The 72,089-nt window shown below is 35.2% G+C and overlaps 1 long non-coding RNA gene across 2 annotated transcripts; it reads left to right on the top strand.

The window, feature by feature from the left end:
- The first annotated feature begins 42,920 nt into the window (after window positions 1-42,920).
- LOC116599146 lies at window positions 42,921-45,816 on the top strand. 2 transcript variants are annotated; one of them, XR_004289257.1, is made up of 4 exons: window positions 42,921-43,008; window positions 43,434-43,514; window positions 44,546-44,715; window positions 45,705-45,816. It is a non-coding gene; the product is annotated as an uncharacterized LOC116599146 (long non-coding RNA). The 2 variants fall into 2 exon arrangements; XR_004289256.1 differs by having other exon boundaries at window positions 44,546-44,723.
- The last annotated feature ends 26,273 nt before the right edge of the window (window positions 45,817-72,089 follow it).

The raw sequence follows: 72,089 nt of genomic DNA, 5'->3' as shown, positions 1-72,089 counted from the left end.
TTAAGCAGCTGCCTTCGGCTCAGGTCATGATCCCAGCGTCCCAGGATCGAGTCCCACATCAGGCTCCTTGCTCGGCGGGGAGCCTGCTTCTCCCTCTGCCTCTGCCTACCATTCTGTCTGTCTGTGCTCGCTCTCTCCCCCTCTCTCTCTCTGATAAATAAATAAAATCTTAAAAAAAAAAAAAGATACAGATTTCATTTCCTTGAAATAAATGTTCAGAGATGGGATTGGTGGATCATATCACACTTATGTTTTTAATTTTTTAAGGAATCTCCATACTGTTTTCTATAATAGTTGTACCAATTTACATTTCCATCAATATTAATTTTTGTGAGTGGTATAAGATAGGCATCCAGTTTCATTCTTTAAGCATGTGGATATCCACATTGGCCAATACCTTTAACTGAAGAGATTATGATTTTCCCATTGTGTGTTCTTAGTGCCTTTGTCAAAGATTAGTTTAACACAAATGCATGGAATTATATCTGGCCTCTCTATTCTGTTCCATTAGTTTGTGTGTCTGTTACTATGCTGGGATCATACTGTTTTGATTTCTATAGCTTTGTAATATATTTTGAAATCAAGATATGCTTTTACTTTTGTCCTTTCTCAAGATTGCTTTGGCTATTCAGGGTTTTTCTGATTCCAGCTGAATTTTAGAATTTTTTTTTTAAACATAAGATATATGGTTTTATTTCTTCCTTTCTTATTCAAATACATTTTCTTTCTTTTTCCTTTTGCTTAATTGCATTGGTTAGGACTTCTACTATGATGTTGAATAGAAGTGGCAAGAGTGGGCATCCTTGTCTTGTCCTGGTTTTAGAGGAAATGTTTTCAGCTATTCACCACTAAGTTTGATGTTAGCTGTGGAATTACAATCTTTAACCTTATTGTGTTGGTGCACATTTCTTTTATGCCCAATTTGTTAAAGTTTTTATCATGAAAGATGGACAGTTTTTTTAAATGCTATTTCTATATCCATTCAGATGATCATTTAATCTCTATTCTTCCTCCTGTTAATGCTTGTGTATTACATTTATTGATTTGTTTATATTGAGCCATTCTTGCATCCTAGCAATAAGTCCAAATTGATGATGATGTGTAATCCTCCTAATGTTCTGTTTAATTTGGTTTGCTAATGATATGTTGAGGTTTTTTTCCTGTCTATGTTTTTCAGGGATATCAGCCTGTATTCTCCTTTCCCTATTTTGTACTTCTCTGGCTTTGGTATCAGGGTAATGCTGACCTCATAAAATGAATTTGGAAGTGTTGCCTCTTCTTCAATTTTTTGCAAGACTTTGAGGAAGATTTTAATTATTTCTTCAAACTTTTGGTAGAATTTCCCAGTATAGTCATTATGATCTGAGCTTTTCTTTGTTGAGAGGTTTTTGATTACGGATCCCAATTCTTGACACATTATTGTGCATTCAGAGTTTTTGTTTCTTCATGATTGATTCACTCAGTAGGTTGTATGTTTCTAGGAATTTATCAATTTATTTAAGTCATATAATTTATTGACATTGTTCATTGTTCATTGATATCTCAGGATATTTTGTATTTCTGTAGTATCCATTGTAGGCCATGTAGGCCATGTCATTCTTTCATTTTTTATTTTATTCATTTGTGTTCTCTCAGTTTTCTTAGGCCAGCTACTGATCTGTCAACTTTGTTTACTGTTACAAAACACTCTTATTTTCATTGATATTTTCTATTATTTTTCTGTTCTCTTTTGGATTTATTTCTGTTCTTGTCATTGTTATTTCCTTCTTTCTGCTAATTTTGGGATTTCCCCCCCTCTTTTTCCAGTACTTTGAGATATAAAGTTCTCTATTTGGGATCTTTCTTTTTTACCTAATATAGTCATTTATCACTGTGAATTACCTTCTTAGAACCACTTTTGCTGTATGCCATCAGTTTTGTTATGGTGTACTTCATTTTTATTTGTTCCATGATATCTTTATTTCTTTTCAAATTTTTCTTTGATACACTGTTTTGTGCACTAACATATGATCTATTCTGTAGAATGTTTTATGTGTCGTTGAGAAGAATATACATTTTGCGGCCATTGTATTAACATTCTGTATATGTCTTTTAGGTCCATTTAGTATATAGTATGGTTTATGTCCAATTTATTTTTCTTGATTCTTTTGGTCTGAATAATGTATTTATTGTTGAAAGTGAGGAAGTAATGTTCCCTATTATTATTGATTGTTGTCTATTTCTCCCTTCATAACAGTACTTACTTAATATTTTTACATGTTCAATGTTGGGTCCATAAATTTTTGGAACTCTTTTATCTACTTGATGCATTAGTTACCCCTTTATAATTATATAATGATCTTTTGTCTCTTATCAAAGTTTTTGACTTAAATTTAATTTTATGATTTAATATAGCTGCCTTTGCTATCTTTTGATTTCTGCTTAGAAGTGATATCTCCTTCTATTCCTTCACTTTTAACCTATGTGTGTCCTGGAAACTGTGTATCTCTTATTGGCAGTATGTAGTTGAGTTTGTCTTTATGCATTTAGTCACCGTATACCTTGTGATGCCAAATATACTCCATTTACCTTAAAAGTAATTACTGATAGGTAAGGATTCTCTAATGTCATCTTATTAAATGTTTTCTGGCTGTTTAGTCACTTATTTGTTCCTTTATTCCTTTTTTGCTTTCTTCCTTTGTGAACTGATGATTTTCCATAATGGTTTCCTTTGATTTCCTTCTCTTTATATTTGGTAGATCTGCTGTAGGTTTTTGTTATGTGGTTACTCTGAGGCTTACATAAGACATCTTATTATTATAATAGGCTATTTTTTTAAAAAAGATTTTATTTATTTGACACAGAGAGAGAGAGATCACAAGTAGGCAGAGAGGCAGGCAGAGACAGAGGGGGAAACAGGCTCTCTGCTGAGCAGAGAGCCTGATGTGGGGCTTGATCCCAGGACCCTGAGATTATGACCTGAGCCGAAGGCAGAGGCTTAACCCGCTGAACCACCCAGGCGCCCCTATAATAGGCTATTTTAAACTGATAATAAACTTAACTTTGATCGCATACAAAGACAATTCTTTTACTCTTAACGTTTTATGTTTTATTTTATAATTTGTCTTTTTATATTGTGTATACATTAAAAATTTTTGTAGCTATAGTTATTTTAATGTTTTTGTTCCTTAACCTTTATACTAAAGTGATTAACATATCACCATATTGCAGTCTAGATTTTTTTTTAACTACATACTTGCCAATATGTTTTATGTGTTTATGTTCATAATTAGCAATTTCAGCATTTGTTGTACGGCAAGTCTAGTGATGATAAACTTCCTCAGCTTTTGTTTGTCTGGGAAATGCAGTATCTCTCCTTTATTACTGAAGCATAGCTTTGTCAGACAAAGTATTCTTGGTTGGCACTTTTTTTTTTCTTTCAGCGCTCTGAATATATCATCTTACTCTCTCCTATTCTGCCAGGTTTCTGGTGATAGATTTAAGAGGGTTCCTTCCCTTCCTTGTACGCGAAGAAGAGTTTTTTGTTTGTTTGTTTGTTTTTTGTTTTGCTTTTTGTTTGTTTTAAATATTGATGCCTTTAATGTTCTTTGTCTTTGATTGTAGATAGTTCTCTTATAATTCATTTTGGAGAAGATCTCTTTGGGTTGTTCTTTTAGGGGATCTATGAACTTTATGAATTTGGATATCCATATGTTTCCCCAGATTTGTAGTATTGTCGGCCATTATTTCTTTAAATAAGCTTTCTACCCCTTTCTCCTTCTCTTCTCTTTCTGAGATTCCAAAATATGTAGATTGCTTCATGTTATGGTATCCTATAATTTCTATAGGCTTTCTTCACTTTGTTGTTGTTGTTGTTCTCTGAAGTATTTCAAACAATCTTTGAAATAAGATTTTTTTTCCCATTGTATCAAGTCTGCTACTGACACTATTGCATTTTTAAATTTCATTTGTTGTATTCTTTTGCTCTAGAATTTTCTTTGGTTCCCTATTTATCATGTCTATTTCTCCATTAAACTTCGTGTTAAGATCATGTATTAGTTTTCTGATTTCATTAAATTGTCTTTGTTTTTGTATAGCTAACTGAGCTTATTTTAAAAAAACTACTCAGAATTTGTCATCAGGCAAATCAAATGTCTTCATTTCTTTGGGGTCATTACTGGTAAATTATCACATTCTTTTGGTGATGATATGTTTCCTTGATTTTTATGTTCCTTGATGTAGTTTTCTTTGCAACTGAAAAAGCAACCAACTCCTCCAGTCTTTACTGATTGGCTTTAGGAAAAAAGTACCTTCTGTCAGCCCTGCCAGGGATTTTGAGGTGTTCTCAGATCCTTCCTAAGGATATGCCTACTCCATATTTCCTATTCCTTCTTTGCAGGAAATTCTAAATATTGTATCTCTTCTCTGGATCCTGCAAAGTCTGGTTGGGTGTCAACAATCTCCAGTTTGCTTTTCCCCAGGTTGGTTCTGAAAGTTCAAGTTTGTGTGATTTCTTCCACACCTACAGACTTAATGCTAACTTTCTGGGTGAGCTAACTAAATATCTGTAAAATCTCATACTCACTACGATCAGGTGTGTGCAGGGAGCTGGTCTTGTGTGTGTGAGGGTAAGGCATGCAGAATATTGGTGGTATCTGTGGGGTTGTTGGGCATATTTGCCAGAGAGATGACCTAGAAGCTTGTGGGTGTGCTTTCTGATAAGTCTCACAAAGCAATTAGTAAGACCACATCTCTTTGATAACCTTGGAATCCTGGCTGCTGTTTTCCCAGTCCTGTACTATACTCTAGGTATGCAGCACACCTCAGTATTCTAGATGGGGTAAGAAAAAAGTAGGCATCTTGGGTAGGGTCCCACATAACTGGGGATGGCAGTCACTCACTCATAAACTCTCACTTTTCCTTATGGGGAAATTATAGGCTTAGAAGTTCTCTTTGGGCACCGAGATGTGCTGGCTTGGGGTAGGATGATATGAGTTAAGTGAAACTGTTCCCCCTAATTTCTTCAATGGGTCCAAACTCAGACTTTTTTTTTTTTTTTTTTTAAGATTTAGTTATTTATTTGAGAGAGAGAGCATGGTGGGAGGGGCAGAGGGAGAGAAGATCCAAGTAGACTCTTGCTGAGCACAGGGCCCAATGAGGTGCTGGATCCCACAAGCCATGAAATCAGGACCTGAGCTAAAACCAAGAGTCAGATGCTTAACCGACTGAGCCACTCACGTGCTCCCAAAACTCAGATTTTTTTTTTCCAGATTGTGTGTTGGGACTTCTTTGCTAGACTCCCATGATTGTCAATCCATGAATGATTGTCAGAACCAGTGTTCTTTGGGAGAAATACAGTATTAAACTCCTACTTCACCATCTTGATAATGTCCACCAGTTATGAAATTGGATTAGTTATAAATGCATTACAACTTTACCCAACTTAAAAAAAAAAAGTATCTGACATGCTAGAAAGGAGAGAGCATGAAATCACATAAAATGCTCAATTAAAATCACAAAAAGCATAAAAAGAGTGGAGAAAAAATAAGAACAAGAATTAGAAACAAAGAGAAAATGGTAACAAATATAGTAGCTATTAATCCAACTATATAAATAACCACTTGGAATGCTGATGTTCTAAAAACACTAATTAAAAGACAGAGATTATCAGAGTAGTTTAAAAAAGACACAATTATATGTTTTCTAAAAAACCAAACACACTTTAAATATAAAGACAGATACAGATTAAAAACAAATAGACGGGGGGAATATACCATGCTAACACTAATATAAAGAAAGCAGCAGCAGCTCCATAAATCTCAGTCAGGGCCAACTTCAAAGCAGGGAAATTATTTGTGATAAAATAGGGCATTATAAAATGATAAAGGAGTAAATTCTCCAAGAAGAAACAACAATTTAATGTGTATGCCCCAAAAAAGAGAGCATAAAACTACATGAAGCAAGAATTGGTAGATTTTCAAGAAGAAATAGATCACCTACTACCGTAGTTGGAGACTTCAGCATGCCTATATCAAAAATAGACAGATCCAGCAGGCTAAAAATCAGTAAGGTTGTAGTTGGATGCATCATCACTATTAGTCACCGGGTATAATTGACATCTATGGATGACATTATCCAAGAATACATATTCTTCTCATGCTCACATGGAATATTCACCAACATACATCTTATTCTGGCTAATAAAACACACCTTGACAAATTTAAAAGAATAGAAACCATATAACATCTGTTCCCAGACAACATGGAATTAACTAAAAATATTAATAACAAAAAGGTAACAGAAAAATTCTAAAATGTATGGTCTCTCTGCTCAGTGGGGAGCCTGCTTCCTCCTCTCTCTCTCTCTGCCTGCTTCTCTGCCTACCTGTGATCTTTGTCTGTCAAATAAATAAATAAAATCTTTTAAAAAAAAGAAATAATTTATCTCAGGTATGGCAATGCAATTTAAATACCTAAAAATCAGTTAAAGTAATCCATCATATCAACAAGCTAAGAAAGAAAAAAAAAATCACACAATCATTATCAACAGATACAGAAAACCATTTTACAAAATATGTCACCTATCCATGAAAAAAAAAAAAACTCTCAGAAAACTAGGACTAGAGGGAACTTCCTCAATTTCATAAAGAATATCTACAAAATTTTATAGCTAATATCACATTTAATGCTGAGAAATTAGAATATTTCCCACAAGGATCAGGAACAAGGTAAGATGTCCCCTCTTGTCACTTATTTCCAACACTGTACTGGAAGCATTAGCTAATTCAATAAGAGAAATATGAGAAATAAAATGTATACAGTTTGAGGAGAAAGAAATTAAACTGTCTTGTTCATTAATGACATGATGGTCTATATAGAAATTATGGAAAAAATGACAAAAATCTACTGGAACAAATAAGTCATTACAGAAATACTGAAAGATACAATGTCAATATATAATAGTGAATAGTTTTGTACATACCGGACGTGAATAAGTGGAATTTGAGAATAAAAGCACAATATCATTTACATTATTACCCCCCCCAAAATGAAATATATAATTATAAATCTAACTAAGTATATACAAGATCTACTGAGAAAAATTACAAAACTGATAAATAAAATCAGTGAAGTACTAAATAAATATATATTTCATGTCTTGGATAGGAAGACTGAAATTGTCAGATATTGGTTGTTCCTAACTTGATATATAGATTCAGTGTAATCCTAATCAAAATCCCAGTGAATTATTTTGTAGATATCAAGAGATTCTAAAAGTTTCCACAGAGAGGTACTAGACCCAGAATATCCAACAATACTGAAGGAAGAAAATAAAGTTGCAGGACTAAGATTATTTGACATCAAGTCTTAGTATAAAGCTATAGTAATCAAGACACTAGGTTATTGGCAAATGAGCAAATAGATCAATAGAACCGAATAGAGAATAGAACCCTGAAATGGACCCACATAAACATAGTCAACTGATCACTGACAAAGGAACAAAGGCAATAGAATGGAGCAAAGATAGTTTTTCAAAAAATGGTGTTGGAACAACAGCCACATGCAATAATAAATAGATAAAAATAACAATATGGACAACAGACTTTACAAACTTCACAAATACTACTTCAAAATGAGTTATAGATCTAAATGTAAAATGCAAAACTATAAAATTCTTAAAAGATAATATAGGAGAAAAGGCATCTTGGGAATGCCTTTTTATTTATTTATTTTAGCAAGAGACAGAGCATAAGCAGGGAGAGATGCAGAGTCAGAGGGAGAAGCAGACTCCCTGCTGAGCAGGCTGCTCAGTGTGAGGCTCAATCCCAGGACCCTGGGGTCATGACCTGAGCCAAAGGCAGATGCTTAATCAACTGAGCCACCACATGTCCCTAGGGATGCCTTTTTAGATACAATACCAAAGATATAATCTATGAAAGAAATCACTGGTAAACTGAACTTCATTAAAATTAAAAACTGCTCTGTGAAAGACAAAGTCAAGATAATGGGAAGTCAACCCACAGACTGGAAGAATATATTTGCTAAAGACATATCTGATAAAGTATTGTTATCCCAAATACACAATAAATTCTTTAAACTCAACAAAAGAAAATAATTTGGTTTCAAAATGGGCCAAGACTTTAACAAGAACCAACCACACAGGTGGCAAATAATGAAAAGCTGTTCCACATTACAGCTATGAGATACCACTACATCTGAACTGCCAAACTGTTAACATCCACAAATACTAAAAGCCCATGGAGATGTGGAGCAACAGGAACTCTCACTCAGAGAGTGAGACTGACACATTCATTGCAGCAACATGCAAAATGTTCCAGCTACTTTGGAAAACAGTTCCACAGTTTCACAGTTTAAAAAAAAAAAAAAAAAAAAAAGCATACTCTTACCAAACAAACCAGGGATCACACTTCTAGCATTTACCGCCCCCCCCAAAGTTTATAACTTACTTATATATAAGTAAAAATAATACTGCATAGAAATGTTTATACCAGCTTTATTTATAATTGTTAAAACATGGGATCAACCAAGATGTCCTTTGGTAGATGAATTGATTCAAAAAGTATAATAATCCACACAATGAAATTTTATTTAATGCTAAAAAAGTAAAAGTTATGAAACCATGAAAAGACATGAAGGAAACTTAAATGCATATGGTAAGTGAAAGGAGCCAATGTGAAAGGCTATATATTGTATGATGTCAATCTTGTAACATTCTGGTAAAGGTAAAAGATGGTATAGAAATAGTGCAAAGATAAGTGGTTATCAGGGCTTTATGGAGGTGAGGGAGAGGAATGAAAAAGAAAAGCACAGAAGATTTTTAGGCCAATAAAAACACTCTGCTACACACCATTATACATTTGTCCAAACTCACAGAATATACAACATTAAAAGTGAACTGTAATGTAATGTATGGACTTTGAAATTTAATGATGCTTCAGAGTAGGTTCATGACTCATAACAAATGTAATCCTGTGGGAATGTTGATCATGGTGGACGTTATACTTGTGTAGGGCTAGGGTTATATGGGGAATCTCTGTACTTTAATCTCAATATTTCTGTGAACCTAAAAGTACTCTAAAAAATCAAGTTATGTATAATATATAATATAAAACATATTATTTCTACAAATGTTATGCATAATAAAATTATATATATTATAAAATATATTCTTTCCATAAATATATCAAAATCATTAGAGATGACACCATGAGGAATCATATTCAAATAGTATTCTAACATTAAAATTAAAGGTTATTTTGAGGAACTAATCTGAATTTTATTCACATTTTACAAAAACCTCATATTTTGGGGGGTTGAAAGCTTGACAGTGGGTAGAACAGAAAATGACAGACACCTAAAAACATACCAAATTACACCACTTGGTGTCCATATAGGCAGAGGCATTTATGCCAATTTTCTAGATTTTTAATAGAAAGGTTATGTTAGGAAGCTATTCTCAACATGAAATGCCTATGGCGATAAACCATTCTTTCATAAGTTCTAAGGACTAAAACAGCATGTTACAACACCATTAAGAATCAAAGAACGCAAATACGTGAATGACTCTGCTGGGATCCCGTTGTATTTTGGCCTATAGTTTCCAGTGTGTTATCATTATCTCTTGGTATATCTCCATCAGTACACCCTGAGATCCTCAAAAGGTCAGGTCCATTTTTATTGCAGTTGTTTTATTGCCTGCATAAATTATCTCAGTGACTGTTTACTGCAATAATCAACACATTGAAGCCATTTCATAGTCATAGCCTACATTTCAACTCTCCCTCCAGCCATCTTCCTCCTCATCATTTCTCTCCATCAATATGTAGGGCAGAATACCTTATTACTTCTTCTAGAAAAAATTCCACAACCAATAAAGCATTCCTGAATATTATATGGATTGAATTGTGTCTGTCCAAATTCAGATGTTAAGCTCAGAATAGAGTCATTGTAGAAATCACTAGTTAAGATGCAATCATACTGGAGTAGGGTGGGACCTAACTAGACAAAATGAGTAGTGTGCTTAGAAAAGGGTAAATTTGGACGCAGATAAGCATACATGGGGACACTTGTCAAGACTGGAATTATGCTGCTATAAACTAAAGGACTACCAGAAACTAGGAGGGAGCCCTGGAAAAGATCTTTCCCTGGCACCTTGAGAGAAAGCATGGCCCTGCTGACACCTTGATCCAGGACTTCTGGTCTTCACAATAGTGAAACAGTAAATTTGTGTTGCTCACCTGTTTTTGGCATTTTGTTACAGTAGCCTTAGGAAACTAACACAGTGAGTCATGAAAACTGTTAATCACTTCACTTCCCTTGCTCAAGCAAACACCTTAAATTTCCTTAATAGATGTATTTTTCCCCTAGTCTTGTCTTGGCACTGGCAGGTATTTTATTTTGGTTTGTCCTTTCTCCAAACCAAGATCTTCTTCTACTCCCCAACTTCATATTTTTATCTCATTTTTATGCAGAGCAATTCAAAAGTACCCCCAAATTCTACTCTGAGTAATAGCATGGTGATCTGAATTACATACATTATTTTCTTTCCATTCTTATAAACTCCTACATTCTAGGTGTTACCATATTCAGTTGACAGTTGGAACTCCAAATGCTAAGTGACTTAAGAACACAGCAAGGAGGCAGGGCAGCCTGTATTCCAACCCAGATTAGTGTTTTCGTCGTCAAAAGCACATAACTTCTATTTTGCTATGCCCACACATACAGGTAGTTTCAGTGAACTGAACTTTTGGTTTAGTTTAAAAATTGGCCAGATTGAAATGAAAAATTAACTAAATTGAAGATCAACTTGACTGATGACTCCATTCAGTCTAGTGAAAGTAAGTGAAATGGCTCTGTGTTAGATAGTCTGTGACTCCCCTTACTCTAGTTGAGTAAATCACTTGAATATTTCCCTGGGGAGCCATAGTCAAGATTCCTTGCTATAGAAGACTTTGGCCTGTGCTTTAACATATGTTCAGCAGTGTGCAGATCCTTCTGGGACATTCCTGCTAGATAATCAAATGGCTGATTATTATTGTGAAAACCACAGGAGAGACATCCCCTCCCAACCCCCATTCCTTTCACAAAAAGTTTAATGTATTACTCTTCACGTATCAAACTTATCTCTTCCCTTTTTCTCCACTCCTACTCTCTGTCATGTCTCATATTTTGTAATTCACACAGACATATCTGATAAAGGCCCATCAAAACCACTGAAATTCATCCTTTGTCTTTCCAGTTCTCATCACTCATTAGTGACACATACAGATAAGTCTTTGACTATTTTGCTCTCTCTCTCTCTCTTTTTTAATTCCTCATATTTTAGTGTGCACAAAGAGCTAGAGGCAAAGGCTCATCAAAGCCATCATTAGGCTACATTTATCTGCTGTGATATGCCTTTGTCTTCTATTAGTTTTTAAAATGGTCTCAGTCCTTGTGTTGCTAGCTGGATTTTTTTATTACATTTGTTCCTTTTTCATCTGTTACTGAAATAGCAGTGCTACTTGGTGACTTTTTTGTCTTGTATTTCCAGTGATGAGAGTATCTCTGAGCAATCTTCTAGAGGTTTGAATTCAAAAGAGAAGTTTTTTTTTAATTAAAATATTAAGTGCTTCCTGCATTTATGTTTATCATCTGTGAAGTGTTCATTTTTCATACTCATTCCCTTGCGGTTTGAGAGCATTGTTATGCAATGATTATTCCCAATGCCAAGCTATCAACAGGAGTATTTTGAGATAAACAATGTGTTTACAATAGGAGCTGTAGTGGTGTCTTTTGTTTTGGAAGATGTTGGCATTTGTATTATTATTCTGCTCAGGAATGAGCCTGTCTTTCTCAGCCCATTGGAGAATTGCTGTAATTTTCTCAGTGATTGTCCACAGAATTGGACCTTTCCTCCATGTCACCACCAGCTGAGGTAAGGTTCTCTAGTTTTTTGGTGACCCTAGTTACTTTATTCACTCATATGTGCATTCAGTTACTCACAATTCATTTATCAACCATTAACAATGCAATTTGAAATAACATCTAAGAAATAGTCTTTGGTAACATCCTCTCTCATCAAACTATTAATCTATGAATTTGCAGAAAAAATAAAGTTTACAGTATTATGGAAAACTCAGACAGACAAATCTAGGGGGGATTTTCACTAATTCCAAGCTGAGTGATTTAGATTATGAAATGTAAGTGATATCCTGTAAGACTTGCCATCACATAACATAAAGTAGATAGAAGGTTCATGGTCTCTTCCATTCTATTTGCTACCTGGAGTACAGTGACCCCAGCTTTTAAAATGAAGGAGCAGGAGGCTGGCTGAGGACAAAGCAAAAGCTGGCGCCTTGCACCCCCCCTTCACCTGCTCCCCTCCATATGTGTAGCATTCCTCAGGCACCCCTAACTGCCATAAAACGATAAATAGTTAACTTGCAGAGATCACAGTCCTGCAAGGTAGGAGTCTCCCTTGGTTTGCAAATGTCCTTGAGATTTACAACAAAGAAGTTACCTTATCAATAGCCCTAATGTCACCCTCCCCTCCATGAAAAACCGAAGGAGGCGGAGGTAGAAGGAAAAGTAAATAAAGTTAAATTTCTTCTAAACCTAAATCTCATTAACAAGGATGCTTGATAGCAGGAATGTAACATTCCACCAGGAGACTCCCAATTGTCTTTACTTGATAGTAACCAGGCCTTCAATATCCTGATAGTGCTTTTTTCGCATGCGTGGGCTAACCGGCCAGTTCTGCTTCCGTAAGATTGCTTTGTCTGCTTTCGCACGCGGGTCCCCTGACCCAATCCACTGACGCCAAGTATGCCTGTTCAAACTATCAATCAATCAGCTCAGCCCCACCCGAAACTTGTTTGTATCTGTCTATAAAAATCCTGCACCGACCCAGCTCCGGACCTCTAGGCGTTATCGGCAACGAGCGGCGCAGAGGTCCACGTTCGAACCTGCAATAAACGACCCTTGCTGATTGGCTTTGACTCACGTCTCTGGTGGTCTTTTAAGGTGGGGGTAATACTCTATTGGCATTTCAAAAACAAACAAGGGGCACCCGGGTGGCTCAGTGGAGTAAGCCTCTGCCTTTGGCTCAGGTCAGGATCCCAGGGTCCTGGAATCAAGCCCTGCATCGGGCTCTCTGCTCAGTGGGGGGTCTGCTTCCCCCCCCACCCCGCCTGCCTCTCTGCCTACTTATGATCTCTCTCTCTCTCTGTTAAATAAATAAATGAAATCTTAAAAAAAAAACACAACAAAAACAAATGAACAAGCAAAGAAATAAATAAACACTGTTTGCCTTTGCAAAGATCATCTCAGAAATAATGGATAAAAGGTGAGAGGAATTATGTGAGAAGATAGCAAGGTAATTTGGAGGAAAATCATGGCACTCCATTGGCTCATAAGGGATATATTTCTCATTTGTATTTCTTCAAACAAGATCTTAGAACTAAGACTGATGATCATAGAAATGCATTCTGGCCCTATGAGTTACTTATTTGTGTCCTCCCATCCTCTCCACCAAATCTCAAGAAACACAGCAATAAGAGTGGGAGACAGCCTTGTCTCAGAGCAGCCACTGCATGAGAAAGGACCTATTCAATCCAGGAAACTGAGCTACTCCTGTCTATCAACTTGCCTCTCAGATCAGAGGAGTACGCACTCAGTTTGCAGATGTAAAGGAGCAGAACTAAGTAAAGTACTATACTATACTCTATTATCAAGTGGTAAAACAAAACAAAAAATATTAATAGCCTATAATTATCTATTTATAAATTTTGTGACTGCATCACAGATTTCTGGTAGGTGGACACTTCTAGATAAACTTTTCTGGATGCTTTATTTTGCAAGACATTATTCAAAATTAGTAATGATTATCAGCTCTAACTCTGCATTCTGTGGTCTATGTCTTTAAATACCTAAAGAAATAACTTATGGAAGTTTAAGATATCTCTGAATATTCAGGTTGATATTCTCCTTCCTTTAATATGTACTATTAGGTTTTCAATAATTTTTCCTTTTTTTTCAAATGACAAATATGGCTATGGGGTACAGTGCAAAAGGCAGGCAGTTATCTTTACTGAAGTATTACAATGGACTTGACAGAAAACCTAAGGTTCTTATTCTAAGTTGAGTGCCTGAGGACAGTTACACTGTGGTTCCTTGTGCTACCATATTTTAAATAAGTGGGGATTTTTGTTTATACACTGTTTGAAAGTTTAATATAGGATGTTAGGGTTTGTTTAAGACTTTTAAGGTCAAATAATAGTTAAATATCCATATACTAAAGCATCCTGGTATTGCTTCTGCTGCAATTCATTTTCTTTAAGGCTTCTTGTAGAACCTGCTTGGTGTAATGAAGAGTATCAACTTTGCACAGAACAATCTGGATTTGAATCTAGGCTTTATTAATTATTATTTTTGTGATCTTGAACAACTTGCTTACATCTCTGAGCCTTATCAGTAAAATGACAATAATGATTATATTTGATTATTAAATAAAATTATCCATATAAAGAACCTAGGGAATAAACATTCAATTAAGATTTTGTTTTGCTTTCTAATGTATACTGCTAGGGTACACACATAACCACACACACATCCACATGCCCGAGTATTTTAGCTCCAAGTCTTATGGAGGCAAGTTGATTACTACCTTAAAAATAATTTTGCAAGGACCCTCTCTTCTCTGTTTCTTTTTCCCTTTTCTTTCTTTTTGTTTTTCCAAGGGCTCTCTGAAGATAGCCTAATATCAAGTTTTACTTATCAAGTTTTACTTTTTAAGAACTTTCTTCTGGAGAGAGTAATTTTGTTGACATTTGCTGAGATCCATACTTTGAATATATGTATTTGCTTGTAAACTTACCTGGGCTCAATGTCAGACCACATTTCCCAGCTTCAGAAAATTCTGCAATCAGAATTTTCCATATGATGGAGTTCTAGCCAGTGAACTAGAAGGTCCTTCTCAAGCCTGGTCCACAAAAGTGTCTCATATGTGTTCCTCCCCTTTCTTCTTTCCCATTTATGCTGGCTGAAATAGAGGAGGCCTATGGGAAATCTCAGAATCATGAATTGAAGATTGGAGAGGTCTAAGGTACTAGGAGTTTGAGCATTGCTTGGAGGACAGCTGTCCAACCAAGACACCAACTTACCTGAGCAAGAAACAGACTAACTTTGTATTAAGCCTATGATGCTTAATCAGTATAAGTACTTAGCACAAGACTTAGTACACAGTAAGCATCCAACAATTGTTCCCCTTTTCCCTTGTCAACACATTTTAATTCAATACATAGTCTAAAATCTGGACAGACTTTGGAAATAATCTCTGATACTGCCCAACTATAAACTTATAGCTTTCTGACCTAACCACTTGCTTATTTATGTGCTTCCCACTACCATGCTGGTAACATTTGAGCGGCTTAAAAATTGAGAGCTTTATTCATTGTCCTATCTCTGTTGCATTGTTATAGATGCTTAATAAATGTTTCTTGAATGAAAGAAAAAAAAATATTATGTAGGCAAACCAGGGCTAGAAAAGAAAATACAGCTAAGACCAGGACATGTAAAGTAATTAGTGGTTAAAAGCTCAGATTCCTTTAGTAGGAAAGCCCGAATTTTGTTGCCAGAACCCTGAGTAAACACCTTATTAGCTAAGATTACTTAACCTCACCGAATTTTATTTCCTCATCTATAAACTGAAGATAATAATAGTCCTCATAGCATTAGCCATGGTTAGTGTGTTATTATTGTTATTATCATTAGGAAGGGAATTTGCTGTTATGTGAAGACACCAGAGAAAACATACACATTCTTCAAAAATTCCTAGAGTGATAGGCTCTCCCTCAGATTCTTACAGTGAATATTTGCTTTACAAGAACAAGACTCTCATAGACACACCAGGTATTACTACGCAATTACTCATCCATAGCCCAAAACAATGTTGTTAATGTCACAGTGACTCTTAGGTATCTCAGAAACATGTTAACTTTTGGAAATTTTGAGAAAATTGAACTCATGCCTGGAGCTCAAAAGAACAATCACCAAAATAAGGAAAGAAGGAATGATGAAAGGAAGAAAGGATGGAATGGGAAAAATAGGAAAGGGAAAAATATAGAAATCCAAGTAAATGAAATGAGAAGCAGTTTGTCACTGAATCAGAACAAGAGAAGAATAACATAGGTGTATGTGACATAATCACGGCTTACAGCTGAATTAGCATTGGCAATGCTAGCATAATTTGACATCTAAATAAAGATATTGAAAGTGGGGAAAAAAAAGGTGACATTTCAAAAGAGTGAACTGTGTGATTAGGCAGTGCAAAAGTTGTTTAAATATCAACCTTACAAATCATTTAGAAACCATTTAACACACAAAACAGTTGGATATTAGAAAAATAAAATGCTTAGATGAAGACAAACTAGGTGGTTTTTAAGGAGCATAAATTATCAGGGATATAGAAAAGATAATTCCGTAGATATTACCTTTGCTTATTACTCTTTCATTTCTTCTTCTTAAGAAGAAAAGAAAAATGTGAATTATGCAGTCCCCAAACTCTTATTTAGAATCTATACTCAGTGTTCCTTCTTTTTTCCATCTTTCCACAAATTGGAAAAGCTGTTCAGGATAAAAAATAATAGATGACTGATTAGGAGAAAGTCTATCATAGAAGGAAGTAGAAGATCATGGTGTTTTCAAGACTGCTAAATGGCAGTGCCAGATAGACCTTTAGGGCAAAAATAGTAAGTTTCATATTTTGGCTCCACTGCATACCAATCTTGGGTTATTTCATCTCACAGACCCTCAGTTTCTTCTTTCATCAAAATGGATAATAGTATATAACAGATCTGGGATATTGAAATATTCCTAAATATTCTTGCTTGTGTGCTCCAAGCATTGAAAGAACTCTCTTATCCTTGCCCAAGATCAAATTGCAAATTAGTGGCAAAGACAAGATTAAACAAATATACAGTCTAATCTCTTATAAATCCATTTATTAACAAGTAATTATAAAGCTTCTGCTATATGTCAGACACTCTTCTAATTACTGGCCACAGGCTGGTAATCAGTAGAGACATATTGTTTGACCTTGAAGAGCCCATGGCTTGTCCAGGGATAGAAGTGGGGGAGCAGAAGACAGAAAATAAACACAGAAACAATACATATATTAGATGGCAATAACTGCTAGTTAAGGAATGAGAATAGGATGCTTTGATAGAAAGGTGGCTCTGTCAGTTAGGGTTTTTAAGGAAGGCCTCACTGGGGAGATAATATTTTATCTGTGATCTGAACTACATGATGAAGCTAGCCATGCAGAAGAAACCAGTACTGAATGAGTAGAGCAGAAAAGCTTAGCAGATTCAAGAAACATTGAGAGGCAAAAAGAGTGGACAGAATACTATCAGATAAAGTCAGAGAGGTAGGCAGATACCATTCATCATAATATCTGGGTTTCTAAGCCAAGGTAAGAGTTTGGATTTCACTTTATGTGTCATCAATAAAACAAAACAAAACAAAAACAAAAACAAGAAACAATACAACAAAATGAAAACACTGGAAGGTCTTAGCTGGAGTAGATCTTAAACTGAGTTCCAGCCATGTTCCAACTCAGGGACACAAAAGATCTTCCTTGGGATTCCCCTGATTAATAAGTACAAAAATCTAACTGGTAGGAGTGGGAAAGTTGTGATTGACTAGTAACAGTAACAACTTATTTTAAAAAACAGAAGAGGGAATCATACATGGATCAATGCTATGGATCCTAACTATAGGCAGCATTTTAAGATTAACTCCAAGATTCACGTCCCCTTTGAGTGTGTGTGGAACTTATGATTGTGATGGATATAACTCTTATAATTAGGTTACATTATATGACAGAGGTAAAGGGATTTGCAGATGTAATTAAGACTCTTAATCAGTTGGCATTGAGCTAATCAAAAGGGAGATTATCCTGGATAGACCTGACCTAATCTGTTGAACCTTGTATTAGAGATTTTTGGCCATGCATGAAGAGAGAAATTTGAAGCAAGAGAGCTTTCCCCATTTACTTCAAAGAAGTGAGATGACATTGTTAGACAGTCCACAGGAACATGTGGCCATGATCTAGGGGCTGAGGGTGGCAACCAAGGATACGGTATCCTCAGTCCTACAGACTCAAACAACTAAAGTCTTCCAACAACCACACGATCTTGGAGAAGAACTCCAAGCTCCAGAGAGGAATGCAGACCAGTCAACACCTTGCTTGCAGCACACTGAGACCCTATGCAGAGGCTTCAGTCTCAGTCTCTAGAACCTAGATTCCTGACCCATGGAGACTGAAATAATAACTGTATCTTGTTTTAAGCTGCTCAGTTCATGGTAGTTTGCTATGCAGCAGGAGAAGACTAATACCAGTCTGTGGATAACATTTACAGATCTATATATAGTGTTTTCGACTGTGAATTCAATGTTAATAAATTAATGATATATACAAAATAAAGTTCTTCAAACAGAGACACATGTAAAATAAGAATATGCATTGATCATCTGACAAAAATGTTGTGAACAGATGCTCACAGGGAGCTAACCTTATATTTACCTTAGGAACCATGATTCCATATTTGCTAATTCGGTGTTCACAGCAACTTTATAGAACATAGCTACTGCAAATAATGAGAATCAGCTATACTTGGTACATTTTTTTCACTGCCACCTAGGAACTCCCAAGTGTGCCCTGTTTTCTCATATCACTGCATCATCTGTCTATTCATTCATCCACCTGAGTGTCCACTAATTATTTATTTATCCTTTTGCCAGGTACTACTTGGACTGAAGATGCAAGGACAAATAAGAGAAACGTTATCCTTGTTTTCAGGAACTCACAGTCTAGCAGTGAATAATACAAAGTGGTAAATTCTACACTGAAACAGATACAGCGTTTACGTAAGTTCATAGGAGGAAAACCAAAGTTACAGTAGGATGTCAAGTGTTTCTGAATAAATAATAATAAAAAGTAGCTGGGTGAAGGATGTTGGCCGAAGGAAAAATGGTTCCTGAAGTGTGAGAGAACTTGGCATGAGTAAAGAATTGAAAGAATTCTAGTATAACTGGAGGGTGGCAATTCAGAGAGAGTGGAATGGGATAAAGCTAGAGACAATGACAGAAAGGACTTAGCATACTTTTGTAACAAGCTGCTCCTCAGCACAGAAAATGCTCATTAAAAGCGAATATTGGGGCACCTGGGTGGCTCAGTTGTTTAAATGTCTGCATTTGGCTCAGGTCATGATCCCAGGTCCTGGGATCAAGCCCCAAATCAGTCTCCCTGCTCAGTGGGAGCCTACTTCTCCCTCTCTCCAGCTTGTGCTCTTGCTCTCTCATTTTCTCTCTCTCAAATATGTAAAATCTTAAAAAAAAAAAGTGTCAAAAAGAATAATAAAAATAACCAATACATGATGGCTGAATGAGTGAACTGAATTTTATATAAACAACACGAAAGATACATTTTTCAAATTGATTTATTCAAAATGAGTAGCAGTTACATTTTAAGATATATGTTTATATGCCATTAGTTAAATTAGATGTTCAAATGGTAAAACTCTTGAAAAGTTAGAAATCAAAACAAAACAAACAAATAAGCAACCCCAAAACCTCACAAAACATTTATACAGCATTTTGTGTAATAGAATAACTCAAGTCAATTTAAAGAGTGTCATGCCAATACTTATTAATTTTCCATCAATCAGGTAAATTAATTCACTATCGATATAGCTTTTGAAAGCACATAATCCACGAGTGGTTTATAAAACATTAATACAGGCTTATCATATCATGAAACAATCATTCTCATTTGAAATTCCAGACCTGATGAATTTTGATTCCTGCTGCTTCTACCAAAACAATAACAACAGGCTAATTACTTTCTGTGGAATTCCTATAAAATAGAGGTTTTTATCCTGTTAATTTTAATGTTAACAGTGAAGTCTTAAGTTTTTAAATTTCTTTTACATTTCAAGTTTTTCATGTACTAATGACTTTTAGTCAGGTTAAATATCTCTCAAAGTAGATGCAGTCTTGTTTCTAAACATGTGGGATATTAACTATTTTCATCTGTACTTCGTTGAGTCCTTGTGGATCAAGAGACTTCTGTTGACTCTCATATCACCCAGCCTATGACCACAGTAATTTGTGAAATTAAATTACTCTTAAAAATGTCATCATTGATATTAATCTTGCTATAAATAAATACTTATAGTTACTCCACTGGGAATACCGAAGCATGTATCCCACTTAAATGGACATATGGTTATCTATCTTGAAAGGATACTATATCTACCTGTCTGTCTATCTATCTATCTATCTATCTATATCTCCATATATCTTTATCTCCATATATCTATATCTTTATAGAGAGAAGGAAGGAAGGAAGGACAGATGGACAAAGGAAGGGAGGAAAGAAGGAAGGAAGGACTTATTCAAGGACTACTAGTCCTTGATTTTTTCCTGAGTCTCCAAGGAAACTTAATTCCTGTTTTGTGATTTAAGTAAACAGGGATACATGAAAGAAAGCACACATGATTAAATGAATTTCTGAATGTATTTCATACTGCTTTATTTGGCAGGGTATGAGGGAAGATTAGTGTTTTTTATTGTGTGTTCCATGGCACAGTAATTTTATGGGAAGCTAATGTATCTTGCTTGAAAAAAAGAAAGGGCTCTTTATAGGATCACAAGATCATTCAGAGAAATAATGAGCTGCAGAGGAAAGATTGACCTTTACAAGATGCTGATCACACCTGAAACATGAATGAAAACAATAAGGAAAAAAGAAATGGTTTTCATTTATATGACAAAAATAAAGAAGAATGATACTATTCAGAAGTACATGTAGAGTAACTATTCCTAGAAATATTTAGGGAATCAAGCAAAAATAGATGGGCCCTTATATTTACCATGGCATTTAAAAAATAATGTATTTTATAACACTGCAAATTAAGATATAACCTAAACATTAAGCATGTGGATGTCAATTCCATAGATTGTGATATCAAAATGAAAAAAAGTGAGGGTCATAATATGATTATGGAAGGACAGTCATTATAAAATACATTGTTAAATATGGAAAGTATATTATAGTATTATACATTGGAATATTCATTAATATATTCATAAGTTAAAAAGATAAGGACAAAATACTAACATTATTATTTCTGGATAGATAAATGGCTTACTAATGATTCTATTTTATATTTTTATTCTTTTTTATGTACTTACATGATTTTTAAAATTTTCTACAATGATTTAATGTTAGTGTTTTGTATACGTGAAACAAATTTTAGTTAATATCTAGCACTTTATTTTCTCATATGTTCCTTTCTCACCTCCTCAAATGATTTTAGTTTTGCTGGGAAGAAGCTAGAATAGAGCGGTGTTGTCTTATTGACGTTAAGAATGAGATTCCATAGGCTGTTTCAGCAGAAGAAGAAATTTATAAGGACTTCTACAAATTCAACCTTCAAAACCGGCTTCTAAACTACTTGTGGAAGGGTTCACTTAGGCATGCAATTACCCATCGCAGGTCTAATTGCCCATTTGCATGCGCAATTTAGAAAGGCACAGTTGAAATTTAGTCCCAGGCTCTCCAACGCTAATTTTCTCCCTTGAAATTGACATTTCAAAGAACATCAGGTGGCTAAAACCCCAGATTTGTTATTTATTTCAACAGGAAGAAAACTTTTTTTTCCTTTCCAAGTTGAAGGTTTGGTTTAAAAAAAATTAAATTAAAAGATGAAAGGGAAAAGACAAACATACAAAAGAATATACCCTCCCCCCACACTATCAAGAATAGACTCTCGTTTGCCTTGAAAAGAGTTAAAATGTGACTGGTTCTCCAATTAGCAAGGCTTGTCCCTACTTCTGTATGGGAAGGAAAAGATATTTCACCATGCTTCCATTTATAAATGTCTCTCTCCTCCTCTGTAAAAATAGGGATAATAGCACATATTTCTTCAGGTAGTTTTGAGAATTAGAGCCAGTAATCCATAGAAAAAGTTTATATTAAGGCCCTCAGTATTCGTCCTCTCTTTGTTCTTATGTTCTTATTTTCTGTACTGTAAGCCTTTACCTTCATAGGTAATAATATACAAAATTGCTTCATATCACCTTATGACTGAAAGGATTAATAAGTGGTAAAACAGAGACCTCTCTTATTTGCCAAGTCGGCTTAATTGTAGAGATTGGAAACGGATGAATTTGCTAGTTAGGCTCACTCATTGAGCTGTTTAAAATCGTGGTTATCAACAGCAGTTATCAATGGGAAAGAAAAGGTGAAGTGCCTACTAATTGGCAGGTTATCATGAAAATTTACCAATCAATCTTGCCTGTACATTAAAAATAAAACATTAAAACATTAAAAATAAAACAAAACAAACAAAATAACAACTGTGGAGGCCCTTGGGGACTGTATTATACACATAAAAGGTGCCTCACTTCCGTGTGAATCATGAAGGAGCAAGGGGCAATCTGGCCAGCTGCTTTGGCAGTAAAGCAAAGGACAGTTGTGCTGCATTGTGGTTGGCTTGGACCCTCAGAGAAAAGGATATGGATTCCTATGGAGTAGCTGTAGACACACATGAGAGAGCTAGAGTAGGATGATCTTAGACTTGTCCAAGAGGGCCAACTGGAAGGAGAAACATCCCGGTAGAGACACATCAGAAGGCAACCATGCCGCCCTTGCTCTCCCAATCCCTACAGCTTTTCTGATTCATGTCATCTCTGGCTGAGGTAGAGACCTCAACTCTAAATCAAGCAGAGTTTTAACTACTGCATGAACTTAAGCATGCTTTTTTGTGAGTACCAGCTACGTATCAGACCTGTTGATGCCTGGAGCATCATAAATAATCGATACATGGAAGGGATGGGGGGGCAGATGAGGGAGGAAGAAAGGAAGGAGGAAGGGAGGAAGTGAGGAAATGTTTATGAATACAGATGTACAGATTTGTGTGTAAGACATAGCAGGGCAAATTTCAGGAATGAGGGAATAATCTCCCTCTGCCTTCTTTTCAGATCATCCTCTGTCCTGCTCTTTCTATCTTTCTCCTACCCTTGTGCATTCCAGAGTCACTGATTTCCAGGCTTCACAATACCATTTTTCATGGACAAACTCCCTTTGTAAGGAATTATTATGATCTGATATTAGTGAAGGGAGTAACATCAGGTTTAAAAAGAGGCATCCTGCTATCCTCCCTACCAACAAGGTATAATACTGTTTCTGTTTCTATTATTTTAAATGTGTGGGTTAAGGAATATAAACCTCCACTCCACACCTTACCTGAACAAGTGTTCTTGCATTTTTTATAACAAGGAGTTTCTACTGAAGTTATTGAATAGCTCCCTGTTTAACTCCAAAAATTGGTATAGGTGGTGGTAGTGAATAATGCACTGATCAATTAGTTACTTGGTAGAAAGAGGGTGAACATAATACCTGAGCAGGTTTTTGAAGAAATTAAAAAAGCAACGGATATCACACACTATTATAGGCTTAGAAACCAGCATGTATCTTTTGAAGTACCCCCATGATATTATCTCTGGGTGCAATCAATATTATTTCTGCATGAATTCCCCCTTGCCTATGATCATTAAAAAGTGGATGAGCACTTTCGTTGCTATCTCATAAAGTTTAAAGATGTGTGAGCAGCATTGTAGGGGAAGAAGGGTGTATGTGTTTGGCTGAGCAGAGTGGAATTAGGAAAATAGGCTGCTCTCAGAATTTTGCCATACTTATAACCCCCTTCTACAGGGCTCTTTTGTTGATTATGGGCAGTAGTCCTTCTTTTTTTTTTTTTATTTATTTGACAGAGACAGATCACAAGTAGGCAGAGAGGCAGGCAGAGAGAGAGGAAGGGAAGCAGTCCCCCCACTGAGCAGAGAGCCCGATGCAGGACTTGATTCCAGGACCCCGAGATCATGACCCGAGCCAAAGGCAGCGGCTTAACCCACTGAGCCACCCAGGTGCCCCATTCCTTCTTTAACTATAGATGACCACATTCTTTGTAATCCTTCCCATTGACCTAGCCTCAGTCTCATTTGTTTGCTATTTCTCCTTTGCTTGATTTCTGAATATTGAAAGGCTTCTGAGCCTGGGCCTCAGTGTCATCCTTAGCCCAATTCCACCATCTCTATAGGTTATCTCTTCTACTGACTACTGATGCTATATGTAAAGCCACTAGAGAAATAATATAATATAATTAGTATAATATATTTAGTTCTGATTTTACAGATAAGCTCAAGCTCCACATGTTCAACTGCCTCTCTCTCTGACATTTCCACTTAGGTATCTAATAGCCATTTCAAACTTAACACACACACACATTACTTCTGTATCTCTACTCTCTGGAATATCCACCCCCAATTTTTTCTCCTCTGGTGTTTCCATTCCATTAAATGGCAGAACCATATACTCAGTTACATAAACCAAATATCTAGGAACTGTCATTAACTCCTACACTTCTTTTCTCTCTTTATCTTATACTTCCATCTACTCTAACAGCAAATCCTGCCCAGTCCAAAATATATTAAAAAGTTAACCACTATTCTTAATTTTCAATGTTCTCCATCTACCCTATCCAAAGAAATGATCATCTTTCTCCCATACTACTGTAATACCTGTCCAACAGTGTCTTGACTCCACTTCTTTGCACCTATAATCTTTGCAACCACATCTTTTAAAAATAGAACACAAATCATACAATCTCCTCAACCATGGCCTTGACATAACATCATCCAATAGAATATAATCTGTATTTGTAACAAAAGCAAATTCCTTAAAATGATTATAAGACCCCACATTGTTGAAACCTGAACTCTTCTTCTCACTTTATCATTCACCACTCTTCTCAGCTCATTCTTCTTTGGGCACACGACTTTCTTTCCGTTCCTATTTTAGAGACTATTCCTCCTGCTTAAAATGATCTCCTCCCACACACCAGTGGTCTGATAACAAGTCCTTCTGTCATTTATATCTCAGCTCTAATGTTACATCCTCAATAGATCCTATCTACCAACTCAAGCACCAATCTTCTTCCCTCTTTTCTTCATTGTGCTTACCACTCTGAAAATACTTTGGTCATTCATAAAGTCACTTGCTTGTTTTCTTTACTTCCCTACAAGTATGGAAGCTTTCTTATAGTGCTTTGCATATTGTCAATACTCATTCATATGAATTTAGGGAATAATGTTCTGGATATTGCAGCCCACCATACCGGCGGTACTTGTAAGTTATCTAGTGAACTGAGAAGGGCTGCTGCAAAAACTCTACTTGAGTACCTAACTAACATTTACTAAGAGCTAACTATGAGTTAGAGACTTATTTCTAAGTACTTAGCATGCATCAACTCGTCAACCATTCTGTAAGATAGATCTTGTTTTAGGGGCTGCCTGCGTGGCTCAGTGGGTTAAGCCTCTGCCTTCAGCTCAGGTCATGATCTCAGGGTCCTGGGATTGGGTCCCACATCAGGCTCTCTGCTAGGTGGGAGCCTGCTTCCTCCTCTCTCTCTCTCTCTCTCTCTCTACTTGTGATCTCTCTCTGTCAAATAAATAAAATCTTTTTTTTTTTTTTTAAAAAGGCCTATTTTTTTTTTTATTTCCAGCATAACAGTATTCATTATTTTTGCACCACACCCCGTGCTCCATGCAATCCGTGCCCTCTATAATACCCACCACCTGGTACCCCAACCTCCCACCCCCCGTCCCTTCAAAACCCTCAGATTGTTTTTCAGAGTCCATAGTCTCTCATGGTTCACCTCCCCTTCCAATTAAATAAATAAAATCTTTAAAAAAAAAAAGATAGATATTGTTTTATAGATGAAGAAAGTAGGCACACAAGAGCAAATAAGTGCCTCAGGTCACATTCCAGTACTCAGCTCTGGGATCTGGCTCTAGGATCTGTACCACTAACTGCTATGCTCAGTTGGTGTCAGGAAGCACCTTTATTAGCCAGACCAGTTAGAAACACTCTTTGGGACTATGAACTGAGGATGGACAGAGAACCAGTCATTATTAGAAATAGGCAGGCAGGGGCGCCTGGGTGGCTCAGTGGGTTAAAGCCTCTGCCTTCAGCTCAGGTCATGAGCCCAGAGTCCTGAGATCAAGCCCCGAATCCAGCTCTCTGCTCGCAGGGAGCCTGCTTCCTCCTCTCTCTCTGCCTGCCTACCTCTCTGCCTACTTGTGATCTGTCAAATAAATAAATAAAATCTTAAAAAAAAATAAGCAGACAATAGAGACATGAAACAGCAGAGACTATGAAAGACATTTTGTACAGAAGATACAACCAATCAATATCCCCAAAATATAACCAGAGATCAGATAGGTGGTTGGTAGCTTAGAGAAGAAGAGAAACAGAATGATGTCACCTTTGCTTTAGAGGCCACAATAAATATCATGATCACTTGCTTCCTTGGATCTAAAATGACAGTTAAAGTGTCAGTGAGGGTCAGTTTCAAGCTATGGAGCCAACTTTTGTTTGTTTTCTCATGATATTCCTATTATTGTTGTTATTTCTGTGTTTGTAATAAGTAGCCAGTATTTGAGTTGATCTGCCTGAATCTTTGTTCCTTGCAAACAAAATTTCCCAGTATAGCCAGTAGTTATTACCTTCACCATTCCCATTTAATGACCTCTTTCCATTTTCAATTGGATGTAAAATGGTGAATCACTAAGAAGGTATTACTTACTAATTGTAGGTCTGGTTTAAGATGTAGGTCTGGTTTAAGATGGCTTATAGTAGGGCTTCTCTACTGAAGTGGTCCTCAGGCAGGAGAGGTGAATGGGTGCCCCTTGGGATTTCAAAGCACAGCACCTGCAGTAATCACTACAAGAGAGAAAGAACTTTGCAGTCTTGCATATCGGTTTACAAATCCAAATGACTTTTGTATTCTTTCACGATATGACCATGCTTGTTTTACTATAAAATTGTTTATTTCATGGTTTTGAGAAACACCTCACAATGTACCATGTACATTAGTTTGAAAGGCACAACATTAAAGTATAAGCCCTTTAAAAAAATATATGCAGTTTTAAAGTAGTCCTCACAAGATGGGAAAAAAAAAAAAGAAAGAAACAAAGCCTTCAGCATCTAAAAGCATTTCGTTATAGTAGTGGAAATCCAAACAATGAAACTGCTATTTGCTGACTTGAACTCCTGACCTGGACACCTCTCTAAGAAATTTATAGATCCTATGAACTGCAGAAGCATCTGCAAGTGACACCATTAGTTATTTCTATTTCTATTTGTTTTTAGACCAATGGCTTTCAAGAATTTTGTCATTGACTCACAGTAAGAAACACATGTTACATATCAACCTAGTATACACATCCATACATCTAAAGCCCAAGTTAGTATACATTGCATTCACTGTTCTGACCTAATTTTATTTTCTAAGATATGGTAGTCAAGACCCACTAAACAGATTCTATAGCCCAGGAAAATGTCACAAAGTTTGAAAGACTGTGCATTAGACAATGTCCTTTCATGCTTCAAAAAAGGGCAATTTATGTATGGGAATGACACAGATGTGAAATAGACAATAGGGAAATCAAACTTAAGAGAGACATACTATATTCCTCAAAAGAAGGATCCTATGTGGTCACTCTTCAAAGGATCTTACTTGTACTTGCTTTTCCTCGTAAGAGTCATAATAGCCAAGTCTCTACTTGAAGACATAGTTCTCCCTTGACCAGACAGCATTCATTGCATCTCCTCTAAGTGACCCTAGGAAATACTTGGGTTTCAATCTCTTCATTAGAACATTTAAAAACCATGACTTGCTTTTTTTTTTTTTTCCATTTGAAAACTGTGGAAATTCACAAGAGAAATGTTTTATAAACCACCTGCTATCCTGTCACTTACTATTTTTTTTAAGTATATAAAGTCCAAAGTGAAGCACTTTCCCACATCCTTCCTTCTCATTACAATTTTCAGAAATAATTATTATTAACAGTTTGATGCTATAACATAAACTTGTAACTTTGATTTTCAAGCATGTATCAGCCTATGTGTGTTTTATAGAGATAATTTCATACACATACCTATATACTTTTAAATGGAATTTTGTCATATGTAGTTCCCAGTTGAGTTTTTCAAAATAAAACATAACTTGCATCTTTTTTTATCATAATTTTTTAAATTTCTTTTCAGCATAACAGTATTCATTGTTTTTGCACCACACCCAGTGTTCCATGCAATACATGTCCTCCCCTATACCCACCACTTGGTTCCTCCAACCTCCCACCCCCCGCCCCTTCAAAACCCTCAAGTTGTTTTTCAGAGTCCATAGTCTCTCATGGTTCACCTCCCCTTCCAATTTCCCTCAGCTCCCTTCTCCTCTCCATCTCCCCATGTCCTCCATGTTATTTGTTATGCTCCACAAATAAATGAAACCATATAATAATTGACTCTCTCTGCTTGACTTCTTTCACTCAGCACAATCTCCTCCAGTCCCGTCCATGTTGCTACAAAAGTTGGGTATTCATCCTTTCTTTCTTTTTACTTATTTATTTATTTATTTTTAAAATTAATTACTTTATTTTCAGCATAACAGTATTCATTATTTTTTCACCACACCCAGTGCTCCATGCAATCTGTGCCCTCTATAATACCCACCACCTTGTACCCCAACCTCCCACCCCCCCAACCACCTCAAACCCTTCAGATTGTTTTTCAGAGTCCATACTCTCTCATGATTCACCTCCCTTTCCAATTTACCTCAACTCCCTCTCCTCTCTAACACCCCTTGTGTTCCATGCTATTTGTTATGCTCCACAAATAAGTGAAACCATATGATAATTGACTGTCTCTGCTTGACTTATTTCACCCTTTCTGATAGAGGCATAATACTCCATAGTGTATATGGACCACATCTTCCTTATCCATTCGTCTGTTGAAGGGCATCTTGGTTCTTTCCACAGTTTGGCAACCATGGCCATTGCTGCTATAAACGTTGGGGTACAGATGGCCCTTCTTTTCACTACATCTGTATCTTTGGGGGTAAATACCCAGTAGTGCAATTGCAGGGTCATAGGGAAGCTCTATTTTTAATTTCTTGAGGAATCTCCACACTGTTCTCCAAAGTGGCTGCACATGCATCTTTTGAATGTAGTACATATACATGTACTCAACTGACATTTACTTATTGAATGGCATTTAATCTCTGCATTGATCTCAATATTACTACACACTACAATGATTTTCTTACCCATATATATTTATCAGCCTGAGATATTTCTATGGTAGATTCATAAAAATTAAGAGCATTATGTCAGTTTTTAATTGAGTCTTCAAATTATCCTCCAAAACATTTTTACCAATCTATGCTTTCACTAATACCCGACAGTGCCATTTCCCAGATCTTTGTCAACACTGATATTATGAACATTTAAAATTTCTGGTAAATTTTATGAACAAAATATGCATGTCTCATTATTTAACTTTGTGTTTCTCTGAGTTTTGCAGTAAGTTTAAACATATTTTCACACCCTGTGTATTTCGTTTTTTCTTCTCTGAATTACTGGTTTACTTATGCTGCCCATTTTTCTATTTGGCTCTTTACCCTTATAAAAATAATAATTTATAGAAAAAAATGCAATAAAGTCCTATTCTCTCTACTCCATTCTTCCTTTAGCAAGTCATTGTCTTTTAACACACTTTGTGTTTGGCCACAGAAGTATCTTATATTTAAATTTGCTTATTATTAGACATGCACTTAAATGTGTTGCTATTTTTTGATGACCACTGTGTCTGGGCACACTAAAAAACACTTCTCCACTTCGAAGTTAAAAAAAACCAGCTTTGTGGATTTAAACAAAAATACTTTTAAAGCAGTGTATTTTTATTTATTTTTTTAACTTGATATAGTTAACATAAGCACTTTTTAAAAAATTTTATTTTTTCAGTGTTCTAAGATTCATTGTTTATGCATCACACCCAGTGCTCCATGCAATACGTGCCCTCCTTAATACCCACCACCAGAGTATTTTTTTTTTAATTTATTTTTTATTTATTTTCAGCATAACAGTATTCATTGTTTTTGCACCACACCCAGTGCTCCATGCAATCTGTGCCCTCTCTAATACCCACCACCTGGTTCCCCCAACCTCCACCCCCCCCCCGCCACTTCAAACCCCTCAGATTGTTTTTCAGAGTCCATAGTCTCTCATGGTTCACCTCCCCTTCCAATTTCCCCTAACTCCCTTTTTTTTTTTAAAAATTTTTTATTTTTTATAAACATATATTTTTATCCCCAGGGGTACAGGTCTGTGAATCACCAGGTTTACACACTTCACAGCACTCACCAAAGCATATACCCTCCCCAATGTCCATAATACCACCAGAGTATTTTTAAATGTACTATTTTTGATATTTTTATGTAACTGGGCCAATTTCAATAACTTACGTTTTGCTAGAAAATCATCCATTTTATTTACTTCAAATTTATTTGCATATGTATAGAAATAAAATTCTCTTACAGTTTTGTTTAATCTCACTTGTATCTACAGTTAGGCTTTTTTCCCCTGACACTATATATTTTTGCTTTTTAAAATTTTCTGTGTCAGGCTTACTAGCTTTTTAAAATTTTCTGTGTCAGGCTTACTAGGTGCTTATTGATTCTTCTGTTGATTTTTTTTTATTTTACCAAAATATATTTACTTTTATCATTCTTACTTTTTACTTTAGTTTTATAATATATTAATTTTTTATCTTTATTAACACTTCTACTTTTCTATCTTGGTTCATTTTGTTTCATTTCCCGGTTTCAGAAGTTGAATTTTAGTTTATTTATCTGTAATAACTTTATTAAGACATACAAAATTATAAATTTTGTTTGAGTTCAGTTACAGTTGCATCCCATAACTTTATAAACCAAATTGTCATTTCTGTTAATTTTCCATTTAACATTTTGATTTCCCTTTTAAAATATCTATTTGAAGCAGCCGTGAACATTTTAATTCAGTTAGGAAATTAGATACATCTAGGCATATCTACTAAACTAGAAAGAGCTATATGACTACATTCTCTTTTCCCTGTACATGTGGAGAATTTCAGTAGGGTTGGAAGGGAGAAGTAGTCCTTCCAGAGTGGAAGGGAGGAGAAAAGAATGAATGTTCTCCTGAACACTTGACCTAAAGCCCAGTGAAAGGAATAGGATATTTGCCTTCAGTCTTCTTGAAGAAATATCAGCCTGCAGAAGCTTAAGGCACTGTTTTCACCAGGGGCTCTCTCCCCGACACAGTAGCAAAGGCAAGTCAGCTTATGAAACCCCACTGGACAGTAAGATGGTGAAGGGAGAACAGAGCTATCTCTGTGTTTCTGCACGGACCATAATGAGGCTCCAATACATTCCAAATTCCAGGAAAGGCTTGGTACCTCTCTTTTTTCTTTCTATAGATGTTTTTAAGCACCTATTTCATGCCAAGTGCTGTGCACAATTCTGGAAAAACAGCGAGGGACAGTCTTGACTACATTGTAGACTGAATCCTTAGCATAGACAACTGCTCTGCCATACTGGATACTGGTAGCTGAGGGCCGTGGAAGGTTAGCATGGGGATCTGAGACTACTTTTACCCCAAGGGATCTCAGAAATAGAAGGCCATAGAAAAGAAGGACAGAGAAGAACATGAGAACACATTAAACTTTTTCCCAGAAACCCCATAAATACTTAGGGGAAAACTTAGTGGGATTTGTGAGGGTTCTACATTCATAAGGTTGCAGCAAGATCTAGAATTATGTAGGCTATTAAAATGTGTGTCCCTGCATTATTTCCAAAGGCTGGCAATGCTATTACATATGCATTTGCTTATTACTGACACTAAACCATCTCCTGGGAAAAAGATGGGACATCACCTTTTTTTCTATCATACACTGACTTATCCAGTGTCTTCTCCAATACAACAATAGGATTTCAAATTTATCCAAATAACATATGTGTTAGATTTCGACTTTTCTAGGACTTGCCTACATAGCACTGTATTTTGGAGTAAAATGACTGTATGTGGTAATTACTGCTATGAGGTAAGAAATAGGCTGAAGAAGACTGAATCATTGACTGAAGTCATATCACAATTACAGGTAAAGTCGTTCCTAAGAATTACTCAGTCAGTGTCTGTTAAGTCAAGGATGGTGTGAGCCACAGCTTTACAACTTGTTCAGTTGCAACAGTTTAAATTGAGATTGAGATACCCACTGAGTGATTGCAAGGAACTTGTAAGTGCTCTCTGTTTCAGAGTAGCTTATAATAAAATATATATTTTTTAAATTTCACTTCTCACCACAGATAGTTTTATAGAGGTATGAATAGACATTATAATACATAATTATCTGGAGTAAAGCATTGTGATGGGCACAAATAAATATGGAAGAAGTACTAGTTTTATTATAATTGTTCATTAGATTTAGTCATTAATTTATTTAGATGTATGCCTTGAGCATTTCCATAATATCAGCTACTGGACTAGACAGTTTGAGAGAAAAAAAATGGACTTTTTTTCTAAAAGGAATTTATAGTTTAGGAAGGTAGATGAGATTTGGATTCCAGATAGGACGGACTGTCTATCATCTGAAACATAATAGTACACAGAAGAAAGAATAGTAGAAGTGAATTTCTGCCCCTACCACAGATCAGATGTGGATCTTCATGTTGTTGATGGGGTTCAGATTAAGCCACCCCAAAATAAGCCATTTGGGCATATTGATTATTTTTTTTTAAGATTTATTTATTTATTTGAGAGAGAGAACTAGAGTGAGGGAGGGAGAGGGAAAGAGAATCCTCAAGTAATCTCCCTGCTGAGCATGGAGCCTGACTTTGGGCTCCATCCCAGACCCTGAGATCAATATCTCAGCTGAAATCAAGAGTCAACTGAGCCACACAGTTTTTGATTATTGTGAATTAAAGTTACTTAGGAAATAGCCAGTGCAAGAACACTCTGACCCTCTTCTGTCCCTCTGAAAGCAGGAGATAAATTCCCCATGTGAAAGCTTCCCTGCCTGCCCCTGGAGGATGGAAACATCTTAATGGCAGAGGTAGGTAATTCAGGGCTGAGGAGGCTGTATAAACAGACTGTTAATTTTTTCCACTTGCTTGCTGCCCTAATCCCAAACCCCTTCATCAATTCTTCACAAATACTTGTTTTGTTATTTCAAAGGAATAAAAAGCTGCCTTCTTTGGTCACTTCAGGGAGTCTCCTATATTGGTGTGAGCTCCCATATATATGAAATTAAAATCTGCTTTTCTCCTGTTAATCTGTTTTATGTCAATTTCATTATTAGGGCAACCAAAAAAACTAGAAGAAAAGAAAGGAAAAAAAATTTCTCCACAGCATCCTTATGTTTTCTCTCTGGAGCTGTTTTCTCTTCTGTAAGATGAAAGTAGTAGCTGAGAAGATTGCAAAAATCTCCAGTATTTTTTGAGTATAAGAATTTTATAAATTATTTAGGAGAGATTAATCCTACCTGGATTTGGAAAAAACATTGAAAAGGAGGAAATGCATTTGAACCTATTATGAACGATTTAATTTGAAAACCATCATAACAAACAAAGGGGGAATAAGTCAGCTTTTAGGGAAAACATGTTTACTACTATAATAGTCTATTAAATCATGACATTGGTTTAACCACAGAACATGCTTTAGTCCTCAGCATCTATGGAGAGTGTTTGAGGAAGTAGCAGGAAGAGGTTGGAAGATCTGGGCAAAAACGATCTAGAGATTAGATTACCCCTTTTCAGTTTTCTAAAATTTGTGCCTTTACTATCATTTGGAAATTGTCGGCATGCCAACATGCATTCTTCTAAATTTAATAGCAAACTCTTATTTATACAAGTTACCCACGTTTCAACACCTTCCCTTTCATCCTATAAAATTGATATATCTTGTTCAAGAGTTTCTATTTATATTGAAATCGTACCATTCTCAATCTTTATCTCGCACACATTTTTTGCAAATACGTCTTGACTGCCTACCCAACACTTTAATATTCTCATGAAAATGAAAAACAAAACAAAAAAAACAATCAATCATCTTGGTGTCAAGCGAACCATTGGCAGACTGGACTATTCAGCATCCATCCAGATGTTAAGTTATAGTAATCAACCAAAGGCGGCATATGTCTGATTGCGCGTGCACATGCATGCGCGTGCATGTGTGTATTCTGCAGTATCTTATATATTTAAATATTTTCTTTAGATATACAGATCTTGAAATTCTCCTGGTTTTATCTGTGAATTATATTAAAATCACTACTAAGAGTGCCACCTTGTGTCTGAAATTTAAAAGTAAGGGTGTATGTTTACACATTACCAATTTTTCAAGCTTAAAAAAAAGCATATATATCAATCTACTCCAAAATTCTCTTTTCAGAGGTAAGTGGCTGGATATCTTAGGGAAGTGAATTGACTTGTTTAAGCTGCTTAATCAGTGAATGATGCAGCCAAGACCAAAACAACAAGATTCCTGATTTTAAGGTTGGTCTTTTTTTAAAATATAATCACATATTTTAGAGAAACTGACTTTTGATGACAGAAGAAAAGTAATCAATTTTAGTTTTATTAATGCCAGGTATAGATACTATATTAAGTTAGTTTTAATTTATAGTTACAGTAGGGTTCATTTTTGGTACTTCAGTGCTTTAAAATCCCCACAGTTAATGAATGTGTATAGCAATAATGTAGGTTCCTATTATTAATGGGTGTCTGGGACAATTAACTTGAAGAATATTATCATTTTAATTGTTTTTTTAAGCATATTAATTTAAGAGAAGTCACCCAAGACATCTTCTCCCATATTATCTAATTTTATACTGAATTTAAGGCATGAAACCACATTCCTTTTCAGAAGTAATTTTTTTAAAAGAAGGTTGAGCGTAAACGGCACGATAGCAGTACAGCAACAAACGATCCAAGATAAGGGGTTTGACAGATCTTTCATCCATGTATTAGAAAGCTGGTTATCATGTATTTTCATAGAATATAAATGGAGGCCTCCTTTCATTATTCTTTAAATCAGACTTTTCCATTATAAAGGAAGTGCTATGTGTCGCAATCAGCTGGCCAGAATAGAATGCAAAAAGAGTACTTAGTCCCCATCCTGAGAGTATCCAAGCATTCTTTGGTTATCTTTCAAAATTAAGTTTGATTTACTAACCCCGAATCAAAAATTAATGCAACTTTTTTTTTTGTTTGTTTTTGGTTGTGGAGAAATGGAAAGCATTTTGATGGGAAATGGAAGGTGAGAAAAGAAAGTTTTTCTTCATCACTTTGTATATGCTAGGAACATCAAAAACACTCTAATCCAATAAAACTGAGGAAGGGCTTTAGAGATTATCTACCCCAGTGGCCACTGAACCCCCATGTTGCTTCCAGCTTCCGGGCTGCTGTTCTGCTTTGTCAGCCTTTGCAGCGGTAAAAAGAACAATCTCTAAAAAATTTAGAGAACTAGAACCTCTCTCTATCTCGAGAAAGCAAAAAAGAGTGGGGTGAAAACTGACTCTCTATAATGTCAGGATCTGTCACCTAGGTAAGAATGTGGTTCAGGATCTGTCACCTAGGTAAGAATATAGAACAAAAGCTCCATTCATTCTCTCCCTTTGTAGATTTTGGAATTAAGAAAGTAATGAATTCACTTCATTTGAAGTTTGCTGATTTACTAAAGTCTAGAATGACCTTAAAAGATGAACTATGTTTTCTGGTCATTATATCTCCGCGGGAGCAAGTCAAGCCAATGTACTATTTCTCAAAACTAAGGTATCAAATGCATCCAGTTGTCTGAGTCATACCCTCAGTTGTATGTAGTCATACCCTCTCAATCAAAAATTTGTCCGTAAGAAGAATGCAAAAGCCAAAATCTTGGCTAGCCCCATTCTCCTTTAATGAATTTATATAAATTCGGTTGAGTCATTCTGGTTGCCATGATGGAAGTGATACAACCCAGATGAGAGTGTCTAGCACCATGTTTTAGAAGGGGGTAAGGGACAAACAAAGAGTATGAGAGATGTGGAAAAAAAGAAGAGAATAAACAAGAGGGGGACCCTTAAAGGCATAGCTGGGTTTATAGGATACCCCATAAAGCAACTGTTAAACTCAAAAGGAAAACAAGCAGATAACAAGTATCTTCTATGTCAAAAATCAGGTCACTTGATGCGTCATTCAAAATTGGCACATTTAGCTAAGAATAAAATTCCCAAGAGTTGCTTTGTGCTGTCAGCTCCCTAATTAGGAAGGACATCAGCGTACTAACCTTCAGTACAAAAAAAAAAAAAAATGTAGACCCAAATGGCAAAAAATGCATAGCTTAATTACCTAACTTATTTCCTAGTACTAGTCTCTATTTACCAAATGAGAATTTATGAGTTCAAAACATTTGGCTTTCTGAAGATTGTCCCATAGTGACTGTTAAGACTTCTTTCCAGAACACTGTATTTTTAAAGTAATCACGATTTGCAGTGTTCCTGGTGATTTTATAAATATGGTCTGCAAATGGTGATATCTTCTTGGGTAAAGGATAAAATAAAGGCTGTGTCAAGAACCAAAGAGATTAGTTTAATGCTATCTCAGCACTGTTAACTAACTCCTGGCATTTATGAAATATTAAGAGATGGATTTATCTCCTGACCTGAAAGGGAAATGAGAAAACTATGTACTGAGTAGAACTAAAATATTTGTCCCAGCTTAGGGACTTGATAAATTGACATGCTTAAGAATTAGTCCTCAAATCAATTTTTAAGAAATTGGAAAGATCAATGTCCAGACATATAAAGTGAATAAAGAGAAAAAAAATGCTTGAATTTCCCAGTATATCTGCGTGGGGGTTATAGTAGGAAAGAACAACACACAGGCATTCCTCTCAATCTAGCTTGGTGTAAGCAGGTCAAAGGAAACCACACAGTTACTATTGGTTTTACAAATCCCAGTGTAGGTGGATAATTAAGGCCTACCCAGATACTTTTTTTTTTTAACTTACTAGAGTATTTTAGCATTATCAGTAGACATTAGTGTTAAAGAAATATGATAAAAAATCATTTGTTAAGTATGAGGACACAGATTAGAAAGCTAACTGAATCATCATTCCATAAAAATAAAGCAAGAAAACAAGAAGAAAAAAACTGTAGAAAAATTTTTATTTTTAAGGTAGTAATTTGAGTTATGCAACATTTGTCATTCCCTCGTTTAGCTTATCTCTAATTTCAGTTTTTCCTATAAGCATATATCGCTTTGGCAAAAAATAAAATCATTATATTAAATCAAAGAAGAAGAAACAACAAATACAAAGTTTTAAGATATAATTTTTCAAAGAATGATGGGACACTGCCTGAAAGCCAGAGGTCAGAGCTGTGGGTCCTGGGTCATTCACAGTGCTGTTCATTGCAAGCAGATGTGATAGTGCTTTACATCGATATGGTGAACCTCCAGAAAGCCAGCAATTTGGAAAGTCTGAGAACAAGGCAATACCCCAAAACAAGGTAAAGAGTAGGAAATGGATGAAGAGAGGAAAGAGAAAGAGAGGAAAGTTGGAAGGGCAAAGAGAGAAACAAAGAAAAGGAGTGGGGAAAAAAAAATAGAGATGTAAAATCACACAATTCATTTATTAAATCTCATATCCTATACTTCGAATTTACCACAAACTATATAGTTTCACTGAAATATTTTTTTAAGAAGATTTATTTATTTGAGAAAGAGAGAGAGAGCGAGCAAGCATGAGCATGGGGAGGGGCAGAGGGAGAGAATCTTCAAGTAGACGCCCCACTGAATTTGGTGTTCACCCAGGGCTTGGGGCTTGATCTAATGACCCCTGAGATCATGGCCTGAGCCAAAATGTCAGGTGAACAGCCAAAATTTGGTGTTCACCCAGGGCTTGGGGCTTGATCTAATGACCCCTGAGATCATGGCCTGAGCCAAATGCAACCGAATAAGCCACCCAGGCACCTCTCACTGAAACTGTCTTGAAAAATAGGTATGATAATACTTTCCTCATATAAAGATTAAATTGAGAAACAGAGAAAAGACTACCGGTGCCTGGGATACAGTTAGTAATACATTGCACATGTTGGATATTTTAAGGAGTTTAGTGATCTGGTTTTACTCTGTGGTACACTGGAAGATAGAAGGTGAAAACAAAGCTGACAGCAGGATAAAAGTGAGAGCAGATAGTTGGGAAAGACAGAATAACTATGTGGAACAGATAAAATGTGAAATGTGCAACATTGGTGATCCCATCCTAATATACTTTGGAAGGCACTGCTATTTTGTAGCTTATTATATTATTGAAATTACAAATGATGACTCAGATAATAATGAAAATGCTATATTATATACAATATCCTTTGCTTAAGAAATCAGAAATATAATTTTTAATTAACATGTCAGTTGGGACAGGATAACACTAAAACTTCCTTATAATGCTGGTAAAGTACACTGAACCTTATTTGAGAGAAATAATGTATTGTTATTCATTATAAGCTGCAGAATTTTTTAAATCGTTTTATATAGTAAGCCCAAGAAATTCAGATATGAATAAATATATATGAATATACATATATGCTTATCACAGACTTATTTATCATAGTGTTTGACATGATAATGTTACCTAAATGCTCAGCAATACAGGAACAGTTAAATAAATTATAGTATATCTTTTTTGTGGAATATAATGAACGCATTAAAAGTGTTGCTTTGTGCCATTTCATAAAAATATCTATGATACAAAGTTAAGGAAGTCAGAATTCAGAAAGAGCATAAACTGCAACTATATAAATATGCATCAAATACCTATTGGAAAGTAAGAATCTAAAAGACAATATTGGTTGAACTGAGATGGTGATTTAGGCATATTACATTTTCTGGCATTTCTTTTTTTTTTTTTTCTAAATTATTCTGTATTATTACCTTAATTTTTAAACGGTATGTTCAGTAGAGTGTTTTGCTATGAAATATATAAATAAATTTATTTGGTATTTATTGGAGTTCATGTAAACAAAATAATTTGGAGAACCTTCCATCAGAAAAGGTTCAAAATATTTAAAGCCAGAGTGGCCTCTAAATAAACACTTTTGAGCAGTAGGATTTACTGTGCATAATCTCGGGGGGGGGGTGTTTTGTTTTCTGTTATTTACTGACTTTTAATTTGAGTAAATGATCCATTGTTTGCTGACACGTGGATTATGTGCAGAGCAAGGCAGCTATGTGAGTATGGCCGAGGCTGCTTCCGATCCATGGGGTGGGGGTGGGGCGGTGGGCAGGACACGAAATCTGTGAGCTGAGGAGTTTTGTCTCCAGCTTTGTGTGTGATATGAAAACGTTTATGTATTTTACTCAGACGCATAAGGTGAATGTATGTGTATCTTCAAAACTTTTTCTCAAAGTTCTGATTTTGTCCCAATTTAGCCTACAGTGGGTATTTCTCTGACTGTCTCTTCTCCATTGCTTGGGAAGTTGGCCTCAGTTGGAAGCAGAGCTGATACACCACCCCTCAGGCTGCAACTTTCTTTAATCTACTGGTGTCCCCCTCTCTGGTTAGATGGTGAAGACTTTATGGTGTGGTTTTGTTTATACTGATTTATAGATCATATTGGTAAATAACTGAAATAATAAGAATCAACAGCATCAGTCCCCTGGTTTCTTGATTAGATTTGTCTTAAAAAATATAAAATTAAGAAAATGCATTTGTAAAAATTACATGGAATGGCTGAGTCAATTACGGCACGGTAACAGAGTTATGGACATTTACATTAGATAATTCAGACAAGTAACCTACTTTGGATTTTGATCTGTATGGGTAATGACAACAAACAATAGAAAATGACTAACAACTTGCCAAAATGCCACTTGAATTTTGATAGTATATATCAAGTTAATTTTTAGCTTCCTTAAATTTTAGATATAAGGAAGAAATATCCACGAGCCAGGCTCTATAAATTCCTTTATTTATAAATTATTTTACATTTTTAAGTAAAAATCATTTATATCTTTCATAAGCATCTATCATGTCATTATACTCTTAAGTTCCTTCTACCACCAAGTGAATCCGGTGACATTACCCTCCCAATCCTCACCCATGTTCCTCATTCTAAACTGAGAATGAGGTAATACAAATGCTTTGTTAAAGTCACACAGTAACACTCTGTGGCCTGTTTCAAAATAGGAATACATTTTCAACATGAATTATCTTTCAGTGTTCTGAGAATTTTATAAAATGTCATCATATCTTTTTCTTCAGTATGTACTATACTTCCAAGATCCCTTAGACCCTTTTTTGAAAGAATTATCTCATGTTAAGAAAATGTTTAATCTTGGGGCGCCTGGGTGGCTCAGTGGGTTAAGCCGCTGCCTTCGGCTCAGGTCATGATCTCAGGGTCCTGGGATCGAGTCCCGCATCGGGCTCTCTGCTCAGCAGGGAGCCTGCTTCCTCCTCTCTCTCTCTCTGCCTGCCTCTCTGCCTACTTGTAATCTCTCTCTGACAAATAAATAAATAACATCTTTAAAAAAAAAAAAAAAGAAAATGTTTAATCTTTTATTATATGTAAAAATCTCAAAGAAAATGAGAATATGAAACTTAATCCAAAATTTATTTCTATTCTATTATTCTTACCCTACATCTAAGTAGTCATAGAACATTTTGATTCTATAATCCAAATGGAGACCTTGCTTTACTATCTATTAAGAATCATTTCAAGCTTAATTATATGAAAATTAATCCTAGTGGTTAAGATAAGAGGTAAGAGGCTCCAGGCAGCTTGGTCCCTAACGTGTCTGCCTTCCACTCAGGGCATGGTCTCAGGGACCTGGGATTGAATCTCTCATCAGGCTCCCTGCTCAGCAGAGAGTCTTCTTCTTCCTCTTCCTCTGCTCCTCTGCCCTGCTCATGCTCTCTATTGCTCTCAAATAAATAAATAAAATCTTTAAAAAGAGATAAAATATTACTTCACAGTTGAGAAGTTTTATAATTAAACTGAGGGTCTGTGATTCTAAGATTTAAAAAATAAAGAAGTATAGCCAACTATACAGATGGGCAGCGGCTGCTCTAGGACATCAAATAGTCCCAACCATATCTCGTTAGATTAATCTAAACATGGTCAGGCCTTTGTTCCTGTGTCACTGCCTGGTAAGTTTGCCCTCCAGATACTCCTTTGGCTCCCATTCTCACTTCTTGAGTGGTGTCAACTACTCAAACATCCCCTGATGAAAGATAATGTCCTTGATTACTTCCACTCCCATACACTATAGCCCTCTTTTCTGATTTATTTTAATCAAAGCCCTTATCACCACAAATACATCACCTATTTTACTATCTATTATTTCTTTTCTATTTATCTTAGCTATGATTTCTTATCTATAATTATCTATTATGTAATATCTACCTCCCTTCATGAGAATACAAGTTCCACAAGAGAAGGTTTTTGACATGGTTTGCTCATGAGAATCAGAGTGTCTGGCACACAGTAAACAGCCTATAAATAATTGTTGACTGAATTGAATCTGTGAAAAGGATGACACAGACCCTACCAATCTTAGGTTGTAGTACTAGGCCTGCTTCCAAGCCATTGGTAATTATTGGCAAAAATCACCTTGAAGCCCAGTGTTTGGAAGGAAATTGCAAGAGTAAGGATAGAGGGGAGAGCATGGCATCTGGATGCCCTAGAATTTCTAGCAGACGAATGAAATCTGAGTCTCAGAGAGGTGGGAGAACACTATAGACTCAAGGCACCGAGATCGTAAAACGTTAACTCAGAAGTACAGAGGGTCAATCTGCATCTATCTATCTCTCTATCTAGCATCTATCTATCTAAAAATAAAGATGCAAGGAATGGAGTTTGTCTCCTAAGTCACCTCCAGAATAAAGAGGAAGAGTGACAGTGGCAAACACCTAGCAGACAGCACAAAAAAGCTAAAATATATAGTAGTATCTGATGAGAAAACTACTAGAATCTTCCAGAAATAAATGGCAATAAGGAAGTTTGTACGACTTAGATGGCCTATGAGATATGAGTGTGCTATCATATTGAGAACTGGGGTAAACAATGGAAGTATAACTGCAGTTGAACTCACAGAGTAATAAGGGGTACACAGTCAACCATAGAGAAACAACTGAAACAAGAGTGAAAAACATTTATACTTACTTATTAACCACTTCAGGCTATTAACTCCTCAGATACGTTGAGAAGAAAACAAATTATTCATTTCAATAAATATTTAATGAACTTGCTATGTAAGCTAGGTAGTGTATTAGGCACAGGCATATGGAGATGAATAAAATAAATCTCTGCCTTCGACAAGTTAGGATCTCATCTCCTCTCTCTCTCTCTACTCCAGTGTGGCAAATTCCATAGTAGAAATAAATGGGAGTCTCTTCATCTTCATAGATCATGATGAATATATTGTAAGTATACAAATACTAGTTAATAGTTTTAGTTTATATACTAATGGGAGAAGAAAAAATAACTTTCACACTTAAATAAAGAACTGACATAGAACTAATTGATTAAAAATAATTCATGAAATACATTCTTTCCATAATAGTTTGGTCACAATCCCTAAACCAATAATGACACTCACTAATTCATTCATACATGAACTCAGTTCCCGTACACCACTAGTAGAATATGCACAGAAAATCTCTAACTACATGTCATGATTAAATTAATGGAATTTCACTCAATATTTACAAGATCAAGAGAACATTGGGGTTAGGTGGATGCACTTTTTATAATTCAATCACAATATTAAATTGGAAAGAGCAATTTGAAAATGTTTGGTGTAGCCATCTCTAACACTTGACAAGAAAGATGTCAGCTACTAGCAGAGGCCAGTACTATTATTCCTAGAATTTCAAAACAATGAAGAACTCTGCTCTACCCTAGCAACTATGATGTCTGCAAGAACTTTCTAATCTAGGGTAAAACAGAGTGTCATTTCGCAAAGCTAGACTTTGCCTTTCCACACCCACAGAGTTACAAGATAGAGTTAAGAAATCCTCAATACACACAGTTTCCTGCTGGTGATTGTGAAGGTCTCTCTCTCTCTCTCTCTCTCTTTTTTTAATAATTAAATCCTTACGATGGAATAGTACAGGTCAAAATAGTATCTACATTTCTGTGATAGAACCAGAGGAAAGGAAAGAAAATAAGTTACAGAAAAAGGATAGAGGGAGAAATGGAGAAAGATATACCACCAGATAATGAAGCCTAAAGTTTTTGACTATTAATCCAGAGAGTATACTGTGGTCAAGGCCACCTCAAGTAATCCTGAGACATCTGGGAAGAAGTAGGATAAAATGAGGGTTATTCTTTTCTCAGAATTGTATTAAGTTTTGTGCTTCCTTCTTCATAGTTGACCACTAAACTTTCTCAAGGCTCTATCTTCCTATATTGCATATATACCTTCCTTTATCATAATGATGACACAGTCTCTTACTGCTGACTCTTCCTTTTGCAGTGACTCTGTAAGCACCACCCCATTATTTCTCCACTGCCAACCAAATGAACCAGAATTTGCTGAAGAGAAGCCTAAAAATTGGTATGTTAAAAACTCCCAAGGAGATAATTTTTATTTTTAGTTAACATTCTGGACTGAATGGTTGCAACCCCCCAAATTTCATGTTAGTTGACACTCCAACCTCTAATGTTTTAGTATTTGGAGATGGGGCCTTTGGGAGATAATTAGGATGAGGTGAGGTCATGACAGTGGGGCCCTCTTGATGGGATTCTGTAAGTATACAAAGAAACATTAGAGCATTATTTTCCTCCTTTTCCCATTGAGTGTACCAAAAGGTCATGGGAACACTTAGTGAGATGGCAACTATTTTCAAGCCAGGAGAAGAAGACACACAATGAGACCTACATTGCTTCCACCTTAATCTTGGACTTCCTAGCTTCTAGAACTGCAAGAAATGAATTACTGTTGTTTAAGCGCCCCAGCCTATGATATTTTGTTATGGCAGCCAGAGCCGACTAAGACAGGCCAGTTCAATACAGCTTTACTCCCTGGGCTGGCAGGTCTTCCTGTGAGTTATCTGGAAACTCCTATTAAAATTTAGCATCTGGGTTTCACCTTGAGAGATGTCTTCCATAAAGTTTACTATTAGAATAGTCCTTATTTGGATACTCTAAGTGATACTATGTTTTATGGAGGTTTGAAGGGCAGGAAACAATAGTTGAATTTATCCACATGGCAATTTTCTACAAAGGAATCTTTTATTTTTTCATTGAAGAAAATGCCTCTATTTGCATAGTGGTTTTCAGAAGGCTATTGAATTTCTTGCTGGAGACTTTTATTGGAACCATTTAAAGCATCTTTTGGGAATGAGTATAAATTAAAAAAAAATAAAGTAGGCAAGTTTCCCTTTCACATTATTTTTTCCTTTGGGATGTTTGGTTCAGGGAAGAATTCAAGTATCAAAATGTATGGGGAGAAATGGACCTTCTGTGATTCTAGGCCTTGTCATGTTAAAATATGTATAAAAGGAAAGTATGTCAAGTGAAGAGGTTTTCATTGATTTTGTTCATTAATGTGTCCCAGTGTTTAGAACAGTTCCTCACTCTTTGTAGGTGTTCCAGAAATATTTGCTGAAAGAATGAAGTAAGGAATAAATGGGTAGATGAGGAAGACCCCTAGGGATATGCCCCTCAGCTATATAAATGGTCACAGTGGCAAGCTCTTCAATGAGTGAAGGATAAAGCAAATGTGACACAAAGCAACTGATAAATTTAAATAATGGGTATGCAGGTATTCACTTTACTTTTCTTTCAACTATTCTGAAGATTTAAAAGTGGTACAAAAATATAGAGTTGGAGAAAAACATGATAGACTAGTTGATACATATTCCCATCCCTGTCTCTGTTGGCCTGGTCCCATTTGCTTCCATAGATTTTTATTATTTTCTTGTGTATCATTTGAGAAAACTTTAATGTAGATACAAGCACATATGCATACATATTCTTATTTTCCCCTTTCTTATGTAAAAGACAACATACTAAGTAGTTTTGTTGTGTTCTTCCCTCATTTCTCCTCTCTCTTCCCCCCTTCTCATTCTCGCTCTTTTTTTCTCCTTCATTCTTGGTTTAATAAATCATGATACATATTTCATGTAAGCTCAAAGAGGGATTTCTTATTCTGTATTTAGCAAAATAATTGGTGATTATGTCACCAATCAGTGGTTAAAAAAATCATATAATTAATAATTTCATTATATACTAAATTCTTATACATACATGTGTACATAAATATGTGATATGATATTATTTAATAATGATTTTATATAATATATTTTAATATCTGGTAAGATCAATTCTCCTTTTTTTTTCTTTTCTAGACTTTTCCTCAATATTCTTGATTGGTTATTTTTTTCATATCAACATGAGAAGTAACCTAGTCTCAGGGAAGCAACTTATAGGTAGATGGATGGATAGGCTGATTGATAGATTAAGTTCTTCAGAGAGCATTTTACATTAAATTTGTAAATAAACATGGGAAGAATTGTCCTATTTCTGTTGAGTCATTATTTTTAAAAACATGTTATATCTTTCCATTTATGTATTTTTCAAATTCTTGATCAAGCATCAGTTGTTGCTTTGAGATATACAGCTAAATCCCAACATAGTTTTTTCCTCATTTCCTCATCCTCTTTATATGTTACCATTTGTTTTTATCATTTTAAGTGACATGTTGTGATTAAATTATTCCTTTTTATGACTCTCCCCCTGACAGTAATTCTCATTAGAGAAGGAGTCATGGATTTCATATGAGGAACTCAATATGTATTTGTTGGAATGAAGAAAACCATGAAATATACTTTCTCATTATTCCCATGTGATAGTTTTCTAAGGTAAGATTTAGAGACTTGTGACTTGGATAATCTTAAAATGACCTCACTATTAAGTGAAGCTTATTCTTAGATGAAGACCCTCTGATGTAAAATCCTATATTCAGGCACCTGGGTGGCTCAGTGGGTTAAAGTCTCTGCCTTCAGCTCAGGTCATGATCCCAGGGTCCTGGGATTGAGGCCCACATCGGGCTCTCTGCTCAGCAGGGAGCCTGCTTCCCTTCCTCTCTCTCTGCCTGCCTCTCTGCCTACTTGTGATCTCTGTCTGTCAAATAAATAAATAATGTTTAAAAAAATAAAATAAAATAAAATCCTATATTCTTCCATACCCTAAGCTATTAAAAGGGAAAGTTAAATGCTAAAATGTTATGGTTTTTCAATTTTATGTTTTTGTACCTCCAGAAAAATTAGCATTGTCACACAAAATTGTTGTGATAACATGAAATCTAAAGACACCTCTAAGTGATGAAATGTTATACTACAGTACCAGGAGAAGATATACGCTTAGCCATTTGATCTTCCTGCTAAAGCTAAGTTACATCATCATCATCATCGTCATAGAAACGAAACATTATGTATCAGACTTTGAATCAAAATTCTAACATGATTTCATTAAACTTGTCAACATTGGTATTATCATAATGCTTTTATGGATGAGGAAACTGAGGCTGAGAGAATTCAAGCAACTTGTCGAAGGTCCTAGGATTGGTTGGGGCAGAAGTCAAATCCAGATCTGCTTACCTTCAAACTCAAGTTCTTTCTGCTGAGATGCTTTCCACAGAGGCGGCATATACTCTATCCATGTCTAAATTTTGCAGTCAAGGATATTTCCTTGGAATCTCCAATTTCCATCAAGCTAAGATGGATCTGGAACAAGGTAGTATGTAAAAAAAAAAAAAAAAAAAAAAAAAAAAGCCCTCTCCTGTTGGTAAAAGTATTCAGTGTCACTATTTATTTTTAACCAAATGCCCCTTGGAGTTTTTAGTATTTCTTCTCTGTGAAAATATATTTGCATATCCTGTAGCTGGAAAAGTCAATTAGTAATTCATGAGTAATTTAGGAAATGCTGGCTATAAACTTGTAGATATTTACATAGTTCCCATAAATTATAGTAAAAAACTATAATTTGTTCAATTGGAATTCTGCTAAAAGCTTGCATTTACATAGGATATCCAAATGCCAAATGTTGACATGCATTTTTAAAACCAACATATTGGGGCTGTTTCCTCATATGATTTAAATTAAATTCATACCCCATACCAGAAGCAATAAGTTTTGTTTTCTTCTATCCAGGGGAAAAAAAAAGACAGAGTTAGAGGCAAGCACATGGTGGAAATAACTGCAAATAAAGATGGCAGAAGCAAGAAATGTTTAGCAAACATAAACAGTCTGAGTAGCATATATAATGCAAATATTTATTACAGAAATGGAATGTATAGAACACTTTACAGAAATAGCTATCAGAATAAAATTATAAACAAATTGATAAAACTAAAGTGAAGGTGTAGTCAGGAAAAGATGACATTTTCTGAGTGGAGAATATTGTGGGAAGAGGAGCCTTATGTTGGGAATCAAGGAATGAACTTTGGATAGGTTCAGGTGGATCCCTAGCAAATGTTCACAGAGCGATATCTGAGTAATCCATTAGATAATATGACACTGAATTGCAGGAAGAAGTTGGGCTGTAGAGGTAAATGGGAAATCATTACCATATAACAATACTCAAACTCCTTACAAAAACAGACATGGTGCTAGATGAAACTTCTTGGGGGTCATTTCCAAATATATCATTCCTGATGTAGATGGAAAAGAATGGCATATCCAGGATGAAATCCTATGGTTTTCTAACATTTTCTAACATTCAGATATGGAATCAATGAAAAGGAAGCCACAAAATACACTGTAAGGAGTTGTAAGTAAAGCAGAATATGGGACAACAGAAAATGGTGACTTAGAGCTATGTGAAGAAGGAATCTAATGAAGAAGAGTTGGTTAATTATACGAAAACTTATAAAAGCAAAGTAAGATAAGGACCAAAAACTGTCTGTTGTATTTAGCATCAAAGAGGTCATTGATAATGTTCATCAAAGGTATTTCAGTAGAATCATGGGTATGATAGCTCACTGGAATGAGTTCAAGAGAAACTGGTGGGGAGACAATAGGGAAAAGAGCTGTCAGCTCTTTTGAGGAATTTGTAAAGTGGAGCAGAGAAGTGAGGTCTTGAGGGAGGGAATTTGAGTCTGAGGAGAATTTTTTAAAGATGGAAAACAGGATGACTCATGTCTATGTGATATAAATGATGAAATAAAGACAAAAATACTACTGATACAGAAGAGAGAGGAAACTAAAGTGTGAGGTAAGATTCAGGGAAGAGGTCAAGGAGTTGGCCTGAGGGAGAAGCACAGTCTGTTGACCAAATAAAGAAGAATTTTCTAGCTTGACTTACTGACAATAACTGCTCTTGTCTGATTTCTGAGGACCTCATGGCTTCTGAAAAAAATGTGGCATTAATCTCTAAATATAATAGTGGCCTTCACTATATGTTGAGTAGATCAAACATGCAATGGCTAATGTGAGTGAGCCTAGTGGAAACACATGCGGTATTAAGCAGCAAAAATTTATCTTCAACAATAAACTATCATACCCATAGCTTTCATTCACAAATAATTTTGAGAATTGTTTTGAATTCATTTGAACTGAACTCTTTTTACCGGGCTAAATATGATAGTAAGGGTTTCTTTTTTATTCAACAAACTTCTATTGAAAGAATAAAGATGGATAATATATAGTTCTTGCTTTTAAGGGGCCAGTAAGGAGAGTATCGAAGAGAATTAGCAATTATAGTTCAGTGTAATTAGTACAATGATAGAAGTTAATGCACATGGAAATACAGGAATATAGAGGAGAAGTAAATCATTAATTAGATAGAGCAGGACAAATAAATATCTCCCCTAATACAGATGTGTAACCAAAGTTTTGAAAGAGGATTTGATAACAACATGAACTGTGAATAGTAGCAGAAGCAAGACAGTCCAGAATGAGGGAACAGAACAAAGGTGAGAAACAGCCTGAGGGCATTAGGCCAAGGGATCTGAATGCTGCTGCATGCCTCCTCTCCTGGCATGTGAGTTAGTGCAATTATAATTACTGTTACACAGCACTACCAAACCTCCCATACTTAATACCAACTGTAACTTTATTGTAAAATATATGTATGAACTGTGAATTAACATTCACAGTCCATTAATTTATCATTATATTACAATCCAGAAGATATACTATGAAGTAGAAAACCTGTGTAAAAAAATTCCTCTTTTAATTTCACAGTAATTCTTATGTATATGTTATTAGGAATACGTCAGTGTTTATCATTGGTTCTCTTTCATAAAATAATTTCTTATTTTAGTGGTTCCAGATAGGATCTATTCAGTTTGACACACATTTTAACTGTTAAATGTTATTTTTCTATTAAAATTCATAAAGTCAAGGAAAACTTCAATTCAATACAAGTTAAATGCCTTACCTCCCACCTGCCATCTGCACAAAGCATATAATTTCCCTAAAATTATGCAAAAATTAGCTAATTAAGATTTAATTTGCTAATCCTTGCTCAGTTAAACTAGTGACATATGCAAATTGCCTGCTGAGCCCTTTAAAATTTTTGAAGCAAATGATAAACAAAATTTCTTTTGAGTTTAAAAAAAATGTAAAGAATCTGGTGATTGACACAACATCGCAGTAGATAGTTGCATAAATACTCACTATAGTTTTATTAGAAGCACAAATTGGCATATTCATAAAAAGCTGATGAAATGCTTGTATAGGCATGTTAATTATAATGTCTCAAGAATCATAAAGGCATTACAACAAGAAGAAATTAACAGTGTGGACCTCCATAAAGAAAATATATTCCCGTCCTTATTTATACAATTAGGGAAATTTTCATGGTTTTTCTAAAACACTCGTTCACTGCTTTTCAACTTTGAAAAAATCCTCTTCAATGAGAAACAGAATATTTACTATATTTTGGTGGGAATTGCTTGTAATGACTTAGCATTGATTTTCCTTAAGAAAGGTTCAGTGAATGTCAAAACAATCCCTTATGTCAATATAGTGTGTGAATATTTTCTAGACTCCAAAACTCCAGTTGTCTTATTGAATCATTCAGTGTTAAGGCAGCTATGTTGGTGTTGTATAGAAATGGATCAACCAAGAGGAAAGATAAGGTGTGGGTGTATATGTGTGTTGTGTGATATATGAGTTTATATGAATAGTTGATTTTTCAAATAGTTAAAACAGAGAGGAGGACTAACAGATCCACATTAAGTACATCCTAAAAAAATCCTTTAAAAACTTTGTTGACAAATGGTATTTCTCCTTGTACTAAAACATCATGCAATATCAATTTAAATAGTTGAATATTATATATTTGAGGATCCCTAAAATGATATGAAAAGTTCTCATTTGTTTATTTTATAATACAGAACAAACACTCTGTTGGGTCTTTTACTTATACTGTTTAGGAATATCTTTGGACATGTGATCTCTGGAATTATAAGATAACACATGCGTACTGTTTTAAGCAACTACATTTATTGCAGTTTGTTATAGCAGCAATAGGAAATTAATAAAGCTACTTATTATTTTCATTACTGATACTATCTACAGAGAACACTTATTTTGCAGCTGGCCTGGGAAATGAAATGATTATCTCTAGAGATGTCTGGATGTCTGGTTTTGACTATTGGCTAAATAAAGGGCAATGAGATTGATCAGGTGCTTGTTAGAGTTTGAAACTCCCTTGGGGACCGGCAGGGTCAGTTTGTTACTGATGGCTTCACTTAGCAGAAGTGATTAGACAATCTGGCTTGGCTATGTGACCAAAGGGGAAAAAAGACCCTATCGGAAATTCTTCCTTGAATTTTCTTGAAGTCAAAATCACAGCACAGTTCCTGGTGATTCGGTCTAGAGAAAAAGGGTTTCCATGTGTAAATCAGGATCCTTGGAAGCTTAAACTTGAATGTGTCTCTACCAATAATGCTCACCTGTACTATCTTCTCTTATTGTACATATCCTTTGCCTTTAAATGAGAGCCTTATGTACATATGCTTGGTAGAGTCTTGTAGGTTCTTTCAAATATCCAAACTTGATAAGTTATTACATTATTATTCCACATGTTTTTAACATTTGTGCTTTCTAAATTAGGCTTTAGAAATGGCACCCATATCCTCAGATATCCAGGAATCCCTGTAAACTCTTGTTACAGGGATTCTTGGATATTTTCAAGAAATTTGTTATACAAGGTCTTATTAATTATACTAGGATGTCACTCTACAATTTTGTTTTTTAAATGTTTATAGCCCCTGCCAATTGTGAACGTACCAATCACTGAACATTGTGTTAAGCAACCTGCAAGGGAAATGACTGAATTCATCTTACACAGATACACACACACACACACACACACACACACACACACACACACAGATGCACACATAAACTATACATAATCTCAAAAGATATGGCTTTTAGCATCATTTGCATCATTAACTAATAGTTCATAAATGGATATTTCTTTAGAATGCTCATTAGAATGCTTGAGAGGACTCTCAAAACAATCGCCAATGTGGCAGATTAGCAAACATGCAAAGAGCCCACTTGCTATGAAGTGCATTTCATGTTATAGCAGCAGAAGGTAATCATCCAGAAATTAATCCTTTTCATGTTGTGACCCATATAACTATGAAGCAAAATGTGATCTTGACATTAGGAATTAGAGTTACTTGCAATCAGGCAGGAGTAATGCTATTCAAGTGACACCATTTTGTGAGGTTTCAATTAGTTCACACAATAGGGGGCTTTACGGTAATAGAAGCACAAGTCAAACCAGTATCAAGGGGTTATCAAAACAATGTTATTTCCATGAATCAGTCAATCATTTCCCCTTTGCTCATCATTGAGTTTAGATGTAGGTCTCAAGAGTTGGTTAATATGGAGTCTTGTGGAGGTTTGGATCTCGGATATTGAAGTCAGGTGATCTTCATTTTTTATACTTCCTCCTGTAATACCTGCTTCTTTTGTTATGTGATAATGATGAATGCATAACGAATCTCTGCAGGATTAATGATTTGAGGAAGGGAAGTGCAAGCACAAGAGGAAGTTGCTAGCTATCAGCTCTTAGTGACCTGAACATTATACCTGAGTTAAACTGGTAAAATAAAATAAAAGAGTAAAATTTTAAAAAAAGGTAAAATAAAATAAAATGGTAAATAAAATAAAATGGTAAATAAATAAAATAAATAAAATAAAATGGTAAAATAAAAGAGACAAAACAGAAACTTCCACCTTACATTCATTTTTAAAAGTCTCATACATTAAATGATCAACCAGTTTAACTATACTAGATGTTAAATACGTTATGCCAATTACAGGAATTAATTCATTTATTCATCCACATAACAAAAAAGCTAACTCTTTGCTATATGTCAGGCATTGTGTTGGATTGTACTAACACAAATGGAATAATAATGCTATTATAGAGTCTCAAGACTACTGTATAAGATAGGTTCTAGAATACTACCTAAAGTGGAATTATCTTTTCACTGAGTTTATATCTTTAATTTAAAAAAATTAAAAATAAGTGCTAGAAATCACATATTTATATGAATATATATGAAAGCATCACTTATTATAGAAATAAATGCAATTATAATAAGCGAAAAGCTAATTAATTTATGACATAACCTATAATGGACTATTACACAGCCATTAAAAACCATGTTGTTCAAGAGAACTAGTAACATAAAAAGTCCTCCAGATTATACATTCAATGTAGAATCAGCATATGAAATAAAATATGCATTATGAATCAAACTGTGATAGAAAATATGGTATAAAATTACTGGACCCAGTAATTTTATCTCATCAAGGTATTATATATATTTTTTGAAAATCAAAAAAATCTGAGTGTAATTGATGATAAGTAGAAATTTATATAGATATTCAAAACAACTAAAGAATAATTTTAAGGATATGAGAAATACTTGACACAATGGGGTAAGTGAAACCATCAGCATGTTCTCAATCATGTAAATATATACACGCCTGTTAGTAGTATACCTCCAAGCTGTAACCAAAGATTCAAACATAGCCTTGATAGCTGCAGAATCGAAATGGGTATTGTTTTAGTATCTAGGAAGACAGTGAGACCTTCTAATAGACAAGATGGCTCCAGACAGTTCTGTCATTTTTTAATTCTTTAGATAGGAGGAGGATAGTTTAGTATCTTAGCTAAAAGAATTCAAAAAGGAAAGAAGCTATTTGGCAGACTAAGTAGTTTGGAAGCTTCCTGTGTAGATCATGGTCTTGAACCATGTAAATTTTGAGGATTGTAAAACAAACCCCTCTTTATCATGAAGTCTTGATACAACCTATATACAGGATTCAGTGTATCTCGGCAAAGGATTCAGCACGAATTAAGTTAGAGCTCCAGGGAAACTCTCACCCCATCATGCAAACTCTGCCTACTGAGAAGACTGTCCATTAATTAGGATACACAATTATTTTATTAGTGAGTAAATGTTAATTTTCAAAAATAAGAAAATGAAATTTATACAGTAAGGATTTTGATCTTAAGAAAAAAAAGGATGGGTATTTTTCATTTTAAAGATTTGTAATGTTCAAGATAGCCTCACCTACTGGAGAAATACTAAGCTTTCTGAAGCCAAATCACCATGTACAATTGAGTAACTTAGTTTTGATTTTTGGTGGAAGACTTTCTAAATTTGTATAAAACCTTGGAACATGAAATGCCTCATATTTGTGAATTTAACATGCTAGATTTAAGTGCTTTGGAAGGTTTTCTTTTATTATTATTAAAATATAAAATTGAAGTAATTAAAAATGGAAATCAATCACATAAATTTGCAATTATAGTATAAAATAATTGAAGGAGCTTGAGGAACTTCATATTTGGGACCAAATATTATTAGACACCCTACAACTGAAGTTTTAAAATATTTCAGATTATATATTTGTCAAATGTTGGCAAAATGAATGTAATGCTTAATGGAGAGCTATTTTCCTGATTATAATATTAGTAGCAATCAATAATTTCAAAATTGTACCTCTGAATGAACATCTTTTCTAGGCACCCTATAACTGCTACTGAGAATATTAGATAGCCTACATTAACAATATGATACGTATACAAATAATAAATCTGAAAGAAAATATACCAAAATATTTACAGTATTACTCTCCATTTCATGCAATTATGTATTTTTGTATTTTCTCAATTTCCTTTTTTTTAAAGATTTTTTTTTTTTAAATTTGAGGGGAGAGAGAGAGCTCATGCAAGAGCAGGGGGAATGGCAGACAGAGAGAAGCAGACTCCCTGCTTAGCAAGAATCTGATGATGGGCTTAATCCCAGGACCTTGGGATCATGACCCAAGCAAAACGCAGATGCTTAACTGACTAAGCCACGCCAGTACCCCTATTTTCTCAATTTTCTACAATAAACATATATCATGTTATAACTGAAAAATATTAAAGATTAATCTTTTTGTGAGATTGAACTGTGATTTGACTCTTTCTCCTAAAAACAAACATAACATCCAACCTCTAAAATTAAAAAAAGTTTAAAAATTAGAATATAAATTCTTTGGAATTTTGACATTAACATGTCAATTATAACAATCATGTTATAGTTGTTAAAAAATAACAATAAAATATGCTGTGATTTAAATAAATTTATATAAAGATGTAAAGCTATTTTGTTACAGACTCAGATCATGGAAAAAAAAAATTCCTTGTTCACAAGAAGTAGGCTCTTGCCTGGATTCAGAAAATCTAATTGCAAGTTACCAATTCTGCAGCCACTTCACTTGACCACAATGTGATTCTGGACGAATGACTGAGCTCTCCTTGCTTCTTCCTGAGCAAAATGGGAATAACACCACCACTTCACAGGATTATTATAAATACTTAAAAAGAAGTAAAAATTAATATGCTATTTAAACTATAAAATCCTATACCAGTGGAAAGTTTTTTTTTCCTTCTTACAGTCTTTATAGAAATATCATGATAGCAAACACATTTTTTGTCTCCATGAAACTTAAAATATAGCCAGACATTAAAGAGTGTATTAAACCAGCCCCTATAGAGAGCAAATTCTTCAACAGAAAGAAAGCATTATGATGAAGAAAACAGAGAAGAGTGTGAATGAATAGGTCATATGAATAGGGAGAATATGGAAAAGAATAAACTGATGTTGTGAAAAATAAAGATTGCTTTGCTTAAAATGCCATAGGCTAAGTACTGTGATAAACACGTAAAATGTACCATTAACAGCAGCCTATAACCTAGTGTGAGAAGTGACAGCATAGAGATGAATATATACTGATTGCCAGTGGGGTTTGTAGGTATTTCAGAAGGATTATAGAGAACTTCACAGTGATGTTTGATCAGGGTTTTGAAGAATGAGCAGAAGCTTCATCAGGCAAAAAAGAGGAAAAAGGTTACCTTAGGTAAAGGGAACACCACTTTTATAGGTGGAGCAGTAGGACATTTCTCAGAGAATCTGAGAATGCTTTAAACATTTTTCCACCACTGGATACTGGGCAAAGTTCGATCATATATTTTACAACATTAGAGGGCAGATATATTTCAGGAAGCTTAGGGAAGCATTGGATTGATATTATACACCTCAATATCTCCATTTTGTGGTTATGCTTTTTTTTCTGTTGTGTATAAATGTGCTTCTCTATGCATTAAAATGTTAATTTCAATCAGTATACGTAAGTAGGGATGCTCTGAAGGTTATGTTGATTTTCAGGCAAATATGTTTTTTCCCTACAAGTGTACACCACTTGAAAGAAAAAATAATGCTTTTAATAAGTTCAATTATGACAAGTCAAAGACACAAATCTCAGACTGATGGCAAACTTTTCCATAACAAAACCTGATAACTGCATGGTCTCAGGTAACAAATTCCAAGATTACACTGCTTCATTTGCCTTTTATAGTAGTTTGATTCTTTTTCCTTTGGTGTTTTCTTTAACAGTTTATAGCATAAGCAGAACAGTCTAATAGTGCTTAGAATTCCCTAGACATCAATTAGAAGAAAGAGAATCATTGTTCCTGGTAGGTGTACAATTGCACTGACACTTAAAATCACTTACTAACTCATCTAAAAAATAAATCCCCCAAACTAACCTTTGGGAAGAAGTCAACGAAGATTTGATGTTTTTAATTCTATTGCCAATAGCAGCAATTTCATTTCTTTCTGCATAATGAAATAATTACTTGTTCACCTACAGACTCTTACATTTCCCTTGGGAGCATCAATAGAAGGAAAGAAGTGCAAATTATTTGACTAAGATTTTAAAATATTAATGTTTCAGGAGGATTAAGTAGTGTTAAATAATAATTTCACCTCAAAGAACAAGATAGTTTGGGGAAGGAGTAGAGAGAGAGACTACTGAGGTAATTAGAATCAATGTTCAGTTTTCACAGGGTGAAGGTATCAAGTGATTTAATGTATGTGTGTTTTGTTTTTGCTCCCAAGTTTATTGAGATGTAATCTAAATAAAATTCACCTATTTCACCTGCACAATTCAATGTTCTTTAGGTATATTCATATCGTTGTGCAACCATCACCAGAATCTAATTGTTAGAACACTTTTGCTCCCCCTTAAATAAGCCCATGCCCAACTGTAGTCACACTGCATTCCCCCTGTTCCTCCACAACCTTAAGCAACAACTAATGTACTTTTTGTAGATTACTATGTGAAAAAATGTCATTTTTTGAAAAGACTGTGAGGTATAAGTCCAAAGTCATTCTTTTGCATATGGCAATACAGGTGTCTTTGTATCATTTGTGGAAAAGGAAATTCATTCCCTACTGAATGAACTTGGTACCCTTATTGAAAAACTATTGATCATAAGTATATAGGTTTATTTTTGGACTCACAATTATATTCTTTCTTTGTATCTTTGCTCTAGTATCACACCACTATTACCTTAGCTTTGTCATAAACTGAAATTGGAAATGAGAGTCCTTCCAGTTCATTCTCCTTTGTAAAGAATGTTTTAGTAATTTTGAATAACTGCATTTCCATATAAATTTTAGGATTATCTTGCCAATTTCTGCAAAAATGTTAAGTGGGATTCAAATAGGGATTGTGTTCATCTGTAACTCAATTTGGGAGGTATTTTTCCTTTAACAACAGTAAACTCCTGGGGTGGTTGGGTGGCTCAGTGGGTTAAGCCTCTGCCTTCAGCTCAGGTAATGATCTCAGTTCCTGGGATCAAGCCCCGTGTTGGGCTCTCTGCACGGTGGGGAGTATGCTTCCACCTCTCTCTCTCTGCCTCCCTCTGCCTACTTGTGATCTCTCCATCAAATAAATAAATAAAATCTTAAAAAAAAAAACCCAAAAAACAAAAGTAAACTCTTGATCTGTGAACATGGAATATTTTCCTATTTATGTCAATCTTCTTTATTGTCTATGAAAAATATTTTATAGTTTTCAGTATATAAGTCTTACACTTATTTTGTTAAACTTATTTGTAATTTTTTGGATATTATTATAAATGGCGTTATTTTCTTAGCTTTGTTTTCAGAGTATTCACTGCCAACTTACAGAAATACAATTATTTGTGTACGTTGATAATATATCCTGTAACTGTTGAGATTTTAATAGCTCTAAACATTTTCTACTTGATTACTTATGATTTTTTTTTCTTTTCAAAATCACATCACCTTTAAACAGAGATAGCTTTGGGACATCTGGGTGGCTCAGTCTGTTAAGCTTTTGACTCTGGATTTCAGCTGAGGTCATGATCAGGGTTGTGAGATCAAGTCCCACGTAGGGCTCTGTGCTGGGTTTGGAGCCTACTTAAGATTCTCTCCCTCTTCCTCTCCCACCTCCCTGTCAACAAACAAACAAACAAACAAACAAATGGAGATAGCTCTAATCCTACCTTTGAAATCTGTATTCCTTTTATTTAATTTTCATAATTGAAAATTATTTAATTTTCATTATTTAATTTTCATAATTGTCCAGAACCTTCATTAAAATAGTCAACACAAATAAGCAGAGTTGACTTTTTTCCTCTCCTCTTTAATTCCTCATGTCAGCAGGAAAGCATTTAGCCTTTTAACATTAAGTAAAATGTTAATTGTGGGTTTTTTGTGGATATTTTTTAACAAGTTGATTAAATTCTCTTCTATTCCTAGTTTGTTAAGTATTTTTATTATAAAACAATATTGAGTTACGTTAGATATTTTTACTGGGTTCATTGTGATAATCACATGATTTCTATCCTAAATCTTTCTTGGCTTTGGTATATAATTCTTCTTATACATTGCTGGATTCACTTTGCTAGTTTTTGATTGATTTTTTTGCATCTATATTCATAAGGGGTATTAGTTGGTATTCCTCTTTTGTTTTGATGTCTTTGGTCTCAGGGGAACTTTGGAATTGAGGCCGCTTAACTAACTGAGCCACACAGGTGTCCCATTCCTGACTTTAGTAATTTGGGGCTTCTGTCTTTTATTTTGGGGCAGTCTGACCAAATGTTTGTCAAATTTGTTGATCATCTCAAAGAATCAAATTTTTGTTAAATTTTTATTTATTTATTTATTTTTAAGTAGGTTCCATGCCCAGCAAGGAGCCCAATATGGCTTGAACTCACAATCCTGAGATCAAGACCTGAGCTGAGATTAAGAGTCAGATGTTTAACCAACTGAGCCACCCAGATACCCCTATTTGATTATTTTTGCTACAATTTTGTTGTCTAATTTACTTCTATTCTAATCTTTATTATTTCTTTCCTTCTGCTTATTTTCATTTTGTTCTTCCTTGTTTTTCCAGTGTCCTAAGTGAAAAATTAGGTTATTGATTTGAGAGCTTTCTTTTCAGACATACACTGCTATAAATTTTCCTCTATGCTCTGCTGTAGTTACATGTCCTATGCTTTGTTACTTTTTGTCTTCATTTTTAGTCATCTTAAGATAGTCTCTAATTTCCCTTGTAATTTCTTCTTTGACTCACTGGTTATTTAAATATATGCTGTTTAATTTTCATATATTTGTAGATTTAACAAATTTCTTCTTTTATCAATTTCTAATTTTATTTTATTTTTTATTTTTTTTAAGATTTTATTTATTAATTTGACAGATGGAGCTCACAAGTAGGCAGAGAAACAGGCAGAGAGAGAGAGGAGGAAGCAAGGTCCCTGCTCAATCCCAGGACTCTGGGATCATGACCTGAGCCGAAGGCAGAGGCTTTAACCACTGAGCCACCCAGGTGCCCCCTCAATTTCTAATTTTATCTAATCATAGTCTTAGAACATACTCTGAATGATTTTAAAACTTTTAAATTTATTGAGGCTTTATTTGGAACTTGGATTTCAAAATTGTATCTATATGTTGGAGCTTATATTAGGACATTGTACGAATTTTGATACTATATCATATGAGAAATTCACATGGTTCAAATGCCAGCTTTATAGTCAAATTAATCTGTATTTAAATCTTGCTTTCATTCCTTTCTAGTTGTGGAACCTGGGTGAAATTACTTGGTTTTCTGAATTTCTTTCCTTATGGACTTCCGTTACCTGCCGTCAGATACCTTTTTATTCTCATGCACCACCACTCACTCATTGGCACCCAGGGTCCTATTATAGACCTTTTAATAATTGTATTGCTCCAGGAGCACCTGGGTGGCTCAGGGGGTTAAGCCTCTGCCTTTAGCTCAGGTCATGGTCTCAGGGTCCTGGGATCGAGTCCTGCATCAGGCTCCCTGCTTCCCCCTCTCTCTCACTGCCTCTCTGCCTACTTGTGAACTCTCGCTCTGTCAAATATATAAATAAAATCTTAAAAAAATTGTATTGTTCCATATATTTATTTACATACTTTCTTGTTTTTATTTCATAGATCGTCTCTCCTGTTTGCTTGAACTTAGATAATATTTTCCTACATCCAACTCAAGCATCATCATCTCTGCAACCCAGTAAGGATGATAATTGTTTTTATTATCTCACCATACACCTTATATAGGCTACTTGTTTAAAATATTCATTTAAGATCCCATTTCCTTTCAACAGAACTATTTCACTGAAAAAAGGAACTTTCCTCTTTGCCTAGCTCCATGTCTGCTGCATGCAAGGTATTAAACAAAGGCTTGCTGCATTGGACAGAACTGAATCAAGAGTTATAAAAACACATTCTGAAGCAAAGGTCAAATAAAGTTGTTCTCCTTCGTAATCAGTACATAATAATGCTCAACTTAAGAAACACAGATCTAGGCTGGCAAGCCAGAATGATTGTGTTTTTCATGGGTCACTGAATCAGAAAGGGAAAGAACATAAGTTTTGTGCTAGGAGTCCCTCTGCAGTCTTTACCAATGTTCTTATTGTTCCTAAGTCAAATTCTTTGCTTCTGAGCCTCAATTTAAATGTTCCCCAACCTTAAAAAGTTATAATGATCTGTCCCACCAGCCCAGCCTCATCTTTTGCTCCTATCTCTTTCATTTCACGTCGTAGGACCAGCAGGTTCTCGCTCATAAATTCTCTCTCACACTTCCTTGAATCACTGTACATGCTGTTACCTTGCCTTGGACATCCTCCACCTCAATTCTAAACTTATTCATCTGGCAAACCTGCAATTTATTCTTGAAGCTCAGTTTAACCTACATCATCTGTGAAATAGTTCCTGACTTCCACAGCACTTTTAGGGATTTTTTTTTCCTGTGTTTCCACTGGAATCTGTAGAAATGAGGTAATGATACTGTAATTAACTGCATTTATGTAAGTTATTTGAGGTCATATAATGGTTATTTCACTTTTGAGTTCTCATAACACAACATGGCTCCTGGCATACATTGGGGGCTTCATCAGTATTAGTTAAATTAATGAACTATAAATTCATTAACTAAGATTTTCTTATCCTTGCTTTGCCTGCAAAATAAATATTAACTTAATCATAAAAATTAACTCTTTTTTGCAGGTGGGAGTTAAATCAGTAATATATAAGATAAAAAACATGTCTGAACACATTTATTTTAAAGTTAAGTAATTGCATTAAGAAAGCCTTTTCTTTTTTCTTTAGTATTTATTAATTTGAGAGAGAGCATGCAATCAAGAGGAAGGACAGAGAGAGAGAGAGAAAGAGAGAGAGAGAGAAGTAGACTCCTTACTGAGCATGGGCCCCAACAAAGGGCTCAATTCCATGACCCCAAGATCATGACCTAAGCCAAAATCAAAAGTTGGACACTCAGCCGATTGAGCCACCCAGGAACCCCTAGGAAAGACATTTCTAATTTGAGGAAGACTGGGCCCTGTCATTAAAAAAACTCAAATTGTAGAATATGAAAAAGTGCTTGGGCAGGTTTTTAATTCCTTACAGTTCTTATTTTGGTGTTAAAAAAAAAAAAGGCAAATGCTGTAGTATTAACGAAGTTTATCTGAACACATGTTAATAACTATTCCATAAATATACACTGAAGACAAAGCCAACTGAGACACTATATTGAGGTAAGGCGGGAAAAGGGTGAGAGTGGGTTATTAACTGGAAATAAATGAAAAACAAATTTTCCATCTTTTTTTTAATATAACAAAAAACCTTTATGTCAAAAATATGGAGCTGGGGCACCTGGGTGGCTCAGTCATTAAGCGTTTGCCTTCAGCTTAGGTCATGATCTCAGGGTCCTGGGATCGAGCCCCACATTGGGCTCCCTGTTCCGTGGGAAGCCTGTGTCTCCCTCTCTCACTACCCCTGCTGTGTTCAGTCTCTTATTTTGTCTCTCTCTGCCAAATAAATAAGTAAAACCTTTTAAAAAAAATCCAGAGCTGATATTATTTAATATAGTAATTCATTTTGGCACTCTAATAGAGTTGATCAGACCACTATATCACATTAAATATAGATTCACTATATTTAATTGTCCTTCTGTGGTTGGGTGCTCAGGTATTTCACTTTTGAAATAAAGCTTTTTCACACTTATTTTTTGATGTTCTTGGTGCATTAAAATTCGAAGTCTTATTTGAAGATGATATGAATAAATGTTTAAAAATAATGAACATGATCAAGAAAGTAAAAAGACAACTTGCACAATGGGAGAAAATATAATAATTATATATCTGTTAAGGATCTAGTATCCAGAATATATAAATACCCCTTACAATTTAACAATAAGAAGATAAATATTCAAAATGAGTAAAGAACTTGAAGGACATTTCTCCAAATAAGATATACAAATGGTCAATAAATGTATAAAATAATTTCAACATCATCAGTAATTAGGATAGTACAAATCAAAACCAAAAGATAAGTACTTCACATTCACTAGGATGTATAAGTTTTTAAAAATCAGAAAATAACAAGTATTGGTGAAGACGTTGAGAAACTGGAACCTTCCTACATTGCTGGTGGGAATGCAAAATGGTTCAGCTACTACGGAAGACACTGGCTATTCCTCAAAGAGCTAAAGATAGAAATAGAGTATGACCCAGCAATTCCATTCTTAGTTCTATACCAAGAGGAATTGAAGACAAGTACTCAAATAAATAGGTGTATATGCATGTTTATATTAACACTAGGAGTTACAGCTAGAAGGCAAAAAATACCCAACACCTATAAACAAATAAATGGATAAGCAAATTCTGGTATATACATACCATATACTATTCAGCTATAAAAAGGAATTAAGTACTGATCAATCAGGATAAACCTTAAAAACATCATGCTAAGTGAAAGAAGCCAGACATAAAAGATTGCATATTGTTATTCCATTCATAAGCAAAATATCTACAATAAATACACTCATGGAAACAGAAAGCAGGTTGGTGGTTGATAGCCAGAAGCTAGGAGGAGAGAGAAGAACTGCTTGATAGGTACAAGGTTTCCTTCAGGGATGAGGAAACTCTTTTGGAGCTAGACAGAGATGGTAGTTGCAGTGTGAATATAATTAAAGTTACTGAATTGTTTACTTTAAAGTGGTTAATTTTATCTTATGTGAATTTCACATCAATAACAAAAAAAAAATCAAAATGTTTATCATATCATTATGTTAAAAAAACAAAAAGCAAACAGAATTTCCAGGATTATTTTGGCAACGTAAAATATAAACGTAAAACAGATTGAAGAAGATATGTCAATGTGTTAAGAGTAGTAAACTATGGATAAGATTATGGATATATCTTTTATTTATATTTGCTTAGAATAGCAACTCCTATTATTGATGACCTATTTCCTAGATGCTGTGCTGGGTTCCTTATATTATCTAATTTAATACTTCCTTAGAATTATCTAATTTAATACAACACTGTATTATTATATTTATTTTATAGAGAGAAAACTGAGAGTAAGAGGACTCTAAGCTCACCTCATCTGACTGATACAACTAGATAACACTCACATCAGCGTAAATAGCCCCCAAAGGATTTGAAGACTGGCAGAGCAACATGCACAACTTAAGGTAAAGAAGAGGCCACACCCAAGATGGTAGGAGGGCAGAGATTCAGTGGGGACCTAAACAAACCGAAGCCATTCATGGTGAAGAGGGAGCCAGGAGTGCAGAGCAGGACAAGAAACAGACTTCCACACTGGGAAGCTGAAACAGGAAGATGAATCCTCATAACATCTGGCTTTGAAAACTTTCCTGAGTTCTTATAAGCAGCAGAACTAGAATTTTAAAAATCAGTAGGCTTCGCTCTCCCTATAAAAAGGTCACTATATAATAAAGAAGGGGACAGTCCAAAAGGAAGATACAACAATTATAAATATTTATGAACTCCACGTGGGAGCACCTAAATACATAAAACAGTTAATACCAAATATAAAGGAACTAACCAGTAATAAAAGAGTAATAATAGGGAACTTCAACATCCCTACTTACATCAGTGGACAGATCATCTAAACAAAAAATGAACAGGGGAAAAAGGGCTTTGAACGACACATAGGACCAGATTGAGTTAATGGATAAATTCAAAACATTCCATCCTAAAACAGGAAAATACACATTCTTTTAGGTGCACATGGAACATTCTCTGGAATAAATAACATAAACAAACTGCAAAACAAGTTTCAACAAATTCAAGAAGATCGATGTCATACCATGCATCTTTTCTGGCCACAATGCTATTACACTAGAAGTTGACCACAAGAAGAAATCTGGACCACAAATACATGGAGGTTAAATAACATGCTACTAAACAATGAATGCATTAAACAGGAAATAAAAGAAAAAATTAAAAAGTACATGGAAACAAATGAAAATAAAAGCACAACAGTGCAAAACCTTTGGGATACAGTAAAAGTGGTTCTAAGAGGACGTTTATAGCAATACAGACCTACATCAAGTGGCAAGAAAAATCTCAAATAAACAAACTAACCATATACCTAGAGAAGCTAGAAAAAAAACCAAACAGTATCTAAAACCAGAAGGAAATAATAAAGTTTAAGTAGAAATAAATGATGTACAAACTAAGACAAAACAAAATCAGAAACTGTTTCTCTGAAAAAGAAATCAATAAACTTTATAAACCTTTAACCAGACTTATCAAGAATAAAAGAGAAAGGACTCAAATAAAATCACCAATGAGAGAGAAGAAAGAACAACCAACATCACAGAAATACAAACAATTATAAGACAATATTATGAAAAAATATGCCAGTACACCGGACAACTTAGAAGAAATGGATAAATTCCTAAGCATATACTACCAACATGAAACAAGAAGAAATTGAAAATTTGATCAGACTGATAACCAGCAAAGAAATGAATTAAAAAACTTCCCAAAAATAAAAGTCCAGGACTGGATGGCTTCACAGGCAAATTCTGCAAACATTTAATGAAGAGTTAATACCTACTCTTCTCAAACTATTCCAAAAATATAGAAAAGGAAAACTTCTAAATTCATTACAGTGATACCAAAACCAGATAAATACACCCCCCACATCCGTCTCACACATAAAAAGAGAGAACTATAGGCCTATACCCCTGATGAACACAGATGCAAAAATTCTCAACAACATATTAATAAACTGAATTACAACAATACACTAAAGAAATCATTCACCATGATCAAATGGGATTCATTTCTGGATTGCCAGGTGGTTCAATATTTGTAAATCAATCAACATGATGTATCTCATCAATAAGAGAAAAAATAAAAACTATATGATCATTTCAATAGACACAGAAAAATTATTTGACATAGTCCAATATACATTCATGATAAAAAACCTCAGCAAAATAGGTTTAAAGGGAACATACCTGAACATAATAAAGTCTTTATATGGCAAACCCACAGCTAACAACCTACTCAATGGAGAAAAACTGAGAGCTTTTCCACTAATGACAGGACAAGAATGTCCACTGTCACCACATTTATTCAACAAAGCACTGGAAGTCCTAACCACAGAAATCAGACAATAAAAATAAATACAAAGCATACAGATTAGTAAGGAAGAAGTAAAACTTTCACTGTTTGCAGATGACATGATACTATACACAGAAAATCCTAAAGACTCCACTAAAAAACTACTAGAACTGATAAGTGAATTCAATAAGGTAGTAGGATACAAAATCAATGTACAGAAATCTGTTGCATTCCTATATACTAATAACAAAGTAGCAAAAAGAGAAATTAAGAAAGCAATCCTATTTACAACTGTACCAAAGATAATAAAATACCTAGAAATAACCCAATCAAAGAGGTAAAAGACCTGTATTCTGGAAACTATAAAACACTGATGAAAGAAATTGAAGACATTGCAAAGAAATAGAAAGGCATTCTGTGCTCATGGACTGGAAGAACAAATATTATTAAAATGAATGTATTACCCAAAGCAATATACACATATAATACAATCTCTATCAAAATACCAATACAATCTTTCACAGACCTAGAATAAGTAATCCTAAAACTTTGACGGAACCAGAGAAGACCCCGAATAACCCAAGAAATGTGGAAAAAGAAAAATGAAACTGGGAGACGTCGCAATTATAGACATCAAGTTACATTACAAAGCTGTAGTAATCAAAACAGTATAGTACTGGTATATAAATAGACCCAAAGATCAATAGAACAGAATGGATAACCCAGAAATAAACCCAGGATTATATGGCCAATTATCTTTGACAGAGGAGGCAAGAATATACAGTGGGAAAAAGACAGTCTGTCTTCAACAAATGGTGTTGGGAAAACTGGTCAGCTACCTGCCAAAGAATGAAACTGCACCGGTTTCTTAGGCCCTATAAAAAAAATAAACTCAAAAATGGATTAAGGATCTAAATGTGAGACCAGAAACCATAAAAATACTATAAGAGAAAAGGCAGTAATTTCTCTGACATTGATCATAACAACATCTTACTAGATATGTCCTGAGGAAACAGGGAAACAAAAGCAAAAATAAACTATTGGGACTATATTAAAATAAAATCTTCTGAAAAGCAAAGGAAGCAACCAACAAAACTAAGAGACAACCTACTGAATTGGAGAAAGTATTTGCAAATGAAGTATCTGATAAAGGGTTATTATCCAAAATATATAATGAACTTCTACAACTCAACAACAAAAAGCCCCAAATAATCCAATTAAAAAATGAACAGAAGATATGAATAAACATTTCTCCAAAGAAGACATACAGATGGCCAAATGACACATGAAAAAATGCTCAATATCACTCATCATCAGAGAAATGAAAATCCAAATGATACATGTCAGAATGGCTAAAATCGGTAACTCGGGTGCTTGGATGGCTCAGTCAGTTCAGTGTTGGACTCCTGATTTTGGCTCAGGTCATGATCTCAGGGTTGTGAGATCGAGCCCCATATCAGGCTCTGTGCATGGCATGGAGTCTGCTTTAGATTCTCTCTCTCTCTCCCTCCACCCCTACTCCACCCTGGTTCATGCTCTGAATAAACAATAAATAAATTAAGGAAGGAAGGAAGGAATAAGTAAGTACATAAAATCAATAAGAAACAACAAGTGCTGGCAAGGAGTTGGAAAAAAAGGAACCCTTCTGCACTGTTGGTGAAAATGCAAACTGCTGTAGCAACTGTGGAAGACAGAATGGAGATTCCTTAAAAAATAAAAATTAGAACTACCTTATCACTCAGGAATTGAGCTAATTTGAGGGGATATACGTACACTTATGTTTATAGCAGCATTATTTGTAATAGCCAAATTACGGGAGTATTCCAAGTGTTCATTGTTATATGCATGGATAAAGATGATGAGAAAAAAAAAAATATATATATATATATATATATAATTGTGGTTTTGATCTGCACTGAATGGGTTCGTCTTTAAAGAGATATCACTTTTGCAGCACCTCAAAGTCTCAGTCAGTTAGGTGTCTGACTCTTGATTTCCACTCAGGTCAGGATCTCAGGGTCATAGGATCAAGCCCCAGTCCATGCTGAGCATGGAGCCCGCTTAAGATACTCTCTCTCCGTCCTCTTCTGCCCCTCCCTGCTCGTGCCCTAAGGCTTTCTCTAAAAAATTAAATTAAAATAAAATAAAATAAGACATCACCCTTTGAATGGTCCCTGCTTCCTGTGAAAGTCACTAGCCCAGAGCATACATATGGGATAACAATAGTTTTTAGTCAGAAAACCACTTTCAGACCCTAGTACTTTCTGCCTCTTTGACCCTAGGAAAGTTAGATAAGTAGCTTTTTAAAATTCAGTTTCTTACATGAAAAAATATATGAAGTAACACTCAGGGATTTATGGTAACCATATTTGTAAAGTCTGTAACACTGTGTCAGGAATACAGTAAGCACTATAAAACAGTAGATGTGAATTTTTTTTCGTATACACGTGTGCAATATTCTTAACGATCTTTATATCTTTTAATTTAATAGAAGAAATATGGAGTTAGTTGCTTACAGAAGTGCAGCTTCCCCTTCAGGTCATAAAACCAAGCTTTGGCCCATCTTGTAGGCACTTCCTACTTGATTTTGAATCTCCTGTGTTTCAAGGAGCCTTTAAGTGTGGTCCTGGGGGCTGACAGAGCAATGATTGAACATGATGGGAGAGAGGCCCTTCATCCTCTACTCTCCCTGTGTGTACACATCAGCAAGACAAGATCTGGCGGCTGAGAAGCTTGCAGTGAAACCTTGCCTCATCATCGTCCAAAGTCCTTGACACAGAAACCCAAGAGCATTAAAAAGAAATGAAAAAGGTTGCCCATGCCTATCTGAAGTAACTAAGTTACAAGGACCTTTGAGGATTTTTGCAAACCACTAAAATAGGTTTTGGAGGGCTAAATTTGTATTTGTCTTTACATTTTATTACATTTCCATCTGACCACAGCCCGCTACAGATGCAGCTTCATGCTCCAAGTGATTCAGCTAGTGAATTTGAAGAAGGCTCCTGGGATAAGCATCTTTTACCACTCAACCAGTTCTACACCGCCCCCCCCTTTCCTCTGGCCTCTCAAGGAATCATTTTCTTGTGCACTTGAAGGGGCTTTTGTTAAGTGGCGTGAAAGTGAGATTGCGGAGCATCATCTCCGCAAAATTAATCCAGGAGTGAAAATGCCAAAAGGGAACCAGTTGTTTCTATTCCAAACACTTTTTCCCAGTGTCTGAATGAGAAAGCAAAATTCTTCCTGCAAGCCTCTCTTGTAAGTCTGCTGAGGGTTATCAATGCCTCTTTCTTCCAATCAAGGCTTTTATCAAAGCTGAAGGAGAGCAACCAGGAGACTTAATCTCACAATGAAAAATCCAGTTGCTGATCTCATCAGTCGCATGTGAAAATGCAATTGAATTCTTTAGAAATTATACAAGGGAATCGATGATGCAGAGAAAAAATAATTCATAAGGTTTTCAAAATGCATACACTCCCTAGCTTGCCTGGGGGATAAAGATATTGTCTTTGGGGTCAGATGATGGGGCCTCAGAGGCTACTTTCCTACTTTCCATTCGTGAGGATTTAGATAACCCAATCTCTAAGCTTCCAGTTCTTCATAGCTAAACAGGATTACTAGTGAGGTGATGTTAGGTACAAAGCATGTAGGAAGAGGGAGAAGTGATGGGGGGGTGTTTAGTTAAAATGGGGACAGATTCCAGATAAGGATGGTGCATTGATGAGAACTTACTCAAGATGGCCTCGTTTAATAACAAACTTTGAAAATGAAATGAGGCCCTCTCTGTGTCCCTCTCTGTTCCCCTCTTGTGCACTCCAGTGTGACACTGGCACTGGGCTCGGAGCATTGCCTCCCTGCTATGCTGTGTGAGGTCTTTGAGGGCAGGGCTGAGACCTGATCATGCCTTATCTAGCTTTCTATTCTTGGAATCTGCATAGAACTGGAGAAGCCACTTAACCAAAAACTAATTCCATAGATACATTAAGCATTATATGAATAAATATACTCTGTTTTGTTAAACTAACAGAATATTAGAACTGTAAAAGAGCTGCTGTCATCTGATCATTTTATACATAGTTGTAACTTAGTGAGTCTGTTTGTCCCACCATTCAAGAGAATTAGAGGTAGACTCAGAGTTAGAATGCCCACCTCTAGCCTCCCAAATGCTATGTCTTCTTTGCTACATCACACTACCTCCCTTCATTGTGCTTCTTTTTCATTCAGCTGTCAGAAAATGAGGAATTGGGGTCTGCGTGATTTCTTATAAAGAACTACCATAATTGATTTCTTGTTTTACTTTTTTAAAAATAAATCTTTATAAAGCAACCACAACCTTTGCAGATTACTTTTATTAGGTCAAGGGGATACTGAAATGTTTAAATACATTTTGACAGAGTATTTTCTGGCAAAGCACACAGACCAGAGACCTGACAAAATGCTGATTCCAGTCAGAGGAAAGCTAGTGCTTTCTACAAAACCTATAAAAACACAGAGAAAAGTGCAGTGTTATATTTAGAAATTGGCTGGATTATTTTATGATGACTGCTTATTTGAAATCTTCATTGGCCGGTAAAATATAATTTCATAGCTTATCTTAAAATACTTATGCAGTTGAAATAGGATGGGCTCCCGTTTTCAGAGGACTGCATGTAAATCATTAACTTCGATCTCACTGAGTCAAGATTTGTGATAAGTATAATTGAGAGAAACTGATATTTACCTTTAAATTATCATAGAAAAAGAGCTGTTAGCAAGTATCTATATGGGTAAGATTGTCAGTGTGGTGCTTAAGTTCCTTAGGTGAAAGTTTATTTTGTCCACTTAACTATTAATATTAGTTTCGAGGGCAAAATTCCTTATGCTTGACTTCTGCTGAGCCCATTACTTAGTAACTATAACTTGGGACACTTAGTGCGCTTTCCTAAGTGTCGACTTCCTGCTCTGTAAAATGGGGATAATGCTAGTGACTTGGCATGCCTCATAGGATGGCTGTGAAAAATAAATGGGAGAATGTACCTGTATTGTAAATGAAAAGATGCTCTCACACAACGCAGACTGAGTTATGATTATCAGCAGTAATAACATGATAATGGTGACAAATTTTTATCCCTCATCAAGCAGATCTAGCCATGCCATATGTTTTTGCTTGTATTGTGCTTCCGGATATACTTGAAAAGTATTAAAACTATACAGTATATTGTTAATTCAGAGCTATCTCTAATTTATTCTAGTTTATCTTCTAATTATTCATTAGTGAGGTTCCCTCATATCTAAAATATGCCCAAATATGGTCTTCTGTAGTAGACTGAATTCCTGCTCAAAATATTTGCTGCCTCCCTGCTCACAGGGTTGTTTTCCCTGAGAAAGGATTATATACATGCTGTCACATACCTGAGTGGCTACGTGATTTACTTTGCCAGTAAAATGTGAGTAAATGTAACAAATGTCATTTCCAAGATAAATTTGGTGTACAAGCCCATGGTTTTCAATGTCCTTTTTTTCCTCTCTGTCACCAAACTACCAGAGTACCAGAGAGAGGCTGCTTTTTCAGTTTGGGTCCCAGAGAACTGACGGCAAAGAACAGGGCTGCACAGAACCCATAATGAACATACGATATAAGCTAGATATAATTTTGAAATATTAAGTCATTCAGATTTGGAGACAAAATATAGAGCTGGTCAAGTTACTCCCTCCTTAAACACTTCACCATCACCCATGCTGTAACATCCAAATTCCATAATGGGATGTTTTCTGATTCTCATGCCCCTATTCCAGACATCCCTCCCCAGGCTCACTGTCCTAACTCCCACACACATTGCAACATCCAGTAATTTCAGCCTGCATCTAGCTCTTGCAAAGTTTTATGTGGCAAATGGGCCTGTGTGTACACCTCACTTTCTACAATCCTAGAGATTTGCATTTTTCTGGCAAAATCTAGCTCAAACCATTCTTTCTTCAGGGAATTGGGCCCTCCACCCCTTGATCCTGGTAGAGATAAATAATCCATCCCCTATACTCTTTCTGTCTCTGTGTTTTCTTCTATAAATACATTTAGCACAAAATATTAAAAGTACAATGTTTTAACTTCATGAGAGCAGATCCAGGATCATATTTACTTTTCCTTTCTCAATGATGCCTGGGACAATGCAGGCATTCAATAAATATTGATTTACATTGCCTTCATTTATTTTAAAGCCAGGGAAATTTAAACACAAACCATATGTTTGAAATGGAGGAGCCATATTTTGTGGCCTGAGGAGGATCATAACCTGTAAGTCTCAGTTTTTCTCTCAGGAATAATACTTTTTTAAATATCACAAAGTCCTCTAAAGTTATTGTCAAACACTAAAAGTAGAAGTTATTAATCATTTTCAGGGTTATTTACAAACATATTTCATTAGCTCCCCCTAAGACTCACTGGGCAAGAATTAATAGGGATTTTATTGACAGAAATCTTTTAAAAAGAGAGTTGTCTCATTTGAAAATCAAATTAATGTGTCACAATGCAGATGAAATGTTCTAACCTTTTAAAATTCCATTTCATCTATTTTAGTTCAGTGACATGCACCTACCCTCATAATGCCTTTCTGAACCTGGTATTTATATGACCAACTCTCCAGAGTGAAATGAGTCCTGTATTTGGGAGAAAAGACAAGAATTTTCCAAGTCACAGCCTTGTAGGAAACCTGCAGGCAAGGATGACTTTTCAAAGTCTACTGAGAATCCCTACTTTTAAATGAAAATGCTACTACTGGCATTATAGTAGTATACTATATGCTAGGACTGGCATTTATAATGCCCACTTTAGAGATGGGGAAACTGAGGCCCAGTTTGTCGTAGGTGCTCAACACAAGTGAGGCGTGCAAAATGACAAATTAGGTGTCAG

The sequence above is a fragment of the Mustela erminea genome, chromosome 9, assembly GCF_009829155.1.
Source record: "Mustela erminea isolate mMusErm1 chromosome 9, mMusErm1.Pri, whole genome shotgun sequence".
Classification (NCBI taxonomy): Eukaryota; Metazoa; Chordata; class Mammalia; order Carnivora; family Mustelidae; genus Mustela; species Mustela erminea.
This window is presented reverse-complemented; position numbering and strand designations above follow the sequence as displayed.